Source organism: Ananas comosus, linkage group 10 (assembly GCF_001540865.1).
Source record: "Ananas comosus cultivar F153 linkage group 10, ASM154086v1, whole genome shotgun sequence".
Taxonomy (NCBI): Eukaryota; Viridiplantae; Streptophyta; class Magnoliopsida; order Poales; family Bromeliaceae; genus Ananas; species Ananas comosus.
Genome location: NC_033630.1, coordinates 11,115,058 through 11,187,146, shown reverse-complemented (window position 1 = coordinate 11,187,146; position 72,089 = coordinate 11,115,058). Strand labels below are relative to the sequence as shown.

The 72,089-nt window shown below is 35.3% G+C and overlaps 4 protein-coding genes across 5 annotated transcripts; 1 reads left to right on the top strand and 3 right to left on the bottom strand.

Annotated features, from left to right (window-relative positions):
* LOC109716664 (oligoribonuclease) lies at positions 28,050 to 35,603 on the top strand. 2 transcript variants are annotated; one of them, XM_020242206.1, is made up of 9 exons: positions 28,058 to 28,249; positions 29,923 to 30,068; positions 30,607 to 30,786; positions 31,102 to 31,178; positions 32,500 to 32,581; positions 32,681 to 32,736; positions 33,010 to 33,096; positions 34,035 to 34,125; positions 34,938 to 35,529. In XM_020242206.1, the coding sequence occupies exons 2-9, from the start codon at positions 29,957 to 29,959 to the stop codon at positions 35,054 to 35,056; spliced, it is 804 nt and encodes a 267-aa protein (XP_020097795.1). In that variant the 5' UTR covers positions 28,058 to 28,249; positions 29,923 to 29,956; the 3' UTR covers positions 35,057 to 35,529. The 2 variants fall into 2 exon arrangements, with proteins under 2 accessions (XP_020097796.1, XP_020097795.1); XM_020242207.1 differs by lacking the exon at positions 34,035 to 34,125 and having other exon boundaries at positions 28,050 to 28,249; positions 34,938 to 35,603.
* Positions 36,491 to 37,289, bottom strand: LOC109716035. The gene has a single exon (XM_020241308.1). It carries the CDS (start codon positions 37,165 to 37,167, stop codon positions 36,655 to 36,657), a length of 513 nt encoding a protein of 170 aa, XP_020096897.1. The 5' UTR covers positions 37,168 to 37,289; the 3' UTR covers positions 36,491 to 36,654.
* LOC109716321 (ABC transporter G family member 7) lies at positions 53,774 to 62,313 on the bottom strand. The gene is made up of 11 exons (XM_020241692.1): positions 62,021 to 62,313; positions 60,905 to 61,095; positions 60,336 to 60,486; positions 59,907 to 60,039; positions 58,379 to 58,580; positions 57,495 to 57,771; positions 56,585 to 56,716; positions 55,537 to 55,757; positions 54,968 to 55,180; positions 54,788 to 54,872; positions 53,774 to 54,229 (listed from the first exon to the last, which is right to left on the bottom strand). The coding sequence occupies exons 1-11, from the start codon at positions 62,288 to 62,290 to the stop codon at positions 54,032 to 54,034; spliced, it is 2,073 nt and encodes a 690-aa protein (XP_020097281.1). The 5' UTR covers positions 62,291 to 62,313; the 3' UTR covers positions 53,774 to 54,031.
* LOC109716235 lies at positions 64,128 to 68,903 on the bottom strand. Its single transcript, XM_020241564.1, has 4 exons — positions 68,715 to 68,903; positions 65,380 to 65,433; positions 65,236 to 65,304; positions 64,128 to 64,517 (listed from the first exon to the last, which is right to left on the bottom strand). Exons 1-4 carry the CDS (start codon positions 68,901 to 68,903, stop codon positions 64,128 to 64,130), a joined length of 702 nt encoding a protein of 233 aa, XP_020097153.1.

Below are 72,089 nucleotides of genomic sequence, written 5' to 3'. Positions count from 1 at the left end.
CCTGTAAATAAAGTTGTTCTCCATAGGGATATAAATGGATACGGATATCTGAAATTTTATCCAAATATGAATTCGAACAGAGTGAATTTATTCTATGCTAAACGAATATGGTTTCAGATATGGATATCAAAAACAAAAATCCACCAGATATGGATTCAGATATAGATTTTGATTGCACCCGACCCAAACCCGAACCCGACCTGAACTCTAATTTATTTTACGTTATATATAATATTTATATAAAAGTTTGATGTTATATTTGAATTTATATTTTAAAAATTTAGATTTAATGTAATATATTTTGAAATATTAAAAAGAGAAATAATTATTTCTCGTTTGGATTTTTGGGTTCGAATTTCGAATTTTTGGTAGGGTTCAGATTTGGATATGAATTTTTAAAATCCGTCAAGTTGGATTCGGATTCGAGTTTCGGATTTGGAATCGGGTTCGGATTTTTTAAAAATTCGCCCCGATTCCCTCCCGTCAGCATCCCTAGTTCTCCATGCAGTTTTATCAACAAAAAAAATAGTAAAAATAGGGGAAAACTTCAAATACGCCCCTTGTGGTTTCACTTTTTTTCACTTTAGTATCCTGTGGTTTAAAGTGTATCAAATTAGTACCATGTGGTTTCGCACTTTATCACTTTAGTACCCTGTGGTTTCGCACTTTATCACTTTAGTATCCTGTGGTTTAAAAATCATATGGTACTAACTTGATACAAAAATAAAACCATAGAGTACTAATTTGATACAAAAATAAAACCACAGAGTACTAACTTGATACACTTTAAACCACAGGGTACTAAAGTAATAAAGTGAGAAACCACAGGGTACTAAATTGATACACTTTAAACCACAGGGTACTAAAATAAAAAAGTGCTCAACTACAGGAGGGTTTCTGAAGTTTTCCGTAAAATAAAAGAGGAGAGAGAGAGAATATAACTATTGTCTAGGGGCATTATGGTCATATTTGGCGACAAAACGTAATTTACCGCACTGCACATTGCCATTGGAGAGTGGAGCCAATTAATTCGAACTTATTATACATGATATTTTCATTCGATAAATAACATCCAAAAAAAAATGATAAATTTTGGTTTTTAGATAATTTAAGTGCCGTAAAATTTTGCAATGTTATAGTTTTCTAGTAACTCCTAAGTCGTTTTTAATGATATAACTTCTAAATCGACGATCGGCTCTATTAAATTTGACCTAGCGTATATGAAGTATTTAGAAAATAAATTTTATAATTTTTCGATATAATTTACCTAATAATCAAAATGATTCAAAATCAACAATATCTAATAGTTGGTGTATGCTGTTTGCAAGTTTAACGGTATAGACGCATTCAAATCAGATAAAATTTTGATAGAAAATTTTTTATACTATCTATATCAAGATTAATATTTCTGATCGAAAATTTAGTATTATATCATAAATTTTTATAAAATTTTTATTTTCAACTATTGATTTTGAGTCCTTTCAATCAGTAAGTAAAAGATATCGAAAAACTATAAAATTTATTTTTAGGTACTTCAAATATTCTAGATTAAGTTTAACAGAGCTTATCGTCGATTCGGAAGCTCCATTATCAAAAACAACTTACCAGTATGAAGGCTCCCGTGCTCCTAATAACATACCAGACTTAGTTAGATATAAATAGCGTTTGAGCTATGTTTATTTGGGCTGGGCTCTTTGAGAACTCAAATTACTTGTGAGCTTGGGCTTGGTTCGACAATACGGACCGTGCTGTTCCGAGCCGGGTTTGATTTAAATCTTGAACCTGAGCCCGGCCCGCTCCAATAGCATTATTCGTCAAGCATAGAGATGTCTATGAATACGGATATCCGAAATTTTATTAGAATCCGAACCCGAACGAGATGGATTTACCCGATGCTGAACGAATATTGTTTCAGATGGTGCTAAAAACTCGACGAATTCAGTTCGGATATGAATTTTGTCTGTACCTAACCCGAGCCCGAATTGATTTTACATTATATTATATATATATATATAAAAANTATATATATATATATATATATATATATATGTGTTGATGTCATATTTGAATTTGTGTTTTGAAAATTTAGATTTGATGTAAAATATTTTGAAATATGGTAAAGAGAAATAATTGTTCAAAGTTCAAGTTTTTGGGTTTGGGTTTCAGAAATTTGGTCGGGTTTGAATATGAATTTTAAAAATCCGTCGAATTCAAATTCAGATTTTTGAAAACCCGTCCCGAATGCAGCCCGTTGACATCCCTAGTTAAGCACCCAAATTACCGCAACCACCCGAAGTGTTTGATAAGATCGTTTCAACAATTTCTTTCTAAAGTAGAAGTGTGAGCACCGAACTTAGAGTTTTTCGCTTGTTGTGAATCAGAATCTCATTTCTGCTCTTTGCTACAACAAAACGCACTAGACCTTTTAATTCGTCATACACTCTAATGGAGTTGATTGTGGTTGGAAATAGAAACAAAAATTGAACCAAACAAATGCTTATTATGTAGTTTGTGTTGCATTTAACTTGGAAAATATTGAAGTATTAAGGGTCAAGTAATAATTTCTCCCAAAATGGGCCTTAGATAATGAATTAATTGCTAATTAAATTGTTCACTATTTTAATAACTTCCTATGTTGAAAATGCTTAAAGCTTGAATGACTAGGTAACATTTTATACTCTCATATATTATTAATGCTATATTTTGTTTTTCCAAATATTTGTCAAATTTTTGGTGCGAGATTTGGTACAGTATGCAATCGAAGAATTGTAGACCGTCAATATAACCTAAGGACATGTTTGGTATCAAGAGTTTTCAATAAAAAAAAATTTAAAAATCATATATATACTTCTAGATCTATTTTCCAAAAAAAATATAGAAATTATATTTTAAATGAAACATTGTGATTGGTACAACGCAATGTCCTTTATGAAAATAAATAGAATATGGTTCTATCATATTTTTTCATCGTATGTAACATAATTCTCCTTCCAATTTCAGATAAAGCCTGATAAGCAAAAATTGTTTTTTTTTTTTTTTTTAGAGAGAGAAAGGCAGCATGTTACCCGCTTTGTTTATTTCATTTAGAAATAAACTTAGTTGGAAATGTGAATCAATTAGGATTCGAACTTAGGTCTCGGGTACCAACCATCAAACTCCATTGAATCAGCACTTTTGCAGTAACACGATGCAGTGCGTTGAGACTTTTTAGTGCGGTCGAGAGCGGAACGGACACTTCACCTGAATACCAAACTTGTGACTAAGTCCAAATTTAGGTGTAGAGAGAATCTAACTCAGATTTGGTAGTAGATAACTTTTAGAATTTGTGGTGAGAGGCCAAATAATGGGGACTAAGAAAGCTCCATTTAACTGCTTGACCAACTCTAGATACCCTCTTATTTTGGTTTGGAATAATAAATTCTCTTCCCTTTTTTTTTTTGTTCCTTTATCTTGTCCTTGATAATGCAACATTTCCAGGAGTTTGAAAGCTATGTTTACGGTATAATGTCTTTTTCTTTTTTATCCCCAAAATTTAGAGTTTAGATCCAATACTTGAACTATATATAGAGAGAGAGAGTATTTTAGATAAAGTTTATCTCATCAAAATTTCAAAAAATAGCCGAAATTTAAATAGATAATATTTCAGAACCAAAATGTCACCGACCTTATAGTTTGTCGACCAAAATTGTAAGGATTATATTGCATCATGTTTCTACCAATCTTTTCTCAAATTTTTTAATTTTGGTTGGTCTCTAACATTATTTTTCTGCAATCGAATCCTTAACCTTGAGAATTAAATGCACCGTTGGTCCCTAATCTTTACTAACGTTCCACTTTAGTCCTAACATATCCGATATGGACACCTATTGCCGCGTCAAACCCAATCTCACAACCTTTAATTTTATCCTCCACGCACACCACTATCTTATCCCCGCACAGTAATACATATCAATTTATTTGGAGCATTTGACATTTCTGACGTTGAGTCAGATATAATACTAGTCTTTTACATAAACTTTGAAAAATCAGTGTCATGATTGATCGATGGCAAATTAATGGATCGTGACCGTGATTTATATGAGCAGATAGGCTCTATTGGAATTGACATAGTTTATTCTTTCAAAATTAATAAAAATTTAAATAGTTAAGACCAAACTGAAATAAAATATAATAATTGCAGATTTAAAACTACACGGTGTAAATTCTTCACTTTCTTCATCGAAGGATTTATTTTCACAATATTTTTATCGCATCCATTTTTTTTTTTAGTACTAAAAATTCAAAAGGATTGTTTAAACTCTTCTATGCTTTGAGTGAAAGATTTATATCTAACTTTTGAGTGTACAAATAATATATATTTTTTAAAAATAAGTTAGAGATTAAAGTAAAAAACCGGTAGAGGTTAGGGACCAATAGCGCAATTAAACCAAATTATAATCTAAAAAATACGAATGGTACACTCTACGTATAGAGCGTAGATTTTATACCCACTCGTCTAACTATTTAAAAAGTCATTTTATATTTTTAGTATTAAAAAAATAATAAAATTGGTGAGCAAATATTAGTTTTTGAATGAATAAAGTGTAAAATTAATATTGTTCTTATTGGCAATTTGGCATACAGATTGTATTGCACCAATAAAAAATCAAAAAAATGCTACATGTACGTCTATATGTAAGTGTCAACCTTACACCCCTATCATCCAATAGATACTTAAATTTTAGTCAACAAAAAATAATGGTAATACTAATAATAATAATTGACAACGCTAGGGAAGAGATTGGAACATTTGAATAAGTGTGGTGTAAGATTTACGCCTAATCTATAATTATACCGTAGCATTGCTCATAGAAAATGCTATTTATACACCTATATACAGAGTTATGAATCTTACACGGCCTCCTCCATCCTCCGATTTACAAAATTTTTTAATTATTTTTAGTATTAAAAAATTAGCATCACTACAAGTACTCGATAATGTGTTAACAAAATCACGTAGCATCTCAAACCGCGTGCATAATCCAAGCATTTTTTGTGAAAAAAAAAAATTGATAAGATTGGTGAAAAATTATGAGTCTTTAAATTAATTAAGAGCGAGCAATGCTATCTGTAAGTACATTCCTAAAATAGGTGTAAAATGCACATCCCATCCATCTAATGGCCCATCGTTCTCCCTCTAATTTTATTTTATTTATTTAACTAAAATCCATTTAAATTTTTGTGAACCTTCATATGCCAAGAGTGTAAAATTTATATTGAATACTAGTATACACATAGCAGTTTCTTCAAGGGTGTATTTGTTTCACAAAAAATAGAGAAAGATATAGTGTTTTTTGGCCGTAAATATCTACTTCTATTGTTCGGTTCACCCTAATTTCATCTTCAGTCCAAACATAAACTTTTCAAATAGTTTAGTTGACTTCGTCCACTCAAGGCGAAGTCAATTACTAGGAAAAAGAAAAAGAAAAAAAAGTAAAACATAATAAACTACTAACCCATCTCTCACACCTCTAATTTTTACGTCATTCATTTTTTGTGATACAAACAGCAGAATGAAAAAAAACATCAGTTTCATAATTATATGAACAAACAAACAAAAGAAAGATAATTTTTAATCATAACTCTAATTGCATCGAAAATGTACTTTAATTTGAATTGCTCATTTGCTAAAATAAATGTACTTTTAACAAAAGGATAATATCCAATATACTCTTCAAATTTTCAAAAATATTTAATGTATATTTGATTTGACAAAAATATTCTTATTGACTTCCAAAAATTCTTTCAAATATTTCAAATTTCCTAAAATTTACTAATAGAATTTAGGATTTAAAAAAATATTTCAATAATTTTAAAATAAGTTTAAAATTTTTAAATAATAGTCAGAATAAATAAGCAAAAGCTCTTTTATTAAATATGGTATAATTTTTAGGGATAATTTCATACGGCCACTTGTAAACATATCGAAAAGCAAATATATCTCCATAAAGTTCAACTTTTCATATTTATCCATATAAAAGTCCAGTGATATTCATATTTGTCTTTCTGGTTTGCTAACATTATAGTACTATTTATTTTTTAACAAAAGATAAGTGAAATAATATTTTTGTCATCACAAATATATCCCTTCAAAAGTCTCAACTGTTAGAATTATACAGAAATGTCCTCCTAAAAATTTTCAACAATCATCTTCTTTCTTTCTACCATTACAAATAATATAGGAGGGATAAAAATATCAATTTATTGCATTCACTAACTAAGATAAAAATATCAATTTATCTTAACAGCACGGATATCTTTTACAAAAATAAATATAAAAAATTAAACTTTATAAAAAAAAATATCTACTATTTGATATATTTATAAAAAATTGTATGCAATTAATCCTGAATTTTATATCTATAGAATAGGTGTTTGGCTAGTTTTTTTTGGGAAAAATTTCAAATACCACCCCCAGTGGCTTCAAGCTTTGTCACAGCACCATGTGGTTTAAAATGTGTCGCTTTATTATTCTGTAATTTTATTTTTCTTTTTCCGTAATTTCCTATGTTACTTTTTTCGTTAAATTAGTGACAAAATTAAAAGAACATGGTAGTAAAGTGAAAATTTGGTAAATTATATGATACTAAAGTGAAAATTCGGTAAATCATAGGGTACTAAAGTGAATATTCAATAATCTATAGGTGTTATCCAAAGTTTTTTGTATATAATTTAACAGAGAATTAACGGGAGTACTGACGGAAAGTGAAAAACGAAACCACAAACTATATACCAAAATGATTTACTTTAAAACATAGGGTAGTAAAATAAGAAAATACAAAATTATTTGTTGGTATTTGAAGTTTACACTTTTGTTTTTTTGGGATAAACTTCAAATACCACCTTTGCGGTTCCATACTTTCTCACTTTAGTATCATGTGGTTTAAAGTGTATCAATTTAGTAATTTGTGGTTTTATTTTTCTCTTTTCGTCAATTCCTCCGCTAACTTTTCATTAAATCATATACAAAAAAAACTTCAAAAACTCACCTATAGTTTATTGAATATTCACTTTAGCACTTTTCAGTTTTAACTTTGTCACTGATTTAACGAAAAAAATAAATAAAAAGAATAACAAAAAAAAATTATAGGCTTCAAAAATGATACATTTTAAATCACAAGATATTAAAATAAAAAAGTATGAAACTATATGAGTGGTATTTGAAGTTTTTTTGGAAAAACTACAAATACCACCCCTATGGTTTTACACTTTTTTATTTTAGTATTTTTCAGTTTAAAGTGCATCAATTTAGTGCCCTGTGATTTTAGTTTTATTTTTTTATTATCGATTCCACTAATTATTTTCGTTAAATTAGTGACAAAATTAAAATTAAAAAATACTAAAGTGAAAATTTGATATGATACAAATTTGAAATATTTTAAATTACTGGTACTAAAATAAAAAAAATGCGAAATTATAGAAATTATATTTGATGTTTACTTTTTTTTATATATATTTTTTAAGTTTTTCGTTTCCTGGAATTGTAATGTGAGGGGTGGGGATGACAGCGACGGATGATTTCCAGCCTTCCCTCGCATGCGATGGCAGGGCCGCCGTCCGAGGCTAGCTGACTGGTCAAAAAAGGCGTTGCTGTCGGACATCAAGATCCAGCGCTGGATCCTCCTCTCTCTCTCTCTCTCTCTCTCTCTCTCTCTCTCTCTTCTGACGAGCCCACGCGCCGCCGTGAATGCCGGAGCGCAGAGACGCAGAGATGGCGCGCGTGTCGGACCACCTCCTTTTTTTTCGTACATATATATTTCTGTCTGCTGTCGCCGGGCCCCACCCATGAGCTGTTTTTGTTCCTTTCCCTCCCCACCGCCACCTATATATATACGGAAAAGCATGCAATTGAAACGATTATTACATATGCTTGGGAAAAAAAATATCTTGCTAAAATTTATAATTTTGATGATAGTTAAAAATCTTTGATATAATTTTTTTAAGGTTTAATTACATATAGCTAGTAGATACATTCCTATATAAAATTTAACTTTTTTTTATTTATTTTTTAAAAAATTATAAAATTTTTAAATATAGTTTTACTATTAGGATTCGTTAAAAAAATATAGTTAATTATAAATAAAATAGTTAATCATAATTAGTGAACGAAATAAATTGATATTTTTATCTCTCTTATTTGCCCTAAAGTTAGGGGCAAAAGAGGTAATCTATTTTTTTTACTTTGGTAGAAACTTAATTCAGATTTAATTCAGGATAACTTAACGGATACTAACAGGAGGAGCATTTTTGAATAACAAAGAAATATACAAAGGATATATTTGAAATAAAAAAATAAAAATATATAAAATAGGGTTAATTTCATACATGTCTCTGCTAATATAGTGGATGTCAAATATATTACTACAAAGTTCAACTTTCATATGTTATTCATACAAAAGTCCTGATATTTTTAAATATATCTCTACTGTTAGAATCCGTTAGAAAATTTTCTAATAGTAATAAACCAAAGGGACATATTTGAAAATATTAAAATTTTTACAGGAACAACATATAAAAGTTGAACTTTGTAGGAACGAAATTACCATTCGTTATGTTTGCAGGGACCTGTATGAAATTAATCCTAAATTATACTAGGAGTCAGCAATTGAATTAAATGGGAACAAATTAAATTATACTAGAGTCTCGTGCCACGCGAACTTAAAAATTTGCTACTCTAATACCAAATTAAATTATATAGAATAATTATTATATCCAAAAACTTAAGCTATTGTTTTTTTTTTTTGAGAGAGATAGATAGCACGCTATCTGCTTCGTTTATTTAATTTATAAATAAACTTAGTTGAAAATATAAATTAATTAGGATTCAAATTTGGTATCTCGAATATCTAATAGTAAATTTTTTGTCACTTGCTGTGGGGACAGTCGGTAATAACTGTTATATTCAAAAACAAGGATGGGGAGGGATGCTGGGGTAGGTTTCATTGAGTATTTAGTTGTGCGTCCGTGAGCTGTCTCTATCAACCCAGCCGCATCTTAATTCGTGCAGTTCATACTCCTCCTCAACACACATAATAGGTTTTAATGTTGTTGTGGGGGGGAAAAAATTATATATGGTCTTTAATAAAAGAGATATTTGTAATTCCAAAATTATCAATAAAAAAAATAAAATATTAAAAACTATGAATACTTATTTTCTTTATTTTTTTGACTTTTAAAAGTTTGTAATTTACTCTTAAATTTTATAAATATTTTTAAAAAATTTGATATAAATTATAAGAATTGAAACGAAATAGTGACGGAGTCTGACGGAGGGGTTAAATGTAGTAACTTGATATTTTAAGTGGATAAAATATATATTTTTGGAAGTTAGAAAAGAATGTAAAAAAAATAGTATTTACATAATAATTTTCTGTATTTTAGCCTAATAATAAATATTTAATATTAAATTTAGTTATTATTTTAGTGGGATTTTAAATTGTATTTTTTAATAAAAGTATTCATTTTTAATACCTTGAATTTGAATGATAAAATAGATTAAGATGCACTTTAGAGCTATTTATTTTTTATTTAATGTTATAATGACTTTGGAACTTGTCATTGTACTAAGAATTAGAAGTTGATGCTCTCAAAATTTTTAAATCATTCAAATTAAACATAACACAGGTGAACATATTTGAACAAAGCAATTTCAAATAAGGTCTAAATCTCATCGATTTCTAAAGAATAATTAATTTATTCACGGATCTGCTTATAAAATGAAGGGAAAACTTCAAATACCCCCCTTGTGGTTTCACTTTTTTTCACTTTAGTACCCTGTGGTTTAAAGTGTATCAAGTTAGTACCCTATGGTTTTGCACTTTTTTACTTTAGTACCCTGTGATTTAAAATGTATCAAGTTAGTACCCTGTGGTTTCGCACTTTATCATAGCATCCTGTAGTTTTGCACTTTATCACTTTAGTACCCTATGGTTTAAAAACTACAGGGTACTAATTTGATACAAAAATAAAACCACAGAGTACTAATTGACACACTTTAAACCATAGGGTACTAAAGTGATAAAATAAGAAACCACAAAATACTAACTTAATACACTTTAAAGCATATGGTACTAAGATAAAAAAGTATGAAACCACATGGGGGGGTTTTTGAAGTTTTCTTTTAAAATTAAATAAGAGTAGTAAATCCGGAACTATATATACAAATATAGGTTTTTTTTTTACTGTAGAACATAAGATGACATTTTATGCAGATCATGAAAGATATTAGAAAATATACGTACTGTGTGTAAATTTATGTTTCTACACAACCACTATCCGAACAATGAGCTATCAATACAAAAAACAATCTAGTCCAATAGAAATGAGAATCAAACAACTATCAATCTAAATCAAATTAAAATCTCGTACAAGACAAATAATTCCAAAATAATAACTCAGAAATGGTACAATTTATAGAAGAGTATAAATAAGCAACCACTCCACGACTCGCAGGGCAACCAATTACGTATGAGTGGTCTTTCGTCAATGCAACTTTCAAAATCCGCTCCTTTGGAAGAAGAATTCCGTAGTCTCAAGAAGGTCTTCAATCGTCAGAGGCCGCTCCAAACTCTGGCTTAAAGTCGTAAAAGCGTACGCATTCTGGGAGAGAGTCTGCCAAATATATATGGTGGTGATATTAGGAGCTAGGCTGGTATGCTATCGGTAGTACAGAGGTCTTTGTGCTACTAAATTATTTTTAGCAATGCGGCTTCCAAATCGATGATCGGCTCTATTAGACTTGATCTATAAGTTATTGAAAGTATTTAGAAACTAAATTTCATAATTTTTCGACATCATTTGACTAGTGATCAAAATGTCTTAGAATTGACAACTTTAATGGTAGATGTGATGCGTTTGTGAATTTAACGGTGTAAAACAATCCAAATCTGATAATATTTTTATAGAAAATTTTTTTCACTATTTAGAATAAGATTAGTACCTTTGATTTTAAATTCAAGTTTTTTATTATCATTTTTTATGAGATTTTTATTTTCAGCCGTTCGTTTTTAGATTACTTGTTTGATAGGTAAATGATACCGAAAAATTATGAAATTTAGTTTTCAAATACTTTCAATAGTGTAGATCAAGTCTAATAGAGCCGATCGTCGATTTGAAAGCTGCAACATTGAAAATAATTTGATAGCACGAAGGCCTCTGTGCTATTGATAGTATACCAGCCTAGCTCCAAATATTAGTTAACATTATATATATTTACTAGAAAAATACTATCTATATATTTATACCTATACCTGAACATATGTATAAATCTGACACTTCTATCAAAAAATTCATAGAACTCAAATGAGTTTTTAGTTGAAAAAAAAAACTAATAAGTAATAAGAGCTCCTGGATCAATGACTTCTAAGATCTACATCTGTTTTAGAGGTGCACAAATAGAATTTCTATTTACTATACTATATCTATTGAATAAAATATATAAACACTATTCTCTAGTACGTAATTTAAGCTTTTGGAATGCAGCGATTGCTTTGTATCCTCTAATATGATATTATAGTAGGAGATTCTGAATTTGAGTCACGTTAGACTTTTTCAGTGTAAATAAATGTTATTCTCTGATAACTTATTCTTTTTAAGAGAATATTTATTGTTTTGTATAGTTTAACTAAATACAATAAAATTGGTTAAATTTATATAGTAAGTAGTAAATATTATTTATTATTTTTTGAATATCACTGTTCGTTAAGGATGGGATTTGATTATAAATGCACCGGTTATAATTACTTGAGGAACAGCTCTTTTCTAGAGAAGAAGTTTATAATGGAGAGACCCACCAAATGGGGACCAATTACTTATACAATTAATTCTATTACTTGTGTATAATTAATTAACCTTGTTTCCCTTTGAGGGGATCAATGTCCTTTTTCCGTTTAAGGCACGGTGCTTCGATTAATTTGGCCCCTCTATTTTCAATAAAGGACACAACAAACAACACATATAATTTATACATTTCACATCTATATTTATATATGTTAATGTCCATATATGAATTCTCAGTTTTTTAGCCAGGTGGCGGAGGAAGGGGAGCTGTAATTAATTAGGAGTAAAGAAATTAGATTTTTTTCTTTTAAAAATCCAATTTAATTCTCTTCTCTTTCGTCATAAAAATTTAAGATATATAATTTTTTATATGTAATTTGTAAATAGTATAGATTATATGTATTAAATATAAATTTTAATTTTACAATATTAATCAGTTAGATATAAATTGTATAATAAAAAATAAAAAGAGATTGATAGAGTTTAAGTTAAAATTATTTTAATAAATTTAGTTGCGAAAATTATGTAAAGTGTATTAACTAAATCTATAAACTGAACGATAGATTTAAATTTTAAATTTAATGTATTATTTACTCTCTCAAATTTAACATGTAGAAAGATTTGATGATAAAAACAAAATTTTGAAATGTTGGATAGCTAATTTGTCACCTCTGGATTACTCGTTTTCCCGGCCACGTCGATAAATCCGCCGGTTACAAAGAAATTTTTCCTGTATACGAACCGATAGCTGTACCTGTACCTGTAATCATACAATACTACAACTAGTAGTATAGAGCTGCCGAAATAAAACATATATAAATATCAGAGGTTCACTATACATACATCACATTCAGGTAAACAAAATATTCACTCTAGAGATACATAAGCATCAGTATGTATAATAACTCAAAAACTACAACTACATGTAGCTGGTACTCTTCTAGCTCCACAACTCGTTAGGAGGGCTCTAACTCGTCACGCCCTTTCCACGATCGGACTCAGCAGCAGCAGCAGCCGAAGAAGATGGCTCTGCAAAAGATTTCAACAACTGGGTGTGAGAACTACTGCAAAAAGAAATAGTACTCAGTGGGTACCGCTACTGACTTCAACGGCTCACACACTAAGTCTACAGAAGTAAGTAGGGATAGTAAGGAAAGCTGGAACAAATCTACTGCTAAATCCCACTATACTATCATACTCTAATACAACTATCCGTAGAAAATATAAATCCTGACCCAATCTCACTAGGGACTGTGAACACACCAGTCCCGCCCGTCGAAACTACACTAACTGACACCAAATTCGATCATTAGTGAAAGCAAGTCCAATCAGGACTAAACGACACCAATGCAAAAGCACAAAGCCCAACTCCGGAGTGGCAGTCATGGTCGCTACCCAACCGAGTATGCAAGTGTGTCTCTGTCGAGCTCAATATGGCTCTCACAAGCTATAGTCAAATAACAGGGTCTAACAACCAAAACACACGTACCCTCGACACAATCTGATATAAAAACAGCCATTTGGGTCCACCGTCAACCCCAACGGCACCCGACAATCTGAAACAGTCTGAATAATACTGTAAAAATAAGCACGGCATCCTAGCACGAGCGTAATATTATTCTACACTATTCTGGATATCCACCGCCCACAAACTGTTGCTATACAAATAAACTACGGCTCATAAACCTAAATTTGGTAGTTTGATCAAATGACGGTGTAGAAACGTTAGTTTTCTCCTAAGTCAAATTCAAGTCCAACATGTATAATTTAGCTAATTTTTCTAAACTCCAATTCACGTTCAAAAGCATGCAGTTCCGAGAATCGAGCTAAACCATGTACTAACAAAGCTAAAAACACATGCTGTCGACATATATAGAATTAGGAGGAAACCCGTAAAATTCGGTAAGCATCACTTTGACCCATCTCGAAAGGGCGTCCAACCACGGCGAGAAGTCGAAGGAAGTGGAACCGCACGCTCGAACGGCCTCCAATCGGTGCAACTACGGCGTCCACGTGCTCGAACGGCTCCCCGGCGCGACATCGGCGTCGATCCGAACTCCACCCAAAAGCTTCACCACGTACGGCTCAAAAACTAGAGAGAGAGAGAATGAGAGAACATGCCAACCTTCTCTCAGCCTCTCTACATGTATATGAAGAGGTGGGAGAGAGGGTGACACGATCGAGGCATCAAAAGACCAAACAGCCCCTCACCTACCCTGGAGTATCGGTACCAATCCAATGTTGTACCGGTACCCTGCAGTAGAATGGGCAGCCCGAGAGCAGTCTGCGCAGAAAATGCACTGGGTACCGGTACGCCTCTGTATGGTACTGGTACTAATTGCTGAAAATCTGTAATTTGCAGATTGCAATGCTAACTCTTTGCTCTCGCGTCCCGCTGAGTCCAGTTTGCGCCTATTTCACGCCAACAGGACTCGAACTCGTCCCGACACTCTCCAGAGCTGTCGACAAATCTCAAATGCTGAATTCCAAGGTCACTACATAATTTAAAATGGTTTATAGTTCTAAAAAGTTCTATATATTTTTACTTTGATTTTCATATCAAACTTCAATGCCATATTTATAGTTTGATGAACGATCAATTTTACATTTAAAATCTTTTGAAATATCTAAAAAATAATTGATCGACTTTTAATTTTAACAATTAGACATTCAAAAATTTATTAGATAGTTTAACATATCGTATAGAACTTTGCGTTCGTCTGAAATAGAATTAAAATATAAGAAAGATAAATTATACTTTTGATTCTAAACTATAAGACGTGTGACATTTTAGTCATTATCTTTTAATGTGTTATATTTTCTTGCTCAAATTATGAGGCACGTGATGGTTTAATCCTCAAACTTTAATTAATTGTAATTTCTGACTTCAACTATAAGGCATATAATATTTTAATTCTCAACTTTTACTACGTACTATTATAAATAAAAATTTATTATTATTATAATTAAATTTTTTTTTATTCTTTTTTGATTCTTCTTGTACTTTTATACTTATGTTTTTATTGTAGCTATCGTTGTTTCTTCTTAAGTTTTTTTTATTTGTATTTTTTTTACTCTTTGACTTTTATTTTTTTATTTTCTACGAAATCGATCCGCCGCAATGCGCGGATATCTTCACTAGTTATGCGTTAACGTAAGCAATCGAAAATTTTATTACACTGGAGTAATCCTACATTAATATCCTTCAAATTTTTTGTCCTTACATGTTACTAATTTTTTAAAATTCTTTTAAGAAACCAAAATATTTCATAAATATAGTGCTGCTAAAATATTTTTAAAATACTGGTAGTAAGTATTTCTTTGTCAAAGAAACTTTTTTGTAATACAATTGCTTGTTTCTAAAAATTTAATTGACTAAATGTAATTTTGGTCAATTGTCTACTCATTTTTAAAAATTTAAGGTGCTAAAAATATATATATATATAGAATTTAAATTCAGAACTTTCAAAACAAAAATAACTTTTAATTTTTAAAAGTTTGAAGCACTGTATAATAATATTTTTAATATTTTATATTTAGCAGCTGCTGGAGAAAGTTTTCTCCGTTCCAATGATACTAAGGACAAGCCTATATTATTGCGACACATTTGGATGAGTATGTCACATCAAAAAATAAATAAAGTAAAATAAAATAACTTTTAGAAAAAATAATAATAATATATGAATAGATAAGCATGTAACCCTAACCATCTTTTAAAATTTTTTTAATTTAAGTTATCTTGGCCAGTAATATNGATACTAAGGACAAGCCTATATTATTGCGACACATTTGGATGAGTATGTCACATCAAAAAATAAATAAAGTAAAATAAAATAACTTTTAGAAAAAATAATAATAATATATGAATAGATAAGCATGTAACCCTAACCATCTTTTAAAATTTTTTTAATTTAAGTTATCTTGGCCAGTAATATTTGAATACTTTGTTAAAGTCATTAATTACTAATTACAAACAGTGATCATCATGTGCGCGCTCATTTATAATCAGTGTCATTAAAAGTTTATTCCAAAAAATAAAATAATAATTACAGGTCACGTCACTAACGGTGTAAAGCTATTCAAATCAATTGAATTTTGGTTAGAAAATTCTTTAAATTATTTAGAACAAGATCTATACTCTCGATTATGATTACAAAATTTGTATCATCACTTTTTAGAGGATATTCATTTTCAGCCATTCATTTTTACGCCCACTTAATGGACAAGAAAACAGTATCGAAAAAGTATGAAATTTGATTTCTAAATACTTCAAGTGGTATAGATCATTTTTAACGGTGCCGATCGTCGATTTGGAGGCTCCATCGTTGAAAACAAATGGGTGGCAACAGAGCCCGTTTGCTACCGATAGTATTCCAGCTCGACTCATATAGATCTTGTTGAGCTGGAATGCTATCGGTAGCAAACGGGCTCCGTTGCCATCCATTTGTTTTCGATGATGGAGCTTTCAAATCGACAATCGACATCGTTGAATATGATCTATATCACTTGAAGTATTTAGAAATTAAATTTCAAATCTTTTCGACATCATTTACCTAATGATCAAAGGGTTTCAAAATTAGTAATTTTAATGGTTGATATGAGGGCTTTTCTCGTTTAATGGTGTAAAGCTATTCTAATCAATTGAATTTTGGTTAGAAATTTCTTTAAATTATTTAAAACAAGATCTATACTCTCGATCATGATTACAAAATTTGTATCATCACTTTTTAGAGGATATTCATTTTCAGCCATTCATTTTTACGCCCACTTGATGGACAAGAAAATAGTATCGGAAAAGTATGAAATTTGATTTCTAAATACTTCAAGTGGTATAGATTATTTTTAACCGTGCCGATCGTCGATTTGGAGGCTCCATCATCGAAAGCAAATGGATGGCAACGGAGCCCGTTTGCTATCGATAGTATTCCAACTCAACTCTATATATATATATATATATATATATATATATATATATATATATATATATATATATATATATAAAGAGAGAGAGGAGTTCTTGTATGTTATTAAAAATATGGAGTTCTTCGTACTTAAATGAAAAAATATTTTTCATACTGAAAATAAAATTTCAATATATTTATACCGAACCAAACTCTTCTTAGCCGAACCGAAAATTATATAACTAAATCAAATAATTTTAGTTCGTTTGGTTCGGTCTGGGACTAAAACCTTGGACACCTCTTGTAGTTCATATACTGGGGAGATTTTTTATTTTTTTTATATTTTTTCTCTTTTGGTATCATCAAAATGCTAATTGTTATAATTTCCTTTTTCTATTTTTTGTGTCATCAAATGATAGTTAACCCTATATTAATTATTATAACCATCCATTACATTAGGTGTGGATGTGATCTACCTTGCAACAATAAGTGTTTAATTTTGCTTCACTAGCTATACTATCTCTCACACTTGGCTTTAAAATAATTAAATTTGATTATTATTATTATTAGCGATTTTGGTTTTTTTGTTTTTCATCCCTTGAGGAATTATTGGAGCTCCGAACGAATAAAATGATCTAGTCCGCTAGCACTCATGACTTGTTGGATTTAAACCAACTGCTCAAAATATTTAAATTTAGGGTTAATTTTATACAGCTAGCTTCATGTAAACATATCGAATAACAAATATATTTATACAAAGTATAAATTTTTATATTTATCACTACAAAAGTTCAGTAATATTTATATTTGTCCATCTGATTGTTATTGTTAGAGTACGACTTATTTTCTAATAAAAGATAAGTGAAATGACATTTTTGCCATTACAAATATGTCCCTCTAAAAGCGCCAATTGTTAGAATTATGCAGAAATATCATCCTAAAAATTTTTAACAGCCATCTTCTTCCTTTCTACCGTTATAAATAGTATGAGAGGGGTAAAAAGATCAATTTACCTTATTTATTAATCAAAATTAAGTATTTAATTTTGATTAACTATATTTTCCTAACGGATTCTAATAACGTGGATATATTTGAAAACGTAAGAACTTTTGTAGGAATAAATATGAAAAGTTGAACTTTATAGATATATATATTTGTTATTTGCTATATTTTTAGAGAGATGTATGCAATTAACTCTTAAATTTAATTATTGTCAGCAGAATCTTTGTTTTTTAAATTTTTAATGATATATATATATATATTTTTATCTTATGTGGGATTATGAGGACCGCACACATAGCTATAGTTCTAGATGTCGCAAAAGCTCTGATCCAATAATAATAGCATCCTCATTTGTAGTAGCTAATATATTATTCTCTATTTATTTGAAATAAGCAAAAACCTAAACTAATTATATAATTATACATTTCATTAAGAATTGAATTATCCAGATAATAAAAAAAATAAAAATGCATTAAATTTATCTTAACTATCACCTATTTTAATTTCACGATCTAATCTTTGAAAATTTAAATCTTATTAATTATCTAATCTCTTAATTTATTTAATTCGAGCTAATTTATATTTATGAATTTAATTAGAATATTTTGTATAATTTATATGACTATAAAATTATTAAAATAAATAAATAATTTAAATTTTGTACCTGAAGCGCCATAAAATTATTTAAATTCAATAATAACTAACTACTATAAATGGTGATTATTAAAACCATAACTCTTTATTGCATTATATATATATATGCTTCTAGAGCTTTCCCAACCAATAACAACATTATTATGGTCTTAATTAATTAATCAATTAATTAATACATTATTAATCTCTAAATTAGTTACGTACGGCTCTAGCATTTTCTAGAAATATACTACTACGTTGCTCCTATCCACACTCACAAAATCAAAGGGCGATAAATAGATAAGTAGAGTTGCATGGACCTGGTCCAGCGTGAACCTAATTTTAACCAACTTCATTATAGAACTCCAAAATAAATTTTAAATCATAAAATATGACTTAAATATCAAATAAATTGTGCATCAAGTAATAGCTCAGCTAACAACATCAATATTTAGATAGGAAATCTTTTAAAATTCATTATTTTTTATATGGAACTACATATTTGACTTTAGGAGGTTATATCCAATTAATCATTTATATATGATTTAACCATATTTAAGCTAAAAATATATAATAAATACTTATTAAAAATTACAATTTTAATTTAATTGAGTATGATAATTTAGATCAAACAAAATAAAGTCCACATCCATTTTATATTTATCTACAAAAGATTAGTTCATATACATTTCCTACCTAGCTAACATAATAGATTGACACTGCATATATTGTCCCGTTGGTTGTTTTTTTTTTTTTCTCTAAAATAAAAGCCTTGAATTCAAGTCATATTTTTTGAGAATAGTATGTGCATACGAGGAAATTTTGTTGACAAGAACGTCAAAAGATTAGAGGCCTTTCATATAAATTTAGGCACAAAAACATATTTACTAAATAGTTTGAGTTATAGCAAATAACCTCTTAAAATTTTAAAGGCTAAATTATATAAAATCCTTATGTCAAAACCCGATTTTTTACTTTTCTCTCCTGTCATTTAAAAACCTACACTTTGTCCCCTTGTAAAATAAAAAATGCTCACAAGGGGGTACGGTGTGTAAAATGATCATTTTGCCCTTCACCATTTTCGTCTCCTCCATTGTCTTCCTCAACCTGCTGCCTCGTTCGGTCACGATTCACTCCGTGATCGACCGCGATTTCTCTCAATTTTTTTCTCCACCTACTCCCCTTCTCCTCCTGTACCCTTGCCGCCCCTCGATTCAACGACAATAAGGAGGAAATCGAGGTCGGCATTGATGGAGAGATAGGCAAGGGTAACGAGGGCGAAGGCGAGGCGGCGGAGGAGGGCGAAGGGGATGTCGGCGAGGGCGAGGCAGTGGAGGATGGCGAGGCGGTGAGGCGGCGAGCTAGAGGGAGGCGAAGCAACAGAGAAGACGGCAGAGGGGTATTTTTGGCATAAAAAAATATTTTATAACGGAACTCTAACGGTAGGGGATGAAGTGTAAATTTTTCATTTTATAAGGGGACAAAGTGCAGATTTTTAAATGACAGAGAGAAAAAATGAAAAATCAAATTTTGACAGCAGAATTTTTTATAATTTAGCCAATTTTAAATATTACTAAATTATTTAATTAGTATTTTTCTGAAGCGAAATTACTAATTAAACAGTTATATTCTCGACAAATATCCTATATAAGTTTTGAAGTACATCTATATTCACCCATTTTTTATATTATTCATGGGAGGAGATTTTTTTTTTTAATTTTTTCCTGTGACTGTAATTGAACAAAATTATGTCTAAGGCATGTCACTAGTATAACGGTTTAGTTCCTGATTTTGCTTGCTATAGTGGATCGATTAAGTTTTAAATAATTATTTAATAAAATTTAAGAGAATTTTGTTATAAAAATTAAAAGACTAAAGAATAGAGAAAACTACTTTAATAAGGGTTTGTTTGATAATATATAGTTATAATTGCTTTATAATTGTAATTGTAAGGAGATGACCTTGCATGAGAAGGCTCAGCACCAACAATTAAATTTACCTAAAAATTAACCATAATTCCAACCGGAGGAATTACGAAGAGCAATTTTAAATGAAATGTAAGATTAGCTCTCTTATTGTTGGTAAATAAAAAAATATTTTTTCTTTCACGTTTAATAATCTATCCATTTTATATATATAATGGATAAAATTTATAAATATAATTCTCAACTATATACAACCAAATAAATTATTTATATTTATATTTTTTTCACGTTACTAGAATTATGATATTTTTAATTGCATATACCTCTAATTCTATAGCGTTAATAATTACATCGAACCAAATTACTGTAAAGTCGAGAAAAAATTTAGAATACACTAATTAAATTATTGATGTGATGTTTCGAACTAATCCCTTTATTTTCATTGATTCAACAATTCCATCATAATTATTAAAAAAAATATTTTTATTATACTTTATTTAAAAATAATTTAATTGGTTGAAAATAGGTAATATAATGTAAATGTTGCGAGGTAGAATTTTTCAAAATTTAGGCTATACCTGCATCCAAAAATTAAAAAGCAATATTGGATGATCTGGTGGACCAGGTCCATGCAATAATTTTCTTATCTTGCAGGCATGTGAGTGGTCAGAAGATTGTCAGAGAGGAATCTATTGAAGCCTCTTCCCAAGGAGGAGACTCCCCTCCTCCTCTCTCTCTCTCTCTCTCTCTCTCTCTTCAATCAATCTATTCTATGATGAAGTAAATAGGAGGAGAGGGAGTAAAAAGGAGTAAATAAACCTTCCCCCCATACACCCACTCCCCCTTATTATCTCTCTCTCTCTCTCTCTCTCTCGAAGCCTTCTATAAAAGGACCCACCTCTCCTCTCCTCTTTCCACTAGGTTTTGCTTCTTCTTCTCTCTTAGGCTAAATATATGTGTTGTGTGCTTTGTAGAGCTTGAATCTTAGTTAAGGCTCTCTTTTTGTTGTGTGTGTGTGTGTGTGTGTGTGTGTGTGTGTGTTTTTTTTTTTTTTTTTTTTTTTTTTGAGATGTTGGTTCCATGAAATAAATGAGCCCACATCTCAATTTCTTTGTTTGTAAATCTATTTATTTGGCTTTGCTTCCTTCCTCTCTCTTAACTTTCTCTTTTTCTTTTTTGTTTGTTGTGTTTTTGGGGTGAGATTTTGCTTCCATGAAAGGAAGAACCCATCACCATCTGCTGGTCTCATATTCTTCCTGGGTTTTTTTTTTTTTTTTTTTTTTCACTTCACTGGTTTTTTGGTTTATGTGCCTTTTATTTTACTCTTGTATGTTATTCTTTTTTTTTTCTTTGGTTTAGAGGATCTTGGTTCTATGGGTTCTGGGGTGGAGCTTCCTTGGGTCCAATGAAGGGTCTTTTGAGGGGCAATTTAGCTGCTGAGTTATGGATCCCACTCTCCTATCTCATAGAAGAAAAAGAAGAGAGAGAGAGGGAGAGAGAGAGAGAGAGGGAGAGAGAGAGAGATTAAGAGTTTATTAAGAGAGAGAGTGAGAGAGAGAGATGGATATGAGTATTTGAGATAGGTTTAGTGGTTTGCATGACACAGGAGCTGCATTAGCCCTTACATGATCTCTATTTGGATTGAAGGGAGCTCTGCATCTACATCCACTACTTTATACCTCACTTTTTAAGATCTCCTTTCTCTTTCTCACAAGCACTTGTATTTTTTTATAGATTCTTAGCATGGATCTTAGAGCTATATGAGTAGGGAAATGTTTGATTTACAAATTAATTTTGTTTGTTGGTTATCTCACCTCCTCTTAGGTTAACTTCGCAATTGATGAGTTCTCTCTCTCTTTTTTTTTTTTAACTCTTCTCACAAGCATATGAATATATTTAATGAGAGTTTTCTTTGCATATTGAGCTTAACATATCAAAATTTTCTCCTTTATTTGTTGTAGGAAATTATTTAGAGATTTTTTTTTACAAGCATTTCTACCTTAATACTCTTAATTAGCATGCATCTTTGACCTAACTACATAAAAAAAATTCACCTTTGGCTTGTTTAAAAGCTGCATTAGTCCTCATCACTTATATATACTTGATGGAGGGAGCTTTGTACACTCATCTCTTCTTATAACCTTCTTTTTTTGATTTGTTAATTAATTACTTAATCTCTTTTAATGTTTCTCATTAAAAATTTTTTCATCTCTATCTGTTGTAGGAAAAAAAATGTAATTATTCATTTGGTTTGTTTCTTAAGTTCCATGGTATATATATATATATTATGTTCTCTTTATTCCTACTGTTTCTACTGCTAATAGTGGTACTCATAGATTCCTTGTTAAATCTATTCCCTTCTAGTGCTCTTTTTTTTGTTCTTTGTTTTGCAGATCTTTTATTAGATTTGCATTATACTGACACTTCTATACCTGCTTTATTTTTTGTTCCAACATGTGGAAAGTAAGTCTCCATTACTAGGCTTACAATTCCTTTACAAAAAGTTTGTATACATGCATGTGTATCTTACATAGGTTAACTGTAACTAATTTTTTTTTTTGGTTTTTTGATCAACATAGATCAAATCTACTTATGGTTTTGGTGCATCTCATATTAAATTATATCTCACATACTGAATTTTTAATGATCAAAGCTTGATGCAGGTGCTTGATTAGTGACTTTTTTCTATATATGTATATATGTTAGGTATTTTTATGACCACAGGTATATATACTGTGACTACTTGTTGTGTCCTTTGAGAAGGAACTTGGCATAACAGTTAAAATCAAGTTGCAGAAGCTGTTCTTGGGATCTTTTTTATGTTTTTGTTATTCTCTCTCTCTCTCTCTCTCTCTATATATATATATATGCTTATTTTGTTTATATATATATATGTTTATTATTTTTATGAGTGCAGGTATATACTTGTGACTAGTTGTAACCTTTCAGAAGGAACTTGGCATAATAATTAAATTCAAATTGCAGAAGCTGTTCTTGGGTTCTTTTCTATTTCTTTTTGCAATTCTCTCTCTCTCTCTCTCTCTCTTTCTCTCTCTCTCTCTATATATATATATATATATATATGTACTTATTTTGTTTCTATATATATGTTTATTATTTTTATGAATGCAGGTATATACCTGTGACTAGTTGTGACCTTTCAGAAGAAACTTGGCATAAATAATTAAATTCAAGTTGCAGAAGCTGTTCNCTCTTAGTCACCTTCAATGTAATAGTTAGAAAACCAATTAATTTATCTCCAACATTTATTTAGATAAAGTGTTTTTTTTTACTATTTTGTGTCTACTTTTTGTTAATCATTTTTGGGTAAATATGTATAAAATCTTCTTGTATATATTGCAAGGTACAGTTTACTCTCGATTTTAAAACATTTATTAGAAAATCTCGTTTAATTTGTACTCATCGTTTGAGTCTAGCTCCTTCATAATTTTATCACTGTTGATAAAACATTGGAAAATATATACTAAAATGTAATTTTAAATGTTAATTCTATATCTTGTATGGAATGTGGAAATAAGTTGTAATTTGTGTATCTTTTCTAATCTTTTTAATGAACTCGTACTTTGGGTTTTTTGGGTTGTTTGTAGAATGCAAAACCAAGAAGTAATTGTTGTAAACTACATAAAAAGACAAAAAGAAAATTATAGCTGTTATTTTTTATCCTCTCACTACAACAGAATTAGGTTATAGGGACACATATTTGGGACACTTTTAAAAAAATGTTTCATTTATGCTAAAATTTAAAAAAATATCGAGTAATGTCTAAATATAAAGCCCAATCTAACAAAAAATAAAAGATTACTTTACTCAATCTACTACACCTAGTCCATTTGGCTCGATTTCAAACTGAAAAGAAAAAAGAAAAGAAAAATCAATTACCATTTTTTCTTCTCTCTTCACTCAATCCATTTAAATGCTAGACGAAGAGTCTTTCCTGTCGTCCTTCTCCGCCACCGCAGCCAACGAGATAGAGTTTCGGCGGTTGTTAAATGTTTAAATAAGTGTTGGTAAATTAGTAACACTTTTTTAGGTTATAGTGACACTCTTTAACTGTCACTATATACCTAGCGACTTTACATATAGCAATACTTTTTAAAAGTGTCGGTAATTTTAGCTAGCAGCATTTTTTTGACATGTACCTACATTTAAAAGTGCCGCTATAGACCGTTTTTGTTGTAGTGTCTTCATTTAAATGTCTTTATTTTTTATATACGTCATTAATTTTTATATTAAAAATTATTTGAGTTTTTGTAAATTTTATGATGGACTATGAATTGCATTCAGTTTTTGGTGTGTAGTAATAGAATTTTTGTAAATGGGTAAAAATGTGTGAAGTTTACTTGCCGTATGAATTATTTTGAATTAATTATTTAATTTTGTAAATTTTAATTTTGTTGTTTAATATTTCAATTCGTTTGATTTGAATCTGTCTACATTATTTTCACTTTACAGTTTAAGTTAATTAATTATTTTAATAAATTTATAATTATGAAAATTATATGAATTATATTAATCAAATTATTTTAATTAAATCAGTGAAAATAAATAATGTATTTAAAATTTGAACTTAAAAATGTCAAGTTTGCATAGTAAAATTAAAATTTTGAATATAGTTAATTCAAAATAATTTATAATTTAAATAAGCTCTGTATATTTTTAATTTTAAAATTATATTAAAAAATGTTAAGGTATTTTATGGATATTAAAAATTTGTAAGTTTAAGTGATGATTTGCTCAAAGATGCATATATTTTGTATATTTTTGAAATCAACAGAGGTTTGTAAATCACAATCTACAAAGGGGCTTTTAGTATATGTTTAGTTTTTTTTTTTTTTTTTTTTAATGGCAAATATTTGTTATTGGCCATGTAATGTAAACCACACAAGTTGTTTTTGTTGGAATATACAAAAGCAACCAAACTCTTCTCTGGTGCTGAATATGATAGCTTTTTAATTTTCATCCACTTAATATTTTTTCTCTGTGAAATGTAGATAGATGATGCTTTGATCATGCACACACAATAATGATACCAACATTTTCATTAATTTGAGAATTAAATTTCATATCAAGATGTTCAGGTCAAATCCGGGCTTTGAAAACCACCAAATTTAATAACAGTATTTAATATTTACATGTGGTACTAAGTTAATAATAGAAAAAAAAAAGGGGATGTGCTACGTTGTTTTTAAATTTTCGTACGATTTTTTAAAAATATGAAACAACTAAACTTAAAACTTGAAATCTCAAGTACTAAACATTTAGCACGATCGATATATTATTAGGAATTGCTATCAAGGGTTTGGATCGAGCCATAATTAGTTGAAACTAACCAGGCTCAAAAAGAGTTTAACCTAAACTTGTATGAAACTTTATGCAGTATATAAATACAGCAATAAGAATATACTTCCTCTGATCAAATGGATGAGGTTAAATAACAAAGAGAACATCTTATACATTTTTCTTAATTTGTTCATATGTTAGTGAACTCATCCTCCTCCACTCTCCATTTCTCATAATAATTGTGCAAATAATATTTAGTTAAAATTATTTGCTTAAAATTTATCTAGATATATAAGTAAGAGGTGTTAAAATTAGGTGATCGTTTACGATAAAAATATACTAATAAATGTCGGAAACTTATTTACAAGTTTCGTCAAAATAAACAATTAAAGTGGTGGAACTTGTGACAAAATAAATTTCATTGCACTTGTGCTCTACAAACATTAAAGTATTATCAATCCAAATATGCCTTGGCATTCCTTTATTTATTTTTTTTTCATTTTTTTAAAATAAGTTTTTACCAACCTCCTCACAACACATTTGCACTCAATGGGAGAATTGAACTCAAAAGTCATTGCACATGGAACATTCTAATCATATTTACTTAGCTGCAAGAAAAAAAGCTTAAATTTTGAAGTCAAAATATTATTGATTGATTGATAAAAAAAATCGAATAAAAATGATTGTGAGACCCCAGATAGTCCTATATATAAGATATAATAGGGCTAAACTCTTAACCCGGCTTAAGCATTTTGGGTCGTGGCAAGACCCAAGAGGTTAAGAGAGTTAAGCGTGCTAGGACGGGAATAGTCCTAGGATGGGTGACCCCCTGGGAAGTCGGGGCTTCATAGTTGGTATCAGAGCCAATTACCAGCCAAAAGTGTGAGATGAGTCTCGGCTGAGCCGGGGTCGGAATGACAAGGCTAGCGAGACGAGTCTCACATCGCCTAGTACTTGTGAGTCTGCGCCTAACGAGGACGTTAGGGCTTAAAGGAGGGGAAATTGTGAGACCCCAGATAGTCCTATATATAAGATATAATAGGGCTAAACTCTTAACCCGGCTTAAGCATTTTGGGTCGTGGCTAAACCCAAGAGGTTAAGAGAGTTAAGCGTGCTAGGACGGGAGTAGTCCTAGGATGGGTGACCCCCTGGGAAGTCCGGGCATCACAATGGTACCAATTCAAATAAATTCTGCATGATTTTATCTTATTTTGGTTCTCAAATTACAAGGTGTGTAACACTTCAATGCTCAAACTTTAGCTATTATAATATCCGGTACAAATTTTTTAAATTATTATAATTAAGTTCTACAGATCAGCTTAATTAGTTGATTGAATATTGATGCATCGTTAATATGAAAGTAACACGATAGCATATTATAATTAATAATATTAAAATAATTAAGATGTCTTATTATTTTTATATTAGGATATGTTAATATTTAGTATATTAAATTGAATCATGTGATTTAATTATAATAATTTAAAAAATTTGAGTCCGAAATTGTAATGTTTTACAACTCAGGTCGGCTGATGAAACGGGTCGAATCGTAATCCAGCATCCAAACCGATTCGCTTTCACCCATAAATTGAATTGACTTAAAACATGTTTTAAACCATTCAGACCAATATATGGTTTAACAAATGAACCGGATATCTCTTTTTATTTTATATTTTCCATAATTAATTAAAAGTATGCATTAATTTTTTAATAATCTATAATTTGAATATATTTTTAAGTACATATAATATAATAATATTTAAAAGTAATATAAAATACTATACTTAATATACATATAAAAAAATAATAATTCAATATATATTCATGATGTTTTGTGAGTCAGTGAATTAGATCGTAACGGTTCTGTAGAAAATTATAAAAAAATAAAATTTGAGAATTAAAGTATCACGTTTATAATAGTTTGAGGATCAAAAGAATAATTTAGTCTAATTTTTATCCTAAACAAAGAATAAATTTCAAATACCACCCCCGCGGTTTTCTATTTTCTCACTTTAGTTTTAGTGAGTGATTTAAAGTGTATCAAATTAGTATTCTATCGTTTCATTTAATTTTCTCTTTTTATTATCTATTCCATTATTTTTTTTATTAAATCAATAAAAAAGTTAAAACTAAAGATATTAAAGTGAATATTCGAGAAATCTAGATGAATATTTGAAGTTTTTTTTGTATATAATTTAATGAAATATTAATGGAGGAGTTGACGAGAGAAAAATAAAACCACAAGATACTAACTTGATACACTTTATACCATAGGGTACAAAAGTGAGAAAGTGAAAAATCATAAAAGCGTATTTAAAAGAAAAAAATTAGTGAAATAAATAATAAAAAGAAAATAAAATTATATGATACTAAATTGATACGTTTTAAACTACAGGATACTAAAGTGAGTAAGTAAGAAATCACACTGGAGTTTTTCAAAAAAATAAAAAAAGAAATCGACAATTAGTATGCGCCTATCCGCATACGCCTCAGTCCATGCGACTCCATACGTAAATCGTTCCTCGTCCTCGCCGAACTCCACTAAAACCCTAACTCTCTCTCTCTCTCTCTCTCTCTCTCTCTATTTCCTAAACAAACCCAGTAGTAGTAGTAGTAGTAGAAGAAGAAGAACAAGAAGAAGAAGAAGAGTTGATCCGTATCTGACCTAGGGTATCACTCTTTCTGCTCTTGTTTTTGCACCCAATTTTGCTTTGATTGGTTAATTATTATATGTTGATTTGGGGTTTGTGTGCTTGGTTTCTTGATGCATCTGCTGGAAAAGTTGTATCTTGATCCTCTTTGATCGGATGTTTTGAGGATATGTTTGTGTGCATGTGTTAATTTGGGTTCCCTCGGACAGAGAGATTGCTATGAGAATGGGAATGATTGTGGAGGGTGGGGGGGATTAGAAGATGAACTTGTAGGATTCTTGCGCGGAAAATGGCGAATGCCGAGTGATCGTGACAAAATTTGTAATTTTGATTGCTCTGACGATTAATTTAGGACAAATTAAGCTTTCTTTTTGGGTTTGTAGATGTTTGGAATTTTGGAGATACTAGTGGTGAAGTGGATTTTTAGTGGAATAATGAGTGCTAAAGATGAATGTCTAATGATTTTTAGTTTGGGCATGGGAATTCCTAGCGATTGAAGGGGATTTTTCTTCTTTTTTTTTCCTTTTTTTTCCTTTTCATTTGTAAGATCACTTTGCTTGCTGTCACAGTTGAATTGGTAATGGAGTACAATGCGACATTGTGTCTAGCTTTTAAGTTTTCATATCACCAGGGCACACGAATTGAAACCGTAGTAGGTGTTAGGTCTAGTTTGTTAATGTGGTGGCTAAAAGCACCGCTTTTATATTGTGGGAGGGCGAAAAATTTTGAAAGCGCTTCCAATTTTAGCCACTGCAATCTTATAGCATTAAAGGAGGGAATATTGAAACTGTTTTCGAATTCTTTTTGGGCCTTCCAACGCATAAAACCGGTGCTTGTAGCCTCCGCATTACCAAACTAGGCCTTAGCCTTGTTGTCGAATGCAATTATCTACCTTCTACAATTTTTGTAGATAAGGACAAATCATTCCGTCTTATTTTCTAAAGGATTATCCTTTTGAGAGAGCATCATAGTTACATGTGTTTAAACTGTTTTGGTTTGGATGAGATAAAAGCTCTTTTGGATGTTGGAATAAGTTATCCAATGATAACTTATTGAGGGCTCTCTTGTGTGATTAAAAGTAAGGAGTTTGATTTTTTCTCCTTGGAAGGTCTTGACATCTATGATTTGGTTGGATAGCATAGTTCATCTACGAGGTGATTTATCTTATTTCAAAAAAAATGATTTGATGGTGGAATATAGTATTCCATTCTAGATATTTGATAACACTCCTCATCTACCAAATACTGCAGGCTTCTTATTTAAATCAAAGAGATATGCTACGCAAGATGTTCATGCATCCAAACAGAGTTGAAGTGTTGGTGCTTTCCTTTTTTTCTTTGAAAGTTTTTTTAGATTATCCAAAAAAAGTTTGCAATATATGAGTTATTCACCGGTCCAGCTAAAACACTAAGGTAGTGCCTAAGCATTTTAGCGATGGCCCTGTCAGCTACCCTGATCACCATCATAACAACTTGAATCTCATTTATATAACTTGATATGAGCACTCACAATATTTATTCAATGAGAATGAGCATTCTCATCATGATTCATTGGGTAATCAATGTTGCAAGTTTACTAGCACTTTATTTCAGCATGCAGTTATTTCTTGTGTATTTCTTGACTTTGATTTTCCTCTTTTGCTACCATTGAGTTTTAACTACATGGATGCTTTGTGGATGTTAAAAAAAACAGGTTTCATTTGGTCTGTAAGAAAAGGATTCTTCTGATGGATAAGCTTGCTAACGTCTTCTCTGTTCTTACCTTGGATGCTGAAGATGATACAGATCAAATTACAACTCTAGTTGCTGCCAAAGATGAAAGCAAATCTCCTAAATCAGGTTAGTTTTCAAAGAATACTGTGACCACTAGGTCTAGATCTCACAGATTAGTTTCTTTTTTGAATTCTTGAGTTAAGTTGCACATTCATGCATGGCAAACACTTCTTTGAGTTACATACATACCCCTAAAAAAATTAGCGTTCTACATCTATACCCCTTTAGAATCGCAGTCTTCATATATGCTTTTTTGGGGATTTTACTAAAAACTAGTGAGAAAGTTTCATACATGTGAGAATTGAGAGAATATAGTTTTATAACATACGTAGGAACATTTGCACATGACTGTTAGGCATGTGCAGCATCACATTAACTGTTGCGTGACATATACGTCTAGGAAATATTTGGATATCATAATTTTTCTTGATCCCAAAGGAAGTTTCTCTGTTCCTTTTCTATCTCTCACTTGTTCTGGTTTTGTTTTTGAGATGTAATGGTTTATTGAGTGAATTTTTTACTTAAATGGAAGCTGACATTCTGATTAACTATGTAGTAAGTCAAATTCTCTTTATACGCTCCTTGAAAGTTTGCTTATATGCAGCTAAAGACGGCAAAAAAGGTGAATCATCAGGAAAAGATAATTCACTGAAAAACAGCAAAAAAGCTGAATCATCAGTAAAAGAGAATTCACAGAAAAATGGTAGACTCAACCAAGAAATTCTTGCGTCATCTTCGACAGACTACAAGATGCCCCTTGTGTGGATTGATTTGGAAATGACAGGTACAAATTTGCATAGTTGACTTAAGCAATATTGATTCGCTGTTTCCAGTAGCGTTATTATTAGTTTCTTTGTTTTTTATATTTTGCTCCCCTTTTGTTCTATCATTGATGCTTAGGTGTTAGATTACACTGTCTAGGCATCCAATGTGATACCTTTATTGGTTATTTAATTCATCGTGTGATGTTTCGTTTAGTTGTGGACAGTTTGTTGGTAGTTTCAATTTTCAATGCTAAGTTAAAAGTGTATTAAAACTATGATGGTCAATTTCAGATGTCCCACAATCTTTTTCTTTAACTGTAATGTGCAACCTGCAGGTTTGGATGTTACAACTGATCGGATACTGGAGATTGCTTGTATCATAACAGATGGTAAACTTACCAAGTCAATTGAGGTGGCTTTTACTTTTTATACCTTCAAGCTCATTTCATTTGCTCGTCCTTGTATACAATGTTGTTGCACTACTTTGGCTTTTCTTTTGCTTTGTCTTGTGTACTTAGAATTGTTGATAGAAGTTTGATTTACTCCCTACTGGCAATAACAGTAAAAAAACAACCACTATATGAGTCTTATACAACACCACTGTGATCATTAATGGGCAGTTTAATTTTATATTAAATGTCCTTGGCTATTTATTGGTTAATTAACATACTTTAGTTTGCGTGATAAATGTTTCTCAAATAAAATCTTTTTTGCTTCGTTGTTACTTATTGTTACTCATAAAATTAATCGTGTGTAATTTTTAAGGCTTACTTTATTCTTTAAATTGAACTATAGCAAATAGTACTTTTAGTTACCTATATTTTCAATCTAATTTAAATGAATATGCCTATGCACCTGCCTAAGTATATTATACAATGTCTTGCTACCCTGCATATTGCAACATCTTCTTAGAACATTGATTCTTTTTCTTGGTTTTCTATTGTTTAATTTCACAATCAAATGAAAGGCCAAATGAACTTCTCTTCACGTGCATTTAATTGGTTAAGTTCTCCTATAGAGCAGCTCAGCTTTGCAGATTCTTGAGTTATTTTTCTCTTTGCCTGTCTCACCAATAATCTTATGATTCAAAAAATATATTTTTTTTGGTGAGGTTAGTCTCTGTTTTGTTGTTACCTGTCACAAAATTTGTGTTCCGTAACCAGCGTAAATGGCATCCTTTACTCATCCTAAACATAATGTCCTATGTGAATAGGGTGCATAAAAGGGCTAGTAGTTAGAACTTATGTGACAATTATCTTCTGTAGTTAGGACCTATGTAACAATCATCTTCTGTAGTTAGGACCTATGTAACAATCATCTCCTGTAGTTAGAACCTATGTAACAATCATCTTCTGTAGTTAGGACCTACGTAACAATCATCTTCTTTTGCACTAGTGCATAAAATAGACTATCTTTGGTCGGTTTGGAAAGTTATGAGAAGTTAGTTATTTCAAGCAATTATTCAATCTCCTAAAACATAGCACTATTTTGATCTTACTTAACAATATTAATATGTGATAGCCTCTGTGAATATTGAATGTGGATTTTGTTTATGATTTTTCTAGTTTGCTTTCTTTTATCAGTAGGAATCCTGGTTTTTGAAAGTTCCTGTTATGCAACATATTCTTACATCACAAGATAGCAACATTGTAAATTCACATAAATTATTGGTATGATAAATCTCTTGTATTCAGTTGTGCATTAGTTTATGACAATTTATATTTTCCATTCAGGGCCCAGATTTTGTTATTAGTCAGACCAAGGAATGTTTGGATAAAATGGGAGAGTGGTGTCGGGAGCACCATGCAGCTAGTGGTATGTTGGTAGACACTCTTTTGGAAAGATTATTATTGATTTTTATCTTCACAGCATGCACTGAGAATAAAATGGATTTTTCACTTCAATAAAATTTAGGGCTGACGAAGAGAGTTCTGCAAAGTACAATTTCCGAGCGTGATGCAGAAAAACAAGTACGTTTGGTCTTTCTCCTTTGTTATGTATAATAGATTTGATGATAACTGAAAGCAGTTGCGATTTGGAATTTTTTGCTTAATATTGTAGAATAGAGTTGATATTAAGTTCCAATCTAGTAATGCGTAGCTTCCATTATTGTCATGGCTCTTCATATAGACTAGTGATAATGCAAGAGGTAAAGGTGCCATTTCTTTTCAGCTCTCAACTTTCCTGTTTATAACTATCTGACAAATTTGATATAATAATATATTGGTACCAATTCTTTTCAGGTTATAGAGTTTGTGAAAAAGCATATAGGCTCAGATACTCCTCTATTGGCTGGGAATTCTATTTATGTTGACTTCTTATTCTTAAAGGTTTGCAAACAGTTTCTTTTTGTTTCTTAACCCCTTTTTTTTTTTTGAGTGTTGTTGCTTTAAGGTCAAGTTCTCTCAAAATTGACAATTTAATGGGATTGCTCTGTAAATTGGTTTGCTGCATTTCTGATTTACTATTATTTTTATACATATTTCTGACTTCCTAAATCAAGATAAATTGCTTACATTTTTCAGTTACTATCATCGTATACTATTTCCTAACATGTTTTCTTTCTTGGTAGCTTTCGTTTGATGTCCAATTGATGTATGTATAGATGCAAAAACTACGATGCATTGGTAAATTAATCCTAGATGTTCAAATGCTATATATATAATAATTTACTCATATTATGACCGAGTTGCTGTAGTTAAGTACTGTCAAAAGATTATTTCCAGTCAATATATATCCATATCTTCAAATACAAAATTAATGTGGTTGGACGGTGTAAGATTATGTAGACCTCATTTGGCATTAATAATTTTTTTCTTTTGTTTTTCCCATGCTCCATGCGATTAACAATGCCTAGAGATGACTTCGTCTGTTCTTGTGATTGTTAGCTAATTTGCAAATCCACCTTTTCCAAATAATAACGAAAAAGGAAAACGCTCGCACAAAAGGAAGATGAAAGAGTTTCATGATAGCAAAAATTATGTTCATTATTAGGTCCACTTGAGGAAACAAAAATAAGAACATAAATAATGCCAAACATGCACTTAGCTTTTTTCTGCTGAAATTTATGGTGTGGCAAATAAATGTTGCAATGCTGCTCCTTTTAGTAGATGCTTGATTATCTTTATTCGGAAGTAATCGTTTTCCTCTCTTTAAGAATAATGTTGGAGAATGTCCCTAACTGCAAAGTTGTACGTCCCATCGGCCCCTGATGTCTCATTGTCTTCTTTTATTCGCTAAGATTTGGTTCTTGTGTTTCGTCTGGCAGAAATACATGCCAGATCTCGCCGCAATCTTCCCTCATGTACTCGTCGATGTCAGTAGTGTCATGGCTTTATGTATCCGTTGGTTTCCCAGAGGTATTATATTTTCTTTATAATGTTCTTCAAGCATATTTCTGTGCATATTATGAAGTTGTTGTTCTCTCTCTCTTGTTCCTAACCAAGTGCTAAAGCAATCTGGAATTGGCCTTATTCTGTTCCGAAAGGGTCTTCAGATAAATGATGTAATGTGCATTACTTGTTCCTGGGTTATTGCCTTTTGATCCATTTAATCCTTGCTTAATATTAATGCAGAAACATGATACATCAACTTACACTTTACCCACCACTAGTTAGGCATGAGTTTTGGACCAAATTCTTGCCTAAAGAAGATGAAAACATTGATTAGCATAAAATACAGGAAACCCCATGTGCTTTTGCTGTTCTTGCTGAAAACAGGGGTATAGCAATAAGTGGCTAATAACCAAGGGCTGATTTTTCGATCCCTGAATGTTAGAAGGGGTAATAACTTACTTCAAACTTCAGTTGTGTCGAGGGTTGTTGGCATTCCATGTTTTCTACCATCATTTGATTAGTACTTAAATTTGTGAATCTAATTAACTATCACATCAAAAATTCGAAACTCTATGGTTGCGGTAGTTTCTTTATCTATGCTCTTCAATTTTGGGGGCTGCAATTTGAATGAAATCGGTTGAGGCCAATTATGTATACCAAAGAATAATACGATACATCAGCAGTAGAATTTGAATTTCTTAACTTTGAAATGGAAACTAACATTTCAGCATTAATCCATCGCTTTGTTTATTTGACGATTATTTTGCTGTAAATTTTTCTCGCAACATTCAACTAAAACAGATCCTGTTTACTGTATTATGCCTCTCTATTAACAGAAAAGAAGAAGGCTCCTCCAAAGGAGAAAAGGCATAGAGCTATGGATGACATCAAAGAAAGCATCAGGGAGCTCAAATACTACAAGGAAAGCATTTTCAAATTGCCGAAGTCCAAATAGTGACTAATCGGCTATATTATCGCAAGTGCTCGATCAACCTACCTATAGAGAATTTTGTTGCAACTTGGTCCGGATCAACCGATTGGCTGATGACTTTCGCACGATGCTGCACGCAATGAAGGAATGCTCAGTTTCCTTCCGCCTTTGGATGAGATTCGATTGGTGTTATCGGTCGTGGTCTGTGACGCGCAAAAGAAAGATTTAAGAGATTCTGATTCTGTATTTAATGTGTTTTATTGAACACGTATTCTATTTGTACAGCATAGAACAGTCAGGTTCTCGAAACAAAGTTTCTTGGTATTATCTCTCAAACAGCATTTTCTACTTAACTGTCTCATGGTGCTTTTAGTGGCGGCAATATGTAATTCGACGCAATCGACTGATCCAGCGTAATAGATTTGCTTTTGTTGAAGCTGACATATGGGTTGGATGTGGACACTAGATTAGAACAAATGGAGCCATTTTTCCTGTTACATGTTTAGTAGCTTAAGTTGAGTCTCATTGATCCACTTTGCACTTTGAAATAATGATTCTCTTTTTTTTTATATATATTTTTATTTTTTGATTAGATTGAAGTATTCTATGATTAGGATGTTGTGATTTCCAATGTATAAATTCAAAATTTGAATTTGAATTTTCGGTTTCGGATGCATGATGGTGTTCATCCCTAATGCCTACATGGGCCTAGTGCTCATGTGGGAATTTGGATCCAAAATACCCAAGAATGAGTTGTGATTTTATAATCTGGCTTGTATTTCAATTCAGATTCGGATTCAGATTTTTCTGTAGAAAAACCCTTTGAATTTGGATTCAAATATGCTGTGTTTCTTCGGATTTCGATACGGATGTGAATTGAGCATTATTTTTTTTCTTGAATATTCAATAACAATTATGTTTTCTGTAAATATTTGTTCCTGTTAAGTTTGTTGTAGAGAGTAAAGCCGCATATTTCCCAAAATATAACTATCATTCATAGCTTTTAGGTAAGAAAAATATGTGTATTGTTATATCTGATTCTGATTTGCGAATGTATCTAACTTAGAAAAATATAACTTCAAAAGTAAAATTAATTTAAAATTATAGCCATAGTTTGGTATTAAGGTTCATTTAACGCTGATAGGTAAAATAGAATTAGAGCAAAAAAAAGTAAAAATATACCCTTGTATTTTTCGATGAGAGTGTAGAAAACGTATTACAAGTGAGTCTTAACAATATGCGGAATATGATATTACATACGGAAGCCGATACGGTAATTTTTTATTACATTTTTTCGCTGTATGCAACACAATTTTTCTGCAATTTCAAAATAAAGCTTTAATTAGGAACCAGTGGAGTATTGTTAAAGATGATACATTATCTGCAGTTCAATTATAGAGCTTTAATTATTGTAACTTCAACTTGCTTTTAGTCTTACTTAAGTGGGAATTAGAGAACTTAATAAACTCGAAAAGCTTTTAATTTATTACTTATGCCTAATTACACATTCTTTTGTACAACACTCACAACTTGATTCTACCAACCCCAAAAAAAAAAAAGAAAAAAAGAACAAATGAACAAATTGACGCATATATAATCTACGTATGAGATTTTCGATCAATTTACTGCACTTTGGAAAGGATCAGCTGCGATATCTCGATCAAATGGCAGACTGCCGTGACCGCCGCGATCGGCACACTCAGCACGACGAGCCCCAGCATCCCCAGCCCCAAACCAGGCCTGGTGCTCAACAAGAGGGCCTGCAGCAGGCCCGCGAACTCGCACACGTGCGCGCCGTAGCTCGTGTAGTACCCTTTCTCCCACTCGGTCCACTCCGCGGGGGGCTCGTAGTTCCGCTCCGCCATCTCCATGTCGTTGATCCTCTTCCGCAGCACGATCATGTTCTCGTCCACGAACCCACCGCCGCCGAAGTCCGATCCATGGGGCTCTCTTCTGAAGGCGAAATGAGCTGCAGCCAGACGTCTCCTCCGTTCGGGGAGTCCGGGGCCTGCCGGCGGCCTGAAAGACGGTCCGAACGAGCGATACTGCAGTCTGGCTGGCCCGAGACCGGCCGGACGCGGCGGCGGGGGAGGGTGGATTGAGAAATTGGGGGTGAAAATTGAGATTGTTTCCATTGGATTTGGATTGTAATTGCAATTGAGAGAGAGAGATTAAGGGGTTTGTATATATATATAGAGAGAGAGAGAGAGAGAGAGAGTTTTATGTATTTGAGATGTGGATAATAATAATGCTTTGTGTGTTGTGGGGTGTGTGTGTGTGTATATATAGCCATATAGGGTTTGGGGGGAATCCTAGGCCCTACGGCCGTACGTAACGGTCGAAGCGCGTGGGCCCCAAAGAGGAGGATAGCTGTCGCCGACCAACGCGCTCGGCGGTGGCACGGAGGAATGGTAGCCGTACACGTGGCGCGAGGTGATTAGTAGGCGGGACCGGAATTGGAGGAGCTAACTGTAAGGACGCGCCCCGCTTTTCCCGGCGAGATTTTTTTTCCCGATATTATTATTATTATTACTATTATTATTATTTATTTTTTTTTGTCGAAATTGGAAATTAGTAGTTTTTTTTTTTTTTTTGGCCCTTTTGCGTAAAAATTTCACTTATTTTGGGCTTTTGCAAAATCGGATCACATTTTTCGTTTTTGCAGATTCGGTCCGCTTTTTCAGCAAATTGACCAAAATACCCTTATTACTTTTTCTCTTTTCTTTTTCTCTCTCCTCTTCGTTTCTATCGTTCTTTTTTTTTTTCTCGTCGAAAAAAAAAGAGGCGGGCCGGACCGTCGCCTTCTTTTTCACCGACGCCTCCCTCCTCACCCTCCTTCTTCACCGTCGCCTCCCTCCTCACCCTCCTCTTCACTGCCCGTGACCCCCTCCTCCTCTCCCCCGTCGCCGCCGCCGAGCCTACCCCCACCGTCGTCTCCGTCGCCGTCGCCGAGCCCATGGCCATGGCGGCGACGGCGAAGGTGGAGGAGAGCGAGGGGGAGGGGAGGGGGTCGCGCGACTCCATGGCCACCACCACGCTCTCTTTGAACGGCATCGCCCCGCCGTCGCCATCGCTATTGGCGCTGTCGTCGTCGTCGTCTTCCGCCTTCTTCGGCGCCGCGTCGCCGAGTATGGAGCCCGTGTCGGCACCAGGGGGCTCAAAGAAGAGGCGGTCGACGTGCGCCGACGACTTGATGCCGCGTATCACGCTCTCCGACGACTCGCCGTCGTACTACTCGTCGTCGGACGGCGCCGTCGACAGGCTGATCATGTCCCGATCGCGCCCCTCGTTCGACGAGTTGGTGAAGCGCGACTCCGGCGAGTCCGGCCGGTACACCGAGTTGGCCGTCTTGTACATGCAGCCCGACGACGGCGAGGCGGAGAAAAAGACGACGGCGAAGAAGAAGGCCTAAACTGGATGCGGAGGCCGAGGCGGAGAAGAAGACCACGGCGAAGAAGAAGAAGAAGGGGAGGCCGAGCGGCAGGGTGCGAGAGGGGGAGGCGGAGGCGCAGCCGGCGCCGGTGCCGACGCCGCGCGTGTTCTTCTCCGTCGGCGCCGTCCCTCCTCCCGCCGCCGCGCAGAAGCCGCCGACCAGCGAATGGTGTAATGGTGCATATGGTGTAATGGTGGTGTAACGGTGTAATGGTGCAAATAGTATAATGGTGTAATGGTGCAAAATTGTAATGGTGTAATGGTGCAAATGGTGTAATGGTGTAATGGTGCAAAATTATAATGGTGCAAATGGTGTAATGGTGTAATGGTGCAAATGGTGTAATGGTGTAATGGTGCAAAATGGTATAATGGTGTAATGGTGTAATGGTGTAATGTTCCCCACTCCTCGCCGGCGCCGGCTGCGCCTCCGCCTCTCCCTCCTGCGCCCTACTGCTCGGCCTCCCCTTCTTCTTCTTCGCCGTTGTCTTCTTCTCCGCCTCTGCCTCCGCATCCAGCCCGACCCCGTTCGCCGCGGCCGCTGCCGTTGCCGCTACGGCGACGGGATCGGGCTGGGGGTCCGCGGGGCCGGTGCCGACTGTGCTTCCGCCTCCCCCTCCTGCGCCCTGCCGCTCGGCCTCCCCTTCTTCTTCTTCGCCGTCGTCTTTTTCTCCGCATCCAGCCCGACCCCGTTCGCCGCGGCCGCTGCTGCCGCGGCGACGGGATTGGGCTGGGGGTCCGCGGCGGCGGGGGAGAGGAGGAGGGGGTCGCGAGCGGTGGAGAGGAGGGTGAGGAGGGAGGCGACGGTGAAAAAGAAGGCGACGATCCGCCTCTTTTTTTTCGGCGAGAAAAAAAAAAGAACGACAGAAACGAAGAGGAGAGAGAAAGAGGAAAGAGAAAAAGTAATAAGGGTATTTTGGTCAGTTTGCTGAAAAAACGGACCGTATCTGTAAAAACAAAAAAGGTGATCCGATTTTGCAAAAGTCTAAAATAAGTAGATTTTTTATGCAAAAATGTCTTTTTTTTTTAGATTGCATAAAAATGAACACTTTATTATTTACCATATCATTATTTTTATTTGAATTTATCATTATTTAATTTGATTATAGTTTTCTCATCTTATATTCAGAACCAGTTAATTTATTTTGAAATTTACATAAATTATAACGCGACATCTCAAATCCAGCTTCGATTCTCTACAGATATTACTATTTTATTGTTGTGATTTTAATAAATTATTAGAACAGAGATCTAAAAATAATTATTGACTCATTCCATAAATAATATTTTATTTTAAGATACTCGTAAATGCGTTTTAAAAAATTAATATATTTCGTACGTACGTACGTGAATTTTAAAATTTTAGGAAACCACCGATTCTTTTTTTTTTAAAAAATTAATTGAACATGGAATACCGTGAACTGACACGTGTCCGTCCTAGATTGAGCATAGCATCTTAAGAAATGCCACGTGTGGTGACTGTCCCTGATACTGACACGTGTCGGTCACTGCGGTTTAGCTTTTATATCACCGCCCTGTACTTTAACTTACATAGGATTCTTGACAAATGTCCGTACGTTATGCTAAATTTTTTTAAAAAATGATAAATTACATGCGTGGTCTTCAAAATTGACACTTTCGTTTTCAAATTTTAATATGTTTTAATTTCTGACTTAAAATTTTAAAATTATTATTATTAAATTTTACTATCTAATTTAGTTGATTAATTATTAATATATTGTTAACTTAAAAATAATGTATAGTACTGATATATCACTTATATATTAATAATATGTTAATATTTAATCAACTAAATTGAATTACAGGACTTAATTATAATAATTTTAAAAATTTAAAATATAAATTATAATAAATTAAATTTTGACATGTTACGAATTTTATATTAGTATATTTCGTGAAGTGAGTCGGAGTCTTCAAAATTCAAAAAAAAAAATGAAAATTGAAGATTTGAAAATTCAAAGTATGAATTTACGATGCTCGATAAGTTTAGATAATATCGGTGATGATTTATAATCATATACATATTTGGAAGATATTAGAATAGATATAAATTGATAAATATTTAAATCTGAAGTTTTCCAATCCTACTCTGATTGTAATTGTTTCCAAATATATAAATAAGATGGCACATTTTAAAATCAGTTTTTCAATTTTAATCTGAGTCTAATTACTTCCAAAACTTTTTAAAATCAAATTTTCAATTCTAATCTGGTTCTAATTGTTTTCAAATCAATAAATAAGATGTGAGGTTGTCTTTAAAATGTGGTTAAGTATAAAATATTTTTTAGAAAATCTTAGAAACTTGTTTGGTGCTTTCTCTCTCATCCCCAAAAGCAAGTTTTTATCGGATCACTTTTTGAAAATCTAATTTCTCTTTTGTTATGGAGAATTGATATGGTCATTGCTTAGAGACATTTTTAACGGTTTTTTAATGATTCTCTAAGTAAGGAATCACCACCAATGTTATTTGTTTTGTTCCGGACGGAGTGGCGTCATGAATTCGACGTGACCAAGACAATTCGTGGATTCAAATCATTGGTGCTTCTGAATTCGAGTGGCGTTCGTGAATTCGTATGTGGGCGTGGACTAGCCGTTGAAGAGCGCGAAATCCAAAAAAGATAAAAGAGAAGTTTGAATCCGTGTAGTAAGTAATCACCTTATAATCTTTTATTTCTTAGTGAATTGTTATCGCGTGTTTGTTCCGTAAATTTTTTTTTTTGTTGGAGTTTTTCTATGTAAATTTTGGTATGCTATTTTAATTTTCGCATTTATTTTTGATAGATTGAGATTTCTGTTGATCTTTTCGTCGGTAATTTGTCCTCAAACTATAGCTAAACATGATTTTAGAGGGGCGGGGTTGGGGTTAGTTAACCCCACCCCTCCCAAAAATAGAGATGTGATTAAAGTTAATCTCATCCCAATTTAATTTAAAATATAATTTAAAAAATTTTAATTTTAAATTATAAATTTTAAAATTTATAATTTGTAATCTTAAAATTAATATTAATATTTTTAAAATTTAAAATTTAAAATTTAAAATTGACATTTTATACTTGAAAATTTTAAAATATTTAATTTGTAATCTTAAAATTAATATTTATATTTTTAAATTTTAAAATAAATTTTAAAATTTAAAATTTTAAAATTGTTATTTTTAATTATTTAAATTTTAAATTTAATATTTTATAATTGAAAATTTAAAAATTTATAATTTGTAATCTTAAAATATATATTTATATATTTATTTTTTAAAATTTTAATTTTAAATTAAATTTTAAATTGTTATTTTTATTTTTTAAAATTTTATATTTGTTAGATTTGATTTAAATTTTACAACTTTAAATTTTTAAATTTGAGATTTAAAAATAAATTTTAATTTTGAATTTTTTAATTTTAAAAGTTATTTATTTAAATTTAACATTTTAAATATAAAATAAAAAATTTAAATTCAAATATGAAAATTGAGGCAATATCATTATTTTCTATTTATAACAACCCACCATCCTTCTTATTCCACCTACTCTAATCAAACACTAATTTTCTTATATCTGGATTAAACCCAATTCTCAACCAAATACAAAATTACTCTAACTCCACATTAATCCTGAACTTAAACATATCCCTGAAATAACTAGTTCTTACTTAACCCCGAATCAAACAAAGCATTAATAAGGGGTTATGTGCAAAACGGCAGGGTCCCGCGTGAGGCCGCACAGCGGGTAGTTTAAATTCGAAGTGTGCAATTGCAACGAATAATGGAATAAGCCTACAGCCTTTACATAGAAAAAGTAAAAAAAAGAAAGAAAGAAAGAAAAAAAGAAAGAAAATGTAACAAATGAATTGTTAGGATGATAAATTAAAATTTCTTAAATTCCAGAGGGTGAATTATATTTGATCAAATTTCTGATACTAAGAATTTTTTTTATCAATTTTCTAAATTTCATAAAGTACATAGTTATTAAAATTATTAATTTTTTATTCATCTTCCTCAGACTAGCTTTATAATGAATCCAAAAGCTATATATTTGCTTGAATTGTTATACAAAAGCAAAATAAACATACAATGGTGATTTGTTTCCTCGAAGTTCAGAGAGCAAAAGAACTATATTGCGGAGCGGTTGCTCGCGTTGCAGAACAGGCACAGGTTCTATAAATTATAAAATAATGTAGAGCTCAAGAAGCTGCTGACTACTACAGTAATGAAGGAGTTGTCAGTTTAAGAAGGCTATTTGTGTAACCAACCTGTCTCGTACCGTCATCACTTGAAATTGCTCGCTTCAAATTCCATGCCTCTCCGGTTGCTGTGTCGTAGCAGATCCCGTGAGAATTAAATTTGGGCACGATGAAACCAACTCCAAAGGCAATAATAGACGCGCGGGTCCTGTTAAGAACGGTCTCCAACGATTTGGTACTTTGGTTTCTTAGATTCATCCTGAGGCCCATGAAAGCGAAGAAGTCTGGATTGGCTTTCGCGACCGTCTCAATTGTAAGCAAATCCTGTAGGACCAAGAGGATTGGTTTCAGGATCACATGTGGATCTCCCTATCATCCAACCTCGCGAAGCTCAACTTCCCTTCCCATTCACTGATATTCTGATAATACGCGGCGGCCGTGAATGGCGAAGGTACGGCGCCGCCGCGCTCTTCTCTCGGATCGAACCATAACATCTCACTTCTGACATGCCAAAAGAAAGTTTCCGCCACATAGACACTAGAAAGTAATTCATACGCATCTTCCAGAGCGTACAACAACTTCAGCGAAACTTGCTACCGAGATGTTTCCCATGAGCCCTTGGCGGAAGAGAAGACGAAGAAAGAAGCGTCTGCTTGGCCAGCGGTACCGCTCTGCATTAAAAACAACACGACAATCTTGCGGAGAGCGCCACATTGCGTGTCATAGACAGCTAATTGCATCCTCCAACAAGAAAATTGGGGCGTCCAGCTTGGGGGTGTTGGGAGAGGACGCCAATCCATCCACACCGGATTACCCAAGTAGAGCTCAGATATAATGCCGCTCCTCGAGGTTATAGCAATGCAGAGGATTCCGCGGCAGGCCGCGAGGGGGAGCCAGTCGTCGACTGGGCAGTTGAACTAGGGCTGCTTGAAGATTCTCAGGAAGCCGATGGAACAGGGTGGGTTCCTTTCTTCTCGGCGGGAGAGGAAGACTTGGCAAGGCGTTTCGCCGAAGAGGAGGGAGGGGGAGGAGCGGGCGTAGGCGTCTTGCAGGCGCATGAAGTGGGAGTCAGTGGAGATTAAGGCGCGCCAGCGCTTCGACACGCATTGCAACTAGTTTTGGCGGGAAGCAGAGGGAGGACGCCGTACTCAATGATGTCCTCCGAAAGCGTGTGGCCTCCCCTGGTCACCTTTTGTATTGCCTTTTGCGAGTTCGAGCAGCCAATTCAAACTCTTAATAGAAGGAGGATTGCAACGCCCAGGGTTTTGATGTACGAGGTGAGGAATTGTGAAGTAATAACTAATTTACGTAAGATCCTCTGCATTTATAAACGTATGAAGTTGGAAAGAGAGTAGATCTCTAACAAATATCTGTTATTGATGGCCAATCTAATCTTAAGATATATCTTTTACATGTTAATCTAATTCCAATTTTACTGTCAATCTCAACTCCGACTCGAATTCTAATTCTTTTTTGAGAAAAAGATAGCAAGCTATATTCATTCATTAAGCAAAATGAACTAGGCGAACAGGGTGGAAGCAGCTAAGGCTTCCGAAAAAAGAGCAAAAAAGTGTAGTAAGAAAATAAACAAAGAGAGAAAGTAGGAAAAAAGAAAAAGGCAAAAGTGAAAGAGAAAAGACTGAAGAGTAGGGAAGAAGAATTGATGACGATTCAGAGGAGCTCGATCCAATTCTTTATCAAGAGTTTGGCACGTTCGAGAGCCCGGATAGCGTTAGGAGACTTCGAGCGGAAAGTAAGGTTGTTTTTTTCCATCCAGACGGCCCACCAAATTGCTACCAAAAGGGTAAGACCGTTTGATCTCTTCGCGCTGTCAGGGATGTTAGAAATATTTGTCGAAAGGTCTCTTACGTCACCCGAGTCCTCGTCGGGTGCATCTAGACCCGCCGCAAGAAGGAGAAGGTATCGTGCGAAGACACAGTAACAGAAGAGGTGGTCGCAGCTTTCCGTGAGTACAACACAGAATCCACAGTTTTGCTCTACAAACATCCGTCGATTGAGCAATCTGTCGGCAGTGAGTAATCTCTTTCGAAGCAGCAACTAGATGAAGATTTTGATTTTGACTGAAATTTTTAATCTCTAAATATGCTGGTTTATCAAGTCTCGCTAGAAACTGGTAGAGGGATTTGACAGTAAAAAGCTAGTTGGAGGTCCACCTCCATTTCGGCAAGTCCAGGCTGGTGTTTGGGATACAATGAATAATCAGAACTTTAAATGATATCAATTGTCTACGATTTTCGGTGGAATGGGACACTGCGAAGCCCCTGCAGATGTAGTGCCATCTCCATCTGTTTGAGTTCCAGCATTGAGATACTCTGGTCTCCTTGTTCGTAATATTGACGAAAATGTCTGGAAACATGGTGCTTAGAGGGGTTTCTCCAACCCAAATGTCGGACCACATCCTGATGTTGTTTTCGTTACCTAGCACGTAAGATACACCGCATTTAAACACTTCGCGGCATCGTACCACACTTTTCCACCACTGCGAGTAAGGTGCGAAGGCACTGCCCTTGTGCAACGGCCTTCGTCTGATGTAATAAAGAGATCTAATCAGTTTGCACCAAGGCCGGTGTGGCTCGTTGAAGAAACGCCACCACCATTTGGTTAAGAGTGCCGTGTTCATAGAGTCCAGATCTTTGATCCCCAGCTATCCTTCTGCCTTGCTTTTGCAGACAGTATTCTAGCTAATGAGGCATGCTCCCTCGAAAATTTTGGAACACCTTTTTCAGAAGAAGGCTCTTCTCAGGGCTTCATCCGGTGTAGTACCAATTGAGGCGCTTTGAAGATGGAAATATAGAATAGCGACAAATTGGTTAGAACCGAGTTGACAAGGGTGAGTCTCCCCCCCTGGGAGAGAAGTTTAGCTTTTCATCCTTCGATTCTCCTATCTATGCGATCGATAACCAGTGCCCAATCTTCCCTACGAAGTTGTTTGGTGTTAAGTGGTAATCCCAATTAGCGGAATGGTAGAGAACCTACTTTACAGCGTAAAATGCTGGCCAGTCTATCGGCTTTGCAAGGATTGGGCCCAAAGTAAAATAATTTCGATTTGTCCAAGTTAATCCTGAGGCCCGAGGCCCATTCAAATGTTTTCCAAATAAACTGGAGGTTCCGCATATAATTTTTTCTTGGCTCGCAGAAAAGAATAGTGTCGTCGGCGTATTGGATAATCACCGTCTGACAATCTTCTGATAGGCCAATTTTGTGTAGCAGGCTGTTATCTCTAGCCGTCTCAGCTACTCTTGCTAGACAGTCAGTCACCAATAAAAAGAGGTAGGGGGAGAGAGGGTCTCCCTGTCTGAGGGCCTTCTTTGCTTTCAACCATGCTGTCGGGGTGTTATTGACTAAAATAGCTATTTTGGCGTTGACGATACATTACTCAATCAAAGTCCACCATTTGTCGTTGAAACCCAGCCATCTAAGTATACTTTGCAGAAAGACCCATTTGACATTGTCGAATGCTTTTTCGAAGTCAACCTTGATACTTACACATTCATTACTAGATTTTGAGCACCAGTTTACAAGTTCGCAAGAGGTGAAGAAAGAGTCTACTAGTTGCCAGTCTTTGAGAAGGCCGATTGCATTGAAGTGATAATGGACAGAAGTATAGGCGCAAGTCTGTTAGTAAGGATTTTTGAGATGATTTTTTGAATTTCATTGATGAGACTGATCGGTCAGAAGTCTTTGGCCTTGCGTGCTACTTCTTTTTTAGGTATGAGGCACACGAAAGAGTAGTCAGTCGGGCCAGTGTATAATTTGCCGTCATAGAGATCGGTGAAAACATTGAAAATATCCTCCTTGACCGTCTCCCAAAAGGTTTGGAAGAAAATTAAGGAAAACCCGTCTGGCCCAGGGGCCTTCTCGCTGCCAAGTTGGATGGTGGCAGCCCGAACTTCCTCAATTGTAAACGGAGTGGTTAGGATTTCAGGGTTTAGTAATCTGTTAGAGTGGTAGAGACTACTCCAATCTCCAAGAGACGGTAGACTCTCCGCTTCCTGGCCAAACAGTCGTTTAAAAGAGTGAAAGAAGTATGATCTCTTGTGTTCTTCATTAGAAATTTCCCGCCCGGGGTCGTCTTCAATGACTTCAATCCTGTTATTATGTTTTCGACCATCGGCCACCGCGTGAAAAAATTTAGTGTTTCCGTTACCTTCTTTGAGCCAACGCTGTTTGGCCCTGATTTTTTAGAGAATTTCTTCCTCCTCTAGGATAAAGTGTAGTTGTGATTTGAGGTCGCCCGTTTATCCAAGATTTTCTGGGATAGGTTGTGATGTTCCTCTAATTGGTCGATCTTTTGGAGTTCCTCCTGCAGTAGCCTCTTAGAGTTAGATATGCTGTGAAAATTCATCTTACACCATTCCTTCATCCTAACTCTGCAATGCCTGACTTAGCAGATATAGTGAGGATGGTCGATATCTTAGGGGTGACTTCATTCCACCAAAGCGGTACTTTTGTGAGAAAATCCTCCTTTGTTAGCCAGACCGACTCAAACCGAAATCTCCTCGACGTGGGGTGGTGCCCCGTAGTCAGGATGATCAGGGTATGGTCGGAGGTGGTTTGGGGAAGGGCTTTGACCTTGCAATGAGGAAAAGTATGGTCCCATTCTGTTGATACAAGAAATCTGTCGAGTTTGGCCAGTGTGGGTTATGTTGCATATTCGACCAAGTGAAGTTTTGGTTAGACATAGGAAAATCAATAACCGCTAAGTTACTGATGAGGTCAGTAAACATAGCCATAGCTTTAGCACTCCAGGGGTTTCCTTTTCTTTCAGACTGATTTTTGGTGAAGTTAAAATCTCCGCAGATGATCCAGTTGTTAGAGCAAACCCTTTAAAAGAGAGCAGTTCGGTGCAAAAAGTTTCCTTTCCATCCCAGTTCGGAGGCCCGTACACGTTCGTGAGGTAGAAGGTCTTTCCGCTAGCGAGGCGTGTTAGATTGAGAGTAAGTGAATGCTCTCGCACTAAGACCTCATTACACAAGAAAAATTTAGAACTCCAGCAAGAGATTATACCACCAGAAGCCCTAACCGTCGGAATAAAGTGGCACCTATCAAAGTTAGATCCGTAGGAAGAGCGTAGGAAAGAATGAGACACAGAATCCACCTTAGATTCTTGAATACAGACAACAGAACAAAGGAGAGGAGACACTACGGACTTGACGCAACGACGCTTAGCTGGGTCATTGAGACCACGAACATTCCAATTTAAAATGTTAAACATCAGAAAAAGACGACGCACACATAACAAGACGACACAAGACAACACACATAACAATCACAAAGAGCTAATGCTAAAGACAGCCAACTCCTAGGCATTAGCGCACATGAGCTTCTGAAGATCCTTAGCTTCGGCATCGGAGAGCTTCACGTCGCAGAGGAGGCTCTTCGCCTTGACTTTCTTGCTGGTCCACTCGCGCACCGACTTCCCAGCTGAGATCATTTCGCCCTCGAGAAGACGTGCTTTCCTGCGCATCGCCCTACACAAGGCTGAGTCCTTCGTCTGATTGAGAAGCCTAGTGCTCGACCTAGGCGGTTCCGTCGGATCGCAAGCAGGGGTAGGAGTGGCCACGACAACCAGGGGTGGCCCGCCTGATTCTAGCCCAAAAGAAGCCGAGTCCAAACTACGGAGGGCCTATTGCCAGGACTGCCATGCAGGTGCAGTCCACCGCTGAAACAAGGGGGGCGGGGTCTGGCCCGAATCCAAAAAAGCCCGGACAGGTGACAATGTGAGAAAAGGCCCACCGCTAATCAGAGAAAGGAGGTGGCCCGCCTGATTCCAGTCCAAAAGAAGTCGAGTCCAACTATCAGAAGGCTTATTACCATGACTGCCACAGAGGTGCAGTCCACCCCCTTACCACCTCCTGATTCCAGTCCAAAAGAAGTAGAATCCAAACTATTAGAAGGCTTATTACCCTGACTGCCACAGAGGTGCAGTCCACTACCAAAATAAGGGGAGGCGAGGTCAGGCCTGAATCCAAAAAAACCCGGATCGGTGACAAAGTGAGAGAGGGCCCACCGTTGATCAGGGAAAGGAGGTGCGAACCTAGGCCCAGTCGCATCAAGCCCGGATTCAGTATTCGTGAAGATCGAGGAAGCTGGGCGGATTTCGAAATAAATGCACCAGCGATTCTCTACTTCGTTGAAAAAGCCACGAAATCCCTTTTTGTCGACCACAGCTAGGTGCGAAAACCAAAGGTTGTCCTGAGAGCTTCCAGACTCAAGAAAGAGGGTCTTGATGACAAAAGAAGGGCGGAAGGCCTTCGGGGGGAGAACATGAAGGGTGAAGCCGCCTGACATAGAGGTATTTCTTCCGTCCTTCACGTCAGATAGCATAGAAGTAGGAAGTCCAGCAAGGGAGAGATTTGAATTTGAAAAATTTTTCGGTCGTCCAACTGCGCCACTGTCAGCCGGGGAGATTCCAACAGAAGAGACCGTAAATTCCCGCCGCCTTTCTGCCTAACGCGGCGGAAGAGATGTGCCGCCATCAGAAGAGGCCTGCCGGAGCGGAGAAGAGGCAGAAAGATCTCGGTGTACCAGGCAACCAGAGGGGTGAGCGTCCCGTCTTTTATCTCGGATTTCAGAGGAGTTCCAGGAGGCATTGGTGTCAGAGAAGCCACCACCCGTCAAGCGTCTCCTTCTGTCTGTGCCGGCAGTGCGGCAGTCGACATCGGCAAGTCTCGTTAGCTTTAGACCTAGAGCTAAGGTTTCAGAGCCTCAAACAGAATTCGAGCAATGGAGTTACTGCATCCACCAACCTCTAAAAACCAGCTTACGAAGCTAGCTCCTCCGCCAAGAAGGTGCTATGGGCGGATACAGCCGGGTTTGCATAAACTCAAACTACTTACTTTCGAAAAGACAATTCCCTTCTAAACTCGGGGTCATTTACTTCGGACGACAAGCTTCGGTCTACCAGGCAACACTCCAAGAAGCGCCTTCCTTCCCCTCTTTTTAAGAAGACATACAGGGACGCACTCCTCACTCCCGCTCCACCCCCTAAACCTTAGCCTCACCTCTCCCACAGCGGTCCCCTCCTTACCCTCCCTTGAGCTTTGGCAAATTCTCCTTCAAAGGCAGGTGCTATAGGTGCTTGGGCTGAGCACACTGGGCCACCCACTATCAAGATCCCATCCGCTGCACTAGGTGTTTCAAGTCGGGCCACAAAGCACGATCCAATATGAATCGCCTGCCATTGAAAGTCTATCGAGCCATGCGCGCCTGCTCTGCCTACCTTAGCTCTTCTGTCCCCCCCCTTTCCGACGACTTCTTCGCCCGACAAAATCGTCGCCGCAATGCTATCCTTGTCAACGTGATCCCCCCCGCCAACTGGGTCATTTCCCTTAGGAAACCGTTGCTAATGGACTCGCGAATCGTTTCAGGGGCTACCCATCCAACTTTCATGTTGCCCAGTATAGCGAAAGAGACTTTGTTGTTTTCCTACCGGAATGGGTGCTGAGCAACCAACTCCTCTGCAAGGACATCCTTAGCTTGGGAGATCTCCGTTTACGCTGCTTTCTTTGGAATCCCTACAACGACGCACGACGGCCACCCATGACTTACAAGGTTTGGATCCGTTTGGTCAGCCTCCCCTAAGAGTGCTGGTCTTCCCAAACAGTGGTGGCCCTTGTCGGCGGCTTTAGTCGCTTTATTAGGCCGGATGACTTCAACGCTCGTATGGCTGACCTCTCCGATTACCGTTGCCTTATCTCTGTGAACCACCTCTCCAACATCCCGGAGAACTTGGTGATCTGTCACTCTCGGTGCTAATCCAGCTTGAGAGGTGGTCTCGGAGTGACGACGATAGGCCAGGAAACACTCACAATGAGCGATCAGATCGACTCCAATTCCAATTCTAATCCAATTTAATTCGTTTTCAGCAAAGCACCGTTCATCTGTAATGTTTAGGTGATTCTCTACGGACAAAGTGGTAAGCACCTGGATATCTAAAATTCAATCCCCTAAGGGTGTATTGGGTTCACGTTATCTTTCTAAAATTTTAAAAAATTTAATAAAAGAAAAAATTATGACGATGTTTGACTAAATATACTAAATAATTTAGTTGATAATGTTAGATTTATTTGAAAATGATATTCATCCTAAAATATTAATCTTATTCTTTTCAGAGATGATGAATATCTTCATATTAATATATTAGAATAATCATAACATATCTAATTTTTTTGTTTTCCCCACCTGGCTACTGGTTTGTATTATTTTTCTTTTAACCTCAAATTTTTCTGGATCTCTTTTGCTAGTAGTTTTCTTTTTTTCTCTCTCTTTTTTTTTCCTTAGAGGTCCAGTTGTCTCAGTTTGTAGTCCAGTTCATACTCTTAGGCCCTGTTTGATTCGGGGGATAAGCGGGGATAACGAAAGTTATCCCTGCTATTCCGCCAAAAGGGGTGATTTTTTGGCGGGATATTTTATCCCGGTCAAACCTTGCTATTCCCGGTTATCCCTGAATAGTTTGAGATTTACTATTCCATCATTTTGGTGGAATAGTGCTATTACAATGCTTAATTTCGAACTTAATTAAAATTATAAATTGAATTAAAACTAAATTATATAAATATAATATGTTATATATTATAATACATTATTTTTTTATAAAATTATTAATTGTACTATATTAATACATATTATTTATATTTACATATTATAATAAATTTTATAGTAAATTATATTTAAATATTATAATAAATTATTTTTATTATATTTCAGTTTAAGTAGAATTTTAAAAAAAATTATAAATTTATTAATAATAAATTTCATCTTAAATTTAAAGTTTAAAATTTATAAAATTGTAAATTTGAGATTCTAAATTGTAAAATTTTATATTTTAAATTCTAAAATATAAATATAAAATATAAAAATTTAAATTCTAATATAAAGAAAGGGATAATATGATTATTTTTTATTTATAACTACCCACTTTAATTCTTATTCCATCTTACCTAATTAAACGCTATTTTTTTATTCTTAGTAATAACCCAATTTTCATCCAAATGCAAAATTGATCTAATCCCCTCTTATACCTTAATTTATATTTATCCATAAAATAGTCACTTTTTGCTTATTCCTGAACTAAACGATACCAAAGTTATTGTAATTTCTCGAGCTTTCCAAATTATTATAATTAAGTCCTACAATCTATTTTTTTTATTAAATATTGATGAATTACTAAGATAGAAGTGATGTAGTATCTTATTTATTGTTGCATCATCAATTACGATATTGCTATATCACTTTTACATAATAATTCATCAATATTTAATCAAAAAATTAGATTGTGGGGCTTGATTGCAATAATTCAGAAAGTTCAAGCCATAGTTTGAGGACCGAAGTGTAATTTTTTTAATGCTAAAAGTTTTAAAAAATTTTGTACAATAAAATTATCATTTTATTCTTGATTAACTCTTTACGCATTCTATATGGCACAATAAAATTAGTTTTTCCGTATATTCTGTGACTCTTGAAATAAACAACTTCTTTTTTCTTTTTTTTTTTGATTAGATCCTTCTTTATCCACTTATAATATAATATGATTGGTTTGAAATATATCTTATGTGTTATACCTGTTACAAAGAATACTTTTGCTCTTTCTAGATGCCGTTAGATTGGATGCCATTATAAATACAATGTAATTAAAATTGCGTACAGTTAAAAATATAATAATTATTTAAAAAATATCTTATTTGGTTTTATGCAATAAAAATGATATAATCTATTTATAACATATATAAATTGACACTTCCATTACATTACAACAATAGCTTTCTAAAGAGCCACTTCTCCTGTTTAAGCAACAGCCAATAAAAAGCTGCCACAAGTCTAATAGAAATTTTGGACGCACCCAGTGCGCCGTAAACTAATTTTAAATATGTATCAAAATTAAAATTTTACAGTACAATAAATTATTTAAATATTTTATATATATTATACTTTATTTTACAATACTAATTATAAGGTATTTTTTCAATCATCTAATATGCTTCACCGTGTATGAAATATTAATATATATATCAGGTGTAAAAAAAATTTTCTCCTCTTTTTGGGAATTGTGAAGAAGAGCTTCTCAAAAATTCAAGGCAACAACTAATGAGAGCTTGCCACATATCAAGGAATTTTGGACGCACTAATTGCACTTTAAACCGACTATTACATATGCATCAAAGAAAATTTTTTATAGTAATAAATTATTTAAATATTTTATATTACATACACTATATTCATATTTTATTTTTTAATACTAATTATCAGATATTTTATCAATCATCCAATATAATTTTGCAGTGTATAAAATATTAGTATACACCAAATGAGAGTAAAAATTTATCCTCTCATTTTCTTGGAATTATGAGTTCACTTTATTAAGCATTCTCTACACTGGGTGTATATAATTACATACAATACATACTTAAAATATCTAATAGAAATTTTAAAATTCAATTCAGTAAATATATTTAAATTATTAAACTTTATAGATCAGATATATTTAATTAAAATTTGATATTAAAAATTAGTCCTCTAATATAAGTTGTATGGTGTGTTAATATATAGTAGATGCATATAAATAGTAGATGCATATAATAATCTTTTCTTTCTCCGGTCAATTATAATAAGATAAAGACAATCTCATATATTTGGCAATTTAGAATAAGTCCTCCAATTTTAAATTTGTAATTAAAAAATTTAATTATAGAATAGCTATTAAAATTATTAAATTTGATTGAATTTTTAGTGAAGTTATTAAAATACTCTAACTCGATAAATACCGAAAGTCAAAAAATATTAATAAAAAAAAGTTTAGTTTTTATAATGTGTAATAGACTATATGAGTTTTTTTCTTTGATTCTTTTTGGTTATAATATTTTTTTAATTTTTAAAATTTAAGAATTATTTATATTGATTGACTGAAAAATTATTGACCCGCCGCGAATCGCGGGCTCTATAGTGGGTTATGAATAATTTATTTGGTTTCATTCTTAACACATGAAGTTGTGAGATTAACCCCAATACAGAAGATTCTGTTTGTGGAAAAATTGTACTGAAACCCTTGAACTTACGCACTTCTACAAACAAACGCGTAAAACGTTTTATTCATAGTTGTAACTATTGTATTTTTAACTGCATACATTTTCAACTATATTGCATTAATAATTACATTCAAAGTACCACTGAAATTAAACTCCACTCTGCAGCAAGCGTGATACAATCATTTGCCGAACTAGGGTACTGAAAAAACATACATGTTTAAAAACATTATTATATCAGAACAAAGAGGCCATCAACATTCACCCTCTCCACATAAACAGAAACTAAACCTAATTCAAAATGCCGCGATTACATATGCTACCGGAGAAAAGATCATATAGATCTCTCCTTGGCAGGTTGAAGTTGCTCAACTTGGTGCTTCACTGTAGTGGGGGGCAGAAGCTGTTGGTATTTTGGCTTGTTTTTCTTCAGCAGTAGGTAAGTTGTCCAGTACCAGAACATCAAAATCCTTCCCTGCGCGATCATCGTATCCCCGATGCGGCTTCCTCCGAAGGAAAGCCTCTCCAAAACCTAAAGGATAACGAAAGAACGACCGCTTGGACCATCAAATAACATTTCTCAAAAATAAAATTAGAACAAGATGATGTGAAAACTCGGAAAGCAAATCAGTAATGCCTTTTTTTCAGCTTATTTAGATGGAATTTTCCTATTAAACTATGGTGATTTGGTGCCTGCTTCAGCTATAGCTTCCAAAATAACTACTCTCTACTCTACGAAGCAAGAGCAAGAGGTTTGATGAAGAAAATGTTTGTTTTCTCTTTAGCAAGAAGCTAAAATAAGCTTCATAGTCCCAAAGTATAAGCTTCAATTTGATATTTTGAAGTTTCTGCTTCTGCTGTAGTTGGAAGCTATTAATGCTTCACTTTCGATTGCTAGTGACCTTGTTTGTTTCTATTATACTTCACTGTTATAGAAACCCCAAAACTCCAGATATATTTCAGTAGCGAGCAATTATCAATGGCATAGTATCATTACGTACTATCACTGTTTTACGTAATATGCAGCAGCGCCTTTTGAAGCAGTTTCAATTCATGCTGTAACCCAAAAAATATTTATACACTTTGGTACCTGTTCTCCAGTCTGTACATCAAAACTATTCTGATGCTCAAATTCGAGACCACTGAATTCATTAATGCAAAGCCCTTGGAAAGCCCTGTAAGTAATGAAGAAAGATTTGAAATTCATTAGCCAGATTTGAGAAAAACTGTACTAAAAAACATTCATGTAGGGAGATTCTAAGTAAAATACCATCTGATGAGAGAGACTCGAGGGATCCATCGGAAGACGATGGGGGTATTCTCGGCATTGACATAATAGCCTCCAAAGACAATGAATACAGTCATAAGTGATGGCCCAACAGCCATTGCTGCCTCAGTTGTAGGGACCATCGCCCCAACGGTAAGACCCATGGCAGATGCGGCGAAGGATTCGACAGTCACTATGCCACAGAACTTAGCGAATCTAAAATTTCATAAATTTCATTTCAAATTAAAAAATGGACAAATTACCAAAAAAAACGAGAAGAAGCATATATCAGATTCTATAAATATAGAATTTTTCATGGTGAAAGCCACAAACCGTGGACCCCATAGAGAGCATGAACTAAATTAAGGTGTTTTGTTATGCTGATCGAACGCAAAATGTATAGCATATAGAAACGGAAATCGTCAAGCAAACATCAGGGTGTGTAGGTTGAGATTAGAAAATATTACATAAAAGGGTCTGGAATGAACACGAAAATAAAGAGGTGGGGAAAAAAGAATATGAGAAAAGAGGTATGAATAAATTAACCAGTGTAAGTATGAAATAAAACTGACCTGGATATAGTAGGATGAAGACGAGCCATTGGGTATAAAATTGTACCAAACATTAATGGAAATGCTGCTCCTATAGGGATTTCAGCAAGCAATTTAGACAAAAGATATGGGCCCAAGGAATAGGAACCCTTAGCACGTTCCCTATCTACTATTGCACGTTCCTTTGGGAAAACTCCAACAGTCTTGGTAAGAGCCGCCATTGCTGTGTTAATTGCAGCCACCTTTGCCAGCACAAAGAAAAAATATTATATTAAACAAAATTTCCTTTTTGAGTGCAACTGAGAAAAATCAGCAGCTATAAAAATAGGTGAAAAAAAAAATAAAGAGTGCATTATAAGACATAACTCCAAGAGAACCTGATGTTATTACTTATTTGGGAGAAGAAGCACATGGTGGTGTTACACAGCAGCAAGCTACATACAAACCTGCTCCCCTGCTAACGGGCTGTTTGGTTCCTCGGAAAAATATGAAAAGAAGTTTTCTGAGAAAAAGTTTTCATGGAAAATCCCTTTTCCAATTTTCTGCCCGTTTAGTTCCAAGAAAAACTAGTTTTTTTGGTAAACTTCTTTCCAGATTTCATAGAAAACTAATGTCTACGTTTTCCGGATTTTTCTGAGAAAACATTTTTTCATACTTTTCAGAGAAACCAAAAAGCCCCTAAGCCTTTTTCTTGAACTTTATGCTGACACTACTCTGGTAGGGTATAAGGAGATTATAGTGGAGGCATGCACCATCAGAGACCGTGTGTAAGAAAAATAAAGTTGGCAAATGCATCCTCTCTGTGAGAGAGAGAGAGAGAGAGAGAGAGAGAGAGAGAGAGAGAGAGGAAAAGTTGAAGGATGTTCTCGATGTATTTAGGAACTTGCATCTGATCTATGTAACAAATCGATAATGGCACCAAGTGTACGAAGGACTATGTACAAAAGGAAGGGCATATTTCTCTTATCCCTAGGAGGTCTTTTTCAATCGCATGTTTTCCCTCAAAACTTCACTCTTAAGGATTTCAAGTATACATATTGACTACGACAAAATGCAAGAAAAGGAGTACCTGAAGAAGTCCCATCCTGTCCTGTATGGATGTCTGACTTCTCCCCATCCGCCAGAAGACTGATCCGAATATGATTGCTGAAGCGATGGACATTCTCGACCTCACTTTGTTTGTTGGTCCATCACGCCAAGCCTGGCAATGAAGCACCCCTTACTGCTTTTAGAACTTAGAAGTGAATTAGAAGACCGTATAAGCAAATTTGAGTTGCCAGATGCCAATTAGCAGGAAATATTGCAGATTTCTGAATAGCTTCTGTGAATACAATTAACACAAGTTGTGTGATGTTCGTAAGCATTTATGATTGCATGACCGGAAAACTTTATCTTATATCTGCTTTTTAGTTGACATTTTTCCAGATGTGCTCATTATAATTAACTATCAGCCAGTTGCCAACTTTGACACAATAAAGAAGAGAATAAACAACAAGCTGTTTTCTGCAGTTATTCCAGTTTTGACAAATACAAATTGCCTCATCTGTCGAAGGGGCATCTCATCCATGTTAACACTACAAAGGGCCAAATATAAGGAGTTTTCTGATTTATTTGCCAACAAAAGAAAACAGCATGAGGATTTCCAACATATATAGTACTAAGTTGTATATATTTAGTCATCGGAATTTCATAGCGTATTTATTGGGGCTTTTGGCTTACCAATGCCTCAAATATGAAGATAACTCACTGCATAAGAAGTCAAAAATCACGTTTATTAAGATCTAGAATAATATTGTGGAATCACACCCAAGTCTAGGCTAGACATATGAATAAAGATGAATTATTTTTCTTAACAAAAAGAGGTTCTTTGGGCTCTTTAAGAAGTGCATTTTGCAAATAACCACTTTTTTTAGGTATACAGTTAAAAGACAGTACATGAATGGCACTTGGGTGTGCTAAAGGAAATATTTCAAACAAACCTGCATCCAAGCTCGTTTAAGAAGCAACCAGAATTGCCTCCACCAACCACTTCTCTTCTTAACTAGAGTTTTCCTGCCAACTTTTGCTGGAAATTTGGAGGTCCCCAAAATTGTAATTGGACTGATACACTCAGTAATTGGAATCCTGTTAGCAAATGCTTCAACAAGATCATCGATTCTTTTCTGAGAAGAATGTACACTTTCAGCAGAACTATAATCGATTGAAATGAGATCAGCAAGAAACTCAGCTGGGTTCACATGGTCCGGGCATTGAAACCTGACAAAATTGGCATCACCAACCAAATTCAAAGTCTAAATTGACTTTTGTTAAGCACTAAAACACAAATATGTCTATACAGATGAGAATTAGGTACATATGCAACTATTTGATAAATAAAATCATACATGTATAAACTTATATGATACAAATATGAAAACATTAATTTCTGCCTACGTGGAACTAGGATGTGTACATAAAACATGAATTATGATACTAGAGAAACTATACTATCTGGAATTTTTAATGTATAACCCACGAAAGTGCAGTTTTTCATCATGAGGGAAAGAGGGCTTTGCAATAGGGAAAAAAAATTTCGAAGAGTGCCACTCTTAATTACAATGGCATATATGTAACAAATTAAGGTTTTGAAGGGCATGTACGGAAAGTCGGATGTTGCAGGGTTGTTATGTAAATACATAACTTTCCAGGTCTCTTTGTTATTTGTTGGGCTAATGAAGACAAAACTGAATGACAACGACAACTGCACTAAGACAATATAAGATAGAGAATACCGTTAAGAAAAACAAGGAATCAGAAATATGTGAAGAAACAACTATTTATATTGCAAACAGGGTGTTCCAATGTACGGTGGTTGAGTCACAACCCAAATGTAGCAAAGTAGGTCAGAGGTTCTTCTTTTGCAGGACCCATGTATACAACTGATCCCTCGGATAATAATACAATGTCATCAAATTTGCTGTAGACTGAACCTCTTGGCTGGTGTATAGAGCAGATCACAGTATGTCCATCTTCCGCAAGCTGTCTAAGAGTTTCCATCACTTTCTCTGCCTGAAAGGCATCCAGACCTACAGCATAAATAGCTAACTCATGAACTGAACGAGACGAACTGATACAAATGTCTACTGGAACATACTGAAGAAACTGCGAGACACAAGAATGAGAGCTGCTCAAAAGAAAAAAGTTGAACATCTCGACTATGAAGTTCAATGATCAGCAGCACACATAAAGGAAAAGAGCAACAACTATATCCAAACTATAACCACTTTTAATGGAATTAACAGAATGCTCTTTCATCATTTAACTTTATTTAGGATCACGTGTCTACCAATAGAGAAAGATCATTATCTTCGGCATTGTTCTTATCCATGTCTTTTCCAGTTTCCTGTCCTAGCTAGAACCTTAAACAGAGTCAGTCACTCTTGTTAAAAGGACGATATATTTGATCTGGAATGGAAAATGTTAAAAAACTTTCTCATTTTTGGCTTCTTGATTAGTTCAGTTCCACTTGCCATAAATACAAAATTGCTTCTTTGTTCTGTAGTGACATCTTTGACCCATCTATTCTGAGCATTCTCATCCTGGCTCCGTTTGTTTCATGTTTGAGGGTATCCATGGATAAAACAGTACATGATGCAAGCCCTTTCAATTTAACATCATGTTTTGTTTCCATATCCAGTAGGCTCTATTATCTTGCATTCCTATTAAAGGCCCAACAACACACAGGAAAAGTTCTATGTTACCTCCATGTAACTAGAGATCCTTCTCTTAAGGAAATATTCATAGGCAACAACAATATTAATTAGCAAACTTGCTTTTTCCAAGGCTTATATTTCCATGTCACAATTGATCCTTCAGAAAGTTTCTTTTCCCACAGAAGATTTCATGCAACTACCTTACAAAGTTAAAGGTTGAGTAAAGTGAAGAAAACTTCTTAATTTCGGAGAAAAAAACCAACTAACATTCCACGAAAAATTTTAGCAGCACCAATATGTGAGGCCAACTTGTTTCAAGTCGAGAGATTACAAGAAAGCTTATATATAATTAGACTCCATTAGTAGTTTCCGTTTTCTGCCCTTGGAATTAGGTTCCGTTAGATTTTCTATCTTTTGCCCTTTCCCTTATGCGATCATCAATAACATCTTCGCAACAGCTAACAAATAAAAGTACAGCAATAAATTAGGATAGGTAATCAACATAATGCATTACAATTATGGAATACATAGTCAAATGTCGGTTTAAGCAGATCTTTGTTACATCAGATTATCAGCAATAGTTAAAATTTCAACACTAATGTATATTAGTTATTCACGCAGTGAAAATTCTATATAATTCGGAAGGAAATAATCAGGCCGTCCCAAAGAGGAAGCTGGTCATGATAATGGATTGCATACCGGTAGTTGGTTCGTCAGCAAAGATGACAGATGGACTAGCAATCAATTCACAAGCAAGTGATAGGCGCTTCTTTTCACCGCCACTAATGCCTCGAACTTTTGCATCGCCCACAATAGAATCAGCACAACTGACCTTTAAATTGGCAACAATGATCACAATAAGGAAAAAGAAAGGCAAGAAGTTACATCTTTGTTTTTTTGTTTGACGAAAGAATTAAGTACGTCTTTAATATGAAAATTCCAAGAAAACAAGGAAAAAGAGAAGACAAACTGTTAAAAGGAAACTTACCTAAAACAGAGTAAAGCAACACACTCCCTCTTACTTAAATTCACATTATCCAACATTTAAATACAAGCAGATAGTCATAATATGTAATCCCTTGTCAGGAGTCTTGTATGTTAGACTTCCAATTAAGATGTAACACTCACCAAGCCCAGCCTGAACAGAAGCTCGCCGACGTACTTCTCCCTCTTCTCAGGTGGCAATGAATCAGGAAGCTGGAGTTCAACAGCAAGTGAAAGTGTTTCTCGCACAGTCAACTGCGAGAAAAAAAGGTCCTCTTGCCTCACATAAGCAATCCTACAAAAGCAAACCAACATATTTAGTTTCCTAGATTCTCATATCTGATGCTCTATTTGGTTGGGGACAACGAGGGGCACATTTTCCGCCTTATTCAGCCAAACACAATAAACTGCATGATAATCAGGAAAGTAAGCCTCCAATCAACACCTTACATCGTATATCCATCCCTTAATCTGATGCTATCTCCATAGTCATCATAGCTATCGCAGAAGTCGTTAAAGTTATTCCTACAAGGTAAATCTACAAACAAAATTCACCTTCTTCTGAACTATCTTGGGATAGCAGGATAATCAACTGATAGCAAAATATCTCGGTACAATTTATCCCCAAACCAAATGCGCCATATTTAAGGCAATAGGGAAGGCAAAGTTTTGGTCACACATTGACACCTGACAAACACATGAGCAGAGCTTACTTGTAACCACCTCGCGACATCGGCCTCCCATTAACTTCCAAATACCCGGAAAGATGCAAGCGAGGTGATGCCGCAAGCTGTCCAGCTAGCACATTAAGCAAAGTTGTCTTCCCCGACCCCGAAGGGCCCATGATTGCTAGTAATCTTCCTGGTTTCGCCTCTCCACTTACATTCGACAGCAAAAATCTCATCTAACAACACAGAATAAATTGAAAAGATATCTAGAGTATTATATAAGATATTCAAGGCATTAAAGTTGATATTTTTTTAAATGAAATCAATGCAGGGACTACATGCATCAAAGATATAAGTAAAATTTACTATAACATCCTAAAATTTTCTATTACTAAGCATTTTGCATTAGTGTCATACCAACTATTGATAACAGTAAATAATAATAATAATAACTAAGAAAAGGAACTGAAAACAACCAGAAACTAAATGGTGAAGTACTTATTCTATGGGTCATGTATGATACACTACTAGTAATTTAACTAATTACATGACATAATTACAGGTTCCACATTTAAGCAGGAAAAATCTAGGTAAAAATGTATGGAGACCCCCTTCACTATAGTTCACTCTGAAATAGCCATCTCAACTATATATATATATTTTATTGATGCCCCCTCAAACTTTTAATTTTTCAGAATTAAGTGATTTAACCAAATAAATTAGCAGTTTTACCAAATTTAATCGATAATTTCATCAAATTTAATAGTTTGAATTACTTTATAGCAAATAAAACTAGACAAATTAACTGCTGATAACTAATTGAGGCATGAAATTTGACATGTTTTTTAGGTTAATTAACTATTAAAAAAAACTCAATTTTACCCCCCCAAAAAAGAAAAGGAAGTTAAGGGGCCTATTTCAGAAACACCTATAGTTGAGGGGGTCACCATACATTTTTACCGGAACATTTATTATTAATTAAACAGGAAACAGAGCGGAACAATTTAGCAAATCCACCCTACAAATGCTAACGTGCGCACAAGCATCTCCCCGTAATGGGAATTGAATTAAAGAAAAAATGTTAGGGTTTCGTAGATTAGAATTATTAAATCCCTCTCATCATCGCCTCATCAAATCATGAGTGTGCGCAATCGAGCTCACCGTTTTCCCGCGCTTGTCGGAGAGGGCGCAGGTGACGCCGCTCCAGCGGATGGTCACCGGCGCCACCGCCCCTCCTCCTCCGGCGACCGCATCCTCCCCCTCCTCCCCCTCGTCGTCTCCGGCGACGGCGCCGCCGCGCTCCGCCGCGTCCTCGTCGGCGTACTCCGGCAGGGGAAGCGCGGGGCCGGGGCCGGCGACGGCGCGGAGGAAGAGCGCCGCCGCAAGCGCCGCTAGGAGCCGCCCCAAACCCTTCCCCCCCATCGCCACCATCTCCCTCTACCCTCTCCCTCTCTCTCTCTCTCTCTCTCTCTCTCTATTCGCACTACTGCTTCTCCCCCACCCCCCCAGTGTGATAATAGTGAGAATTATTGTGGAAAGATAGATATTTTGATCCTTAAATTTTATATATTATAATTTATGCAAATTATAAAAAAATTTTCGTAAATATTTTTTTTTTTACTTTTTCTTTTAAAGTTTCAAAATTTTATATTTTATTTTTTTAAAATTTAAAAAATATTTTTAAGAGGGTACGATGTTAATGAAGGAGGCAAAATAACCAGTTTACCTTTACTTCTTCTATAAAAAATTATTTTTTAATATATTTATATTATTTTGAAGGATATTTTCGGTATAATAATAAAACACTGGGCTAAATTATAAATTTTTAAAAGTTAGAGAGAGAAAACAAAAAAATGAATATTTATAAAAAAAAATTATGTAATATAATTAGAGGTGGAACTGCCCGAGCCTAAACAAGGCCCTGCTTGATGGGCTATGTATGGGCCAGGCTTTAGGTACCACAATTATAGTTTTGGATCCCGGTCGGATTTAAAAATTTCAGCCCGAAAAATTTTGAGCCTATCTGGACATGTCTAAGCCTGGCCCGAGCTCGACCCGGAAGTCCAATACATTAGTTTTCTAAAATAAGATATTTAGTTATAGAATGAGGGTGGTATGCTTCTGGAAGCACGAAACCCTCCATGCTTCCAAGTTGTTTTCGATGATAGGACTTTCGAATTGACGATTGGCTCTATTAGACTGGATCTAGAGTATTTGAAGTATCTAAAATTTTAATGTCATATCTAAAATCAACGGCTGAAAATAAAAGTCTTACAAAATGTGATGATATGACATTAAAATTTTAGATCAAAAATATTGATCTTGTTTAATATAGTATAAAAAAAATTTTATCAAAATTTCACATGATTTGACAGGCTAAGTTAGGTCGGAATGACAAAGGCTAACGAGGAGTCACCGTCAAGTCAACGAAGGCAATTCCCTAACAAATGTGGCCGCTAAGTCCCAGCGATCGGCTTGTGACACTTCGTGGCATGCGATGTTGCAAAGTCTGGACCTTGACGCTAACGTTGTGCGGGTCAAGTCGTAGGAGCGAAACACGTGGGGAGCAGGACGCTCGGCTATACTCGTATTGGTCTAAGTTAGGGGAGAACTTGTAATATCCTTGTGGCTATACAAGTGAAGGCAACGAGGCATTCGGCTGTGGAGCACTCTAGAGGAGAGTTTGTTTGGCGAAACGGGATGCACCTAGCTTGGTGGTTAACCTCGGTATTGGGGTTGCTTGTTGGGAACTTATGGAGTCCGACGAGGGATTCGGCTGTACGGCTCGCAGAGGAGCAAGCTTGGCAAAATACTTGAATTGGTATTCTGCTATTAAGTTTGGAGACCTGTCCATGCTAAGGACTCGGGAAGGCTAGCTCAGGTATGCAACACTTGAGCGCCACAAGGCGAAAAAGCTAGCCTCGTGAAAAGTCTCACATCGCTTAGTGATCTTGGGTCGTGTGTACGGGGAAGTTTGTGACACCCCAATACGTATGTCATTGCGCATATAAGAGAACTCCACCCTAGTAGTAAGAACTGGACCGAAGCATTTTGGGTGGGTGATTTTGGCCCAATGAATTATTATTGCTAGCGAGTCGGATCGTTACATTATCATTCTTGAGGTCAAAGATTTAGAAAGAAAAGATAATAAAGTACAGGTCCTCTCATATTGTAAATAAATGAAAAAACTTATTATATACTTGCTGACAAGTCATAAGTTTAATATATTAGTACCTTATTGAAAGAATATATAAACTTATGTTATCACTTAATAACAACCACCAGGACCACCAAAATAAAATAAAACCCCATCTTTTAGTCCGTACTTTCCTGAATCAACTAATTCTGTAACTGTGTAACATTTTCCCTTATCAATTCTAGCAAATTGTCCATCATCTGTAAGCTGATGGGATTCACCTTTTTCATCGAAAATCTCAAGATTTTTCATAAATGCTGCTTTTCCTTCCAATTCATTAGCATAATGCCCGCTTCCCATTGGAGGGCCTCTTTCCTTCTTTTTGTAGGTAACATGTCCACCCCATGCAATAATACTTGCACTCTTATCTAAATTTGTAAAAAGAGATTTCGGCCAATAACCTATTATTTGAGCATTTCCTAAATCTTCTCTATAAAGAGACCAGTCTCCTGTTTGAAAATCCTATCATGAAACCATGTACAAATAGTAAGATGAGAAAAGGACATTATCCTATCATTACCAGTAAAATATAGTCAACCCAATAAGAAAAAGATTTAAAACAACCAAAATAATATGTGTGAAATTATGCAACAAAAATATATTTTTGAGATCTAAAACGATAGTACTTTTTACAGGGCATAGTACTTTTTCATCCAAAATTATTGTGACGTAAATATTTTGTAAAATTCTAGTTAATTTAGCTGTTACAAATGGCTTGTAAGGTACTTTTCGAAAATTACTATGAATGTGAGAGAAATTAAGATATGATAAACTTGGTCTTTTATTATCTATTTTTTACTTCTATGGATGAAGTTTTAATTCAAGAGATTCATGACAAAAAGAAGTTAAAATCATATCAAATTGTAGGTGCACATATATATGTTATTATAAGTTCTTTCGACTATATAACTCATTCTAAATGGCAACACAAAAGCTACAAAAGCATTTGAGTTTACTTTAAAAGGAGGTGGCCAAACTAAAGCCTTTATAAAGCCTCAAGGGTTGAAGTGCATTTCAATGTTTCATAAATAATATGTTTTACTATTTTTCTATTTATAAAATCAAATAGTAAAAATCTTAGTGAAAAAAAAAGCATAACCTTCTTTATACTGATTGTCATATAGTATTGCGGACCATTATAAATAGAGACAGGGCCAACCACATCACCCGGTGTAAGTACATGCGCATTGACCAGTACAAAGCCTTTACAACGGAGATTATAGCAACCGATCGACTCATCATTGCCTACCTACAGTTAAAAAATATAAAATATTTATACTTTTGAGTATTGCAAAGGATTAGGAGAGAGTAATTTTATCCTTACATTCCAAGCTGCGAAGAAATGAAGCTTTGTATCATTGTATAATTTGGGATATACCTGTCATGCGATATTTTGGAAAATATTAGTTACTTCGAAACCTTAAGCATTAATAAGTTTATGATACTAGGATATGTCCAGTGCAGAATTTACTCACTATTAAAAATTTAAACAATTTATAAAACATATAAATATTTTTAGAATTAAAAAAAAAGATGCCACATGCAGGAAGGAAATATAAACTAAGAGTAAGTAACAATTGGTAATGAATTTAAATTTACAACTTAGGGGCTGCTTGGTTGCATGTAGTTGCAACTGCACTGCAGTTGCAACTGCATGTAAATGCAAATTTCATATTTGGTTTGATATATTTAGCTTCAACTGCTGCAGTAGGAACTGCAGGATGAGGCCCAAATGCAGCAGTTCGAACTACGCCCAAATTGGACGCAGTTCCAACTGCAGCAGTTGGAGAGAGTAACTTTATATAAAAGGTATGCTTACCTCCTCAATATTTTTTTAAAAAAAATTATTTTTTTTTTTACATTGAAGGTAATCTCACCATCATATATATAAAATTATAAAATTTTAAAAATTATTTTTCAACTGCATGCAACCAAATAAATTATTTATACTTGTAGTGATTTCTACTACATCCAACCAAACAGGATTCATATAGTTGTAACTGCTGTATTTCCAACTGCATGCATCTCTAACAATACTGTATTTATAATTACATCTAACCAAACGGCCCCTTAGTAAGTTTATAAAAAATAATTGAGTACAAGGTATCATCATTTTAAAAATTTTACACTTTGTTTCAACACAAAACATAAAAGCAAAAGAAGAGACATTATAATTTATAGGGATAATTGCCTATATACCCTCAAAACTTTAAAAATATCTTATTTGCCCCTTTTTTTTTTCTTTCGAATATATCCCTCATATATTTCTCCGTTATTCCAAAATACCCCTGCAGTTACCACCAGTTAAGTTAACTTTGGTTAAACGTGAGTTAAATATGTACGACAGTTTAAAAAAATTTAAAATACCACTTTTGTCCTTAACTTAAGGGCAAATAAGAAATATTGATAATGGTAAAAGGGTATATTTGAAAAGACTAAAAAACAAAATACATTTTGTACCCCTAACTTAAAAGGCAAATAAGAAAAGTCGGTGATGGTAGAAGGGTATATTTGAAAGGGTAAAATAGTAATTTCATAGAGATAATAGAGTTCATTAACAGATTTTAATTCTAGGGGTATATTAGAAATAAGATATAACGTAAAAAAGGTATTTTCAATATTAACCTTCTAAGAGGGATAAATAAGAAAGTTAGAAACTTTTTAACACTCCGTTTGGCTCGGGTATAAAGGGGGGAATGAGAGAGAGAGAGAGAGAGAGAGAGAGAGAGAGAGAGAGAGAGAGAGAGAGATTTTTATTTTAAATTTATTAAAATTTATAATTTTATAAATATAATTAATAAATTAAAATTTTAAATTTAATTAAAGTTTAAATTTTAAATTTGATATTTTTAAATTTTAAATTTTAAATTTGATATTTTTAGTTTTCAAATTTTAAATTTGTTATTTTATATCTTTGAAATTTAAATTTGGTCTGAAATTTAAAATTTGATATTTAAAATTAAAATTTTTAATATTAAAATTTAAAATTTTAATTTCTAATTTAAATTTATAAGTTAAAATTTTAAATTTAAAATTATAAGTTTAAAATTATAGGGATAAAATTAAAATTATAAGTTTAAAATTTTAAATTTTAAATTTTAAAATTATAAGTTTAAAATTATAAGTTTATAATTTTAATTTAAGTTTAATTTCTATTTATAACGACCAACTATTCCTCTTATTCCCAAAAACTATCCAAACATAATTTTTTTAGTTCCAGCTTATACTCACAATTTCATCCAAACAAAAAAATATCCTTATTCCTACAAAAATCCATACTTGTACCTATCCCCGATATAACTAGTTCCTACTAATTTTCGATCCAAATGGAGCCTAAAAGGATATATAAGCTATTGCCCCTAATTTATATATATTGTACTAGATGTTGAGACACGAAAAGGTATTTGTGTTACGTACATGAAATCCTGCAACCATCATATTCAACTTATGATGCTCATTTACAACCCAGATTGATGCAGAACTTCTCTGATTAGACTTTATTTCTGGGCAACCCCACAAATTTATCTTGGCTTTCGTACCGTAATATTCACCTGTGTATGTTTGATATGTAGCCAACTATAAAAAATAAAAAAGGAAACATATGTATAAGAAAACCTCATGAACTTTAGCTCTTTTGTAAATAGGCGCCTAAATTTTTAATTTTGGCAGTTGCATCCTTAAACTTTATCAAATAATTTAACAGACTCCTCTCTTCAATTGAAATTATTAATTACTCAATTGTTTTGGTTATATGTATTGCGTATAGTTTTATAAAGCTTCAAAACAAGGGAAAAAAATTATTTTTTCTATTCTAATATGTGAAAAAATCAATAAAAATTGAAGTTCAATTCGACCTACAGGGTGATAAAGTAAAACTTTACCACCCTATTTTCTATAAAATTTTTTGGTAAAATAAAAATTAAATCACAGAATGATAAAGTAAAACTTTTTGCATTATAGGACAACAAAGTTAAAAAAGTAAGCTGAACCACAAGGTTGCAATTTAAAGTTTACCCTAATTTTTTTTTTTCAAGTAATGTAAGAGAAAGTTAAGAATATTACATCATAATGGAAGCCCGGTAACAAGTCATTACTTGATGAATGATAGCTTTCATTTGAATCTTCTGCAATACTAAACCTTTCAAACTGTGAAGAACGCTGAATCAGATTTCTAATCATAATATTTCTACGTTGTAAAACAGAGATATAGTACATAACAAATCTTTAGAAAAATTATAAACAAATTTTTTGAGCTCTAAAAGAAATTATATAAATATTAGAGGCTTTTGATTATTTATCCCTTACTACTATTCGGAATTTTTAAATTTATATTGTAATTAGTGAAGTAAAATCCAATCTCCTTAATAAACTCCAGAAAAATAGAAATATTAGAATTTTTTTTAAAAAATCAATAAGAATATTTGGTCACATATTATTGAACTTTTGAAAGACATATTAAACATTATCCCTAAATATTATTTTGAGCCTAGTGCCCTCCATGCATGTGTATGCGTGCGCATATGTGTGCGTGTCAATAGTTAAAATATTAACTTTAAGCTCTTTACCATCTGTTTGGTTAAAAAAATATGGCCTTTTTGCATAAAAAATTCACTTATTTTGGGCTTTTGCAAAATCGGGATGTGGTAATTACCACATTACCACGTGGTAACGGGGAAAGGGAGGGTAGTGCACGCCGTGCGTGCCCCGGGTGAGGTAGGAGAAGTGGGAGAGGGTGGTAGAGGGGTGCCGCGCGCCCCCGCTCGAGCCCCCGAGTCGCCCCTTCCTCGCCACGCGCCCCCGCTCGAGCTGCTGCGCCGCGTGCCCCCGCTCGAGCTCCCGCGTCGACATCGCCGCCTCCTCGCCGCGCCCCTCCTCGTCCTTGAACCGCTCCTCCTACCTCATCGCCAGCGTCGCGCACGGCATCTGGGTGAGCGCCGCGCGCCCCAGCTCCAGCACCCGTGCCGGCTTCTTCAGCTGCTCCCCGCCGCGCCCCGGCCTCGCCCTCCTTCTTCTTCTTCTTCTTCTCCCTTTTTTTTTTTTTTTCCACGAGGTCGTCCTCCTTCTTCTTCTTCTTTTTCTTTTTCTCTTTTTTTTTTAACGAGGACGTCCTTCTTCTTCTTCTTCTCGGGCGGACCACCACGAGGCCGCCTCGCGGGCGGACCGGAAGCAAAAAAAAAAAGCCGCTTTTTTTTTTTCTTGCTCTCTTGCTTCTCCTCTCTCTTTCTCCTTTCTCTTTTTCATTATTCCCATAAAACCAGTCAAACGACTTTTTCGCCTAGCTTAAACGTTTTTGCTTTTTCCACTNATGGTGTAATTTCATGGTGTAATGGTGCACCATTAATGGTGTAATGGTGCACCATTACACCATGAAGAAGAAGAAGAAGCAGTCGCAGCGTGCTCGCATGCCCGCCCGCCGCCGCCGCGTGCATCGGCCCCGCCGTCGACCCGGCCCCGCGCCGCGGCTGCGTCCCCCGCGCCAGGAGCAACTCCGCGATCAGTGCCTCCCCCGCCGGCGCCGACGCCTCGAGCGGCGTCGTCGGCCCGCTGCCCGGGGGCTCGACGTCGGCGCCGAACTCCAGCAGCAGCTGGACGAGGTCCGGCCGGCCCTGCGCGATGGCCGAGTGCAGCAGGCCGACGCCGGACGCATCGACGGCGTCGGCCGGGCGCCACTCCGGTTCGCTCCGCTCCAGCCGCCGCCGCCGCCGACGAACTCCGCAGCCTCTTCCTCCGCCGCGCCGCCGACAGCGATGACGACCGCGGCGGCGGATGAGGCGGCGGAGGAGGCGTGCATCGTCGTCGTCGAAAGGACGACGACGTGGACGTCCCAGGGGCTGCGGCGGATGGTGTCGGCGAAAAAAAAAAAACGGTGTAATGGTGCACCATTACACCATTAATGGTGCACCATTACACCATTAATGGTGTAATGGTGTAATTAATGGTGTAACCATTACACCATTAATGGTGTAATTACACCATTAATGGTGTGTAATTAATGGTGTAACCATTACACCATTAATGGTGTAATTACACCATTAATGGTGTAACCATTACACCATTAATAGTGTAATTACACCATTACACCATTAATGGTGTAATGGTGCACCATTACATCATTACGAAGCCTACGTGCCCGTCCGCCGCCGCCGTCGCGTGCACCGGCCCCGCCGCCGACCCGGCCCCGCGCCGGAGAAGAGGGCCTGCCCCGGGAGCCCGGCGCCGTTGACGAAGGACTGGGTCATGGAGACGAGGAAGAACCACTCCGTGTCGGTGACCTCCTCCTCCACCACGTCGTCCGGCCCGCCCTCGCCCCCGCCGCCGACGCCGGAGATAAGGGAGTTGAGCTCGCGGAGCACGCGCTTGCGGTGCTCCTGCTCTGCCGCGGTGGGGGTGGGACGTGGGACGGTAGGGGTGGGACGTGGGCTCGGCGACGGCGACGGAGACGTGGGCTCGGCCGGCAGGGGGCGGGATGTGGGCTCGGCGACGGCGACGGAGACGACGGTGGGGGTGGGCTNCTCGCCCCCGCGCGCCGTGGGGAGGTGGTGGGAGAGGGTGACCAGGATGGAGTGGGCCCCGTGCGTGTCGCACGTGAGGGGAGGGAAGGGGGCAATGGTGCACCATTACACCATTAATGGTGTAATTTCATGGTGTAATGGTGCACCATTAATGGTGTAATGGTGCACCATTACACCATGAAGAAGAAGAAGAAGCAGCCGCAGCCGCAGCCGCCGCCGCATGCATCGGCCCTGCCGCCGACCCGGCCCCGCGCCATGCGATGGCCGAGTGCAGCAGGCCGACGCCGGACGCGTCGACGGCGTGGCCGGGCGCCACTCCGGTTCGCTCCGCTCCAGCCGCCGCCGCCGCCAACGAACTCCGCAGCCTCTTCCTCCGCCGCGCCACCGACAGCGATGACGACCGCGGCGGCGGATGAGGCGGCGGAGGAGGCGTGCATCGTCGTCGTCGAAAGGACGACGACGTGGACGTCCCAGGGGCTGCGGCAGATGGCGTCGGCGGAAAAAAAAAAAAACGGTGTAATGGTGCATCATTACACCATTAATGGTGTAATTCACCATTAATGGTGTAACCATTACGCCATTAATAGTGTAATTACACGGTGTAATGGTGTACCATTACACTATTAATGGTGTAATTGCACCATTACACCATTAATGGTGTAATTACACCATTACACCATTAATGGTGTATTAATGGTGTAATGGTGCACCATTACATCATTACGAAGCCTGCGTGCCCGCCCGCCGCCGCCGCCGCGTGCACTGGCCCCGCCGCCGACCCGGCCCCGCGCCGGAGAAGAGGGCCTGCCCCGGGAGCCCGGCGCCGTTGACGAAGGACTGGGTCATGGAGACGAGGAAGAACCACTCCGTGTCGGTGACCTCCTCCTCCACCACGTCGTCCGGCCCGCCCTCGCCCCCGCCGCCGACGCCGGAGATAAGGGAGTTGAGCTCGCGGAGCACGCGCTTGCGGTGCTCCTGCTCTGCCGCGGTGGGGGTGGGACGTGGGACGGTAGGGGTGGGACGTGGGCTCGGCGACGGCGACGGAGACGTGGGCTCGGCCGGCAGGGGGCGGGATGTGGGCTCGGCGACGGCGACGGAGACGACGGTGGGGGTGGGCTCGGCGGCGGCGGCGGGGAAGAGGAGGAGGGGGTCGTCGGCGCGCGGGGTCGAGGTCGTGGGCGCGGCCGAAGAAGTCGATGAGGGGCGGCGCGGGGCCGGAGCGGGAGGAAGAAGAAGAAGAAGAAGAGGGAAAAAAATAAAAAAAAAAAGCTCCAGCAGGAGGAAAAAGAAGAAGAAAAAGAAAAAGAGAAAAAAAAATTGCTCCTGCAGGAAGAAGAAGAAGAAGAAGAGCCCGCCTAGCGGTGCTCCGGCGGCGCGCCCGCCTGGCCTTCGCTATTTTTTTTTGGCGAAAAAAAAAGAACGAGAGAACGAAGAGGAGAGAGAAAGAGGAAAGAGAAAAAATAATAAGGGTATTTTGGTCAGTTTGCTGAAAAAGCGGACCGAATTTGCAAAAACGAAAAAG

Bases quoted from the DNA above. Each gene is read 5' to 3' on its own strand.
- LOC109716035 (XM_020241308.1), bottom strand. From the start codon at position 37,167: ATGGAAACAATCTCAATTTTCACCCCCAATTTCTCAATCCACCCTCCC.
- LOC109716664 (XM_020242206.1), top strand. From the start codon at position 29,957: ATGGATAAGCTTGCTAACGTCTTCTCTGTTCTTACCTTGGATGCTGAA. The intron at 30,069-30,606 runs GTTAGTTTTCAA...GCTTATATGCAG, and splicing joins AAGCAAATCTCCTAAATCAG to CTAAAGACGGCAAAAAAGGT. The intron at 33,097-34,034 runs GTTTGCAAACAG...TTCGTCTGGCAG, and splicing joins TTGACTTCTTATTCTTAAAG to AAATACATGCCAGATCTCGC.
- LOC109716321 (XM_020241692.1), bottom strand. From the start codon at position 62,290: ATGGTGGCGATGGGGGGGAAGGGTTTGGGGCGGCTCCTAGCGGCGCTT. The intron at 60,487-60,904 runs GTAAGCTCTGCT...TTGCTTTTGTAG, and splicing joins ATGTCGCGAGGTGGTTACAA to GATTGCTTATGTGAGGCAAG. The intron at 55,758-56,584 runs GTACTCCTTTTC...GTGCTGGCAAAG, and splicing joins ACAGGATGGGACTTCTTCAG to GTGGCTGCAATTAACACAGC.
- LOC109716235 (XM_020241564.1), bottom strand. From the start codon at position 68,903: ATGTCGACGCGGGAGCTCGAGCGGGGGCACGCGGCGCAGCAGCTCGAG. The intron at 65,434-68,714 runs GTAATGTGGTAA...ATCGCATGACAG, and splicing joins CCTTTCCCCGTTACCACGTG to GTATATCCCAAATTATACAA. The intron at 65,305-65,379 runs GTAAGGATAAAA...TTTTAACTGTAG, and splicing joins ATTTCTTCGCAGCTTGGAAT to GTAGGCAATGATGAGTCGAT.